At 37.7% G+C, this 72,089-nt stretch overlaps 1 protein-coding gene across 3 annotated transcripts; it reads right to left on the bottom strand.

The window, feature by feature from the left end:
- Positions 1–25,868: 25,868 nt before the first annotated feature.
- Positions 25,869–69,218, bottom strand: epn2 (epsin 2). 3 transcript variants are annotated; one of them, XM_051715693.1, is made up of 9 exons: positions 69,041–69,218; positions 61,803–62,588; positions 50,329–50,441; positions 37,880–37,978; positions 36,668–36,794; positions 35,157–35,324; positions 31,286–31,375; positions 30,990–31,187; positions 25,869–28,683 (listed from the first exon to the last, which is right to left on the bottom strand). In XM_051715693.1, the coding sequence occupies exons 2-9, from the start codon at positions 62,395–62,397 to the stop codon at positions 28,340–28,342; spliced, it is 1,734 nt and encodes a 577-aa protein (XP_051571653.1). In that variant the 5' UTR covers positions 62,398–62,588; positions 69,041–69,218; the 3' UTR covers positions 25,869–28,339. The 3 variants fall into 3 exon arrangements, with proteins under 3 accessions (XP_051571653.1, XP_051571655.1, XP_051571654.1); XM_051715695.1 differs by having other exon boundaries at positions 30,990–31,184; XM_051715694.1 differs by lacking the exon at positions 69,041–69,218 and adding an exon at positions 62,799–62,816.
- Between the last annotated feature and the right edge of the window lie 2,871 nt (positions 69,219–72,089).

Below are 72,089 nucleotides of genomic sequence, written 5' to 3'. Positions count from 1 at the left end.
GCAAAGTATTCAATCTATTTGCATATCCAAAAACGGCTTCACAATTGAATGATTCTGGTTTTAATCAGATCAGACCATAGCTATCAAATGTAGCTTTGTGTAATATTAATGGCTAAGTTAATGGTTTGTATTTATTTTTTAGGGAGAATTTAGTGGGGGAAAAAATAAAGAAGAGGGGATAGAGTCAGACACAGCAGCAGGATATCCAAGGTTTTTTTTTTTTAAAGAAGAAATCATGTCAGAGTCAGACAGATGCAGTGCAGTCTAGTGCAGGTCAGAGCCAACCTTCCACCAGGCAGGGCCAAAAAACTAGCAGCCATGGACCTGCCAGCACAGGTCAGAGCCAGCACGAGAGGGCCAGTGAGGGCTACACCAGCAGCCATCTATCTGCAGCAACAGGTGAAAGTCAGAACATGAGCCTGTTATGCATTTTCTTATCCATGCAAAACAGTTATTCAATACAAAACGATTTCAGGCTCTTGTGCAGTGCCACTTTTCATGTAATACCATCTGTATTAGGGCACAGGGCACTACACAAGAGCCTAAAAATCATGTCCAATGTTTTCTAAGCCAGTATTTATTTCTGAGAGAATTTTCTGATTTCCCATGGGCCCCCCCGACTGGTTCTTGGTCCCCCCGTGCCACCTCATTTAAAAAATCCTGGAATCGCCCCTGGACAGCAGACAACTATGGTTTGTTACAGTTATTGCTCATCCCATGAGAAGTCCTGAAGAACTAACAAAGACACTCACATCAGTGAGACATGTTTCTCTTCGCATGGTCTCCCAAAACACAACATTAACAGATGTGAATAAGCATTTGCTGTAAGCTTTCTCTTCAATTCCTGTTAGGAGGCAAAAAGACAAGGACAAAACCTTGAAGTTTGTTCACAAAAAGAGCTTGTTCCTTACCATCATACCTTTGTGCATGGATGCAACATTTAAAAAAATGCTAAATCTTAAAGTTGAGGTGCATTGTATTTTTAAATGTCAAAATACTTTCTTCTATCCCAGCTTAATGTATAGAGACAACTATAAGCAACCAATTTGTAAGTTTATTCCCTGAAACCTGCAAAAATGTCTGTTTGTCTGAGTTGCCCAACCAGTTCGACACAGCATCATTGGCTAAACTAATAACGTGAGTTTGGGGTGGGACTATCTGTTTGGCCAACCAATGGGGGAAGGTTCAGAAAACCTGTTTTGTTATTTTTGCAAATCCGTTTGGTAGAGGTCAGCCGATGTATTGGTTTTGCCAATTAATCGGTACTGATAACAGATTTCTGGAACTATCAGTTATCGGCAAAAATCCACACCGATAGTTTTCCCCGTTGCATCCGATGCTGGAGTGGCTGGGAAGGGTTCCCTGTCATTATACAGTATGAGAGCGGCCTCTGGAGGCGAAATAAAAACGATCACTTCACTGATGCCTTATGGTGTTTGTTTTGACACGTGAGACTACACTCTGCATGGAGCGGAACACTTCAGATGCGGATTTAAAACATCAACAATGAAAAGGTACTGTATGTACACTACCGGTCAAAAGTTTTGAAACACTTGACTGAAATGTTTCTCATGATCTTAAAAATCTTTTGATCTGAAGGCGTATGCTTAAATGTTTGAAATTATTTTTGTAGACAATTTATACCCCACATTATAAAACATAAATTTAATAAAATAAAATAAAAGTTTTTGAAATTGATGACTTGGACCAAATAATAAAGAAAAGCAGCCAATAAGTGCCCAACATAGATGGGAACTCCTTCAATACTGTTTAAAAATCATCCCAGGGTGATACCTCAAGAAGTTGGTTGAGAAAATGTCAAGAGTACATGCAAATTCTAGGCAAAGGGTGACTACTTTGAAGATGCTAAAATATAACACAGTTTTGATTTATTTTGGATTTTGTTTAGTCACAACATAATTCCCATAGTTTCATTTCTGTTATTCCATAGTTTTGATGACTTTACTATTATTCTAAAATGTGAAAATTTTTTTAATAAAGAATGAGTAAGTGTTTCAAAACTTTTGACCGGTAGTGTATACAGTACACTACAGTACACGTTATCATATCATTATAAAGTAATTACTTTGTTGACTACATTAGTAGAGAACAGCAGTATGTTTGCCGACAAGGCTGAGAGGACGCTAACATTAAATCTAACCTCAAGCGGTTAGAACAATGTTACAAAAATACACGCAAGTCCTACCCAAATGTTTAAATGTCATGATTGTTACCATCTATTACCATCTATTTGCCTTAGTTTATATCCAGCTGGTCACGTTTATGCATTTGTTAGCCTGCTAAGTTGCATATTTATAGCTAGTGACCTGAGAAAGCAAATTAATATCTTCATGCAGCCGACAGAAACGTATGAGCAAATCAGAAATCCGATTTCAATTAAAAAATTTTAGCCTCTCTGTAATACTATTACTTCAGATCGATCAAATTCTTGCACTAAAAAAGGCTAGACACAGCGCAACAAATACAGTTTAACAGAAAGCATGTGTCTCAATATGCTTTTAAAGTTATGTATAATTAGACACATCATCTAAAAAACAGCGCTCCTTGCATGAGACGCTGAATAAACAAAAACAAAGGGAAACAAAGACATTCATCTAGCACACGTTTACATAGAAAAACAAATGGCTGGTTGCAAAAGCGTTCAGTGTGAACAGCCCCTTACAGTTGGTGGAGGTCTTTGGCCTTTGCGTCTTGCTCTCTTATAAGTGTTTCTCAGATTAAGCAATGAGTTGTTTAAATGCTTTGTCAGGAAGGATGTTCAACGTGGAAATGTGTGTCTCGAGATCCTCACGTTCGGGTCCAGTCTGTTGTGTTCTGTCTGTTTGAACAGCCCCTGGCCTGGGCTCATAATCTGAGCCGCTTCACCACCGAGTTCAACCGAATATCACTACTATCTGTGAATATTGCTATCCTGTTTACAACTGTAATGAATAAAAAACAATGTGGTATTTCGCTGTTAGTATGAAGCTTGAGTCTGGAGTAGTAGGAATCAGTGCAAGTGTAACACCATGTGAACTGTCTATTGAAGTGTTTTCCCTCCTCATTTTACTTTAAACGTAACATTTGAGAATATGGACCGGCTAAAACTTTTAATTTAATTATTTTATGCACATTAGTTGAAAATGAAATGCTCTTTTTTAACAGCCAGGATAGGAATGTTCTATGCAATAATATAACGGTGCTGAATGGTTTATGTATTTATTGCACCCTCTTGTGGACTAAGGAAACAATGTCAATTTAAAAATCAGCTGACTTTAAAATTTGAATATTAGTTCATATATATTAATATTTATATATTTATTTCATTTAAAAAGTACAATACATTTTCATGGTTCAGTCAGTACTGTTTATTTTTGTAATAAATTACATCACAATTTTACTGTGTTATTTTTTCATTCAGTATCTTAAAAACTGTCGGTTGATTAATCGGTTATTCGGCAGGTACTGCCCAACTTAGTTATCGGTATCGGTAAAATCCACTATCGGTCGACCTCTACCATTTGGTCACGCTAGTGATGCAAAAATGACACACTTTACTTTTAACAGAATTATCAAGGTCAACAGGACCGTCGAAAAGAACTGAAGAGGAAAAAATCAAGGCATTTCATTTGTGTGAGAATCAAGACATCTACAAGGGACAGAGATTGATTTTCTTTGTCAGCTGCATTACATTTTCACATGTCCTAGAGACTGCAGCTTCACAGCCTCCAACTCTTGACATGCAGGGACTGTGAATGAAGTCTTTGAAATAATAGTGACATGAGTCATACGGTAGGCTTCAATCAACATTCTTTGGTATCAACACCCCCACCCCATTTTCTCTATTCTCACCTGCCTCCATGTTCTTTTTTACTGGGATCCGGATGTGTCAAAGCATGATCCTGTTACTGGCTGGCTGAAATGGACACATTATGTAACCATTCCACTTGCAAATTACATTTTCGACAAGGATTCCAATCTCTTTCATTTCAGGGCCAATAAGATTGTATTCTTAAAAGCAATTGTTGTAAACAGGATGGGTCTTTGCCCTCCTGAAAACACTGGCATACTGTCCTGCAAAAGCAAATCTCAGTAACTACACATTTTGTCAAACTGAGTTATAACAAAAATCAGGTCTCTTAGATTATAGCTGTATCCAAAATCACACACTTCTGCACTATTCTATTCCATTTTGTAGAAGTATGATTAGTGTGTTCACACTGAAAATGCAACGAGAAGAAGAGTACTATGAGTACCCGGATGATGAACTTCTTCACCTGAAATAATGTTGGACACTTCATGCATTCAACAGTCACGACTTGTCCTACATAACGGAAGGAATAGGGGTTAACTGGCCGTGATATTGGCCTGATAAAACAATTGTAATTAGTAGGACTGTCAATTGAATGTGTTATTTTGGTCCAATATATTTTATAAAAAATAAAGTGATAAAAACATTAACACAATTAATCATGCTCACTGACCGTGCGTAAATTCCGTGATAAAAGTACGTATTTTCCTACCACAGGAGCAATTTAAGCTTAAAGTATATGTATTTTTATGAGCCGCATCAGTAGAGGGCAGATAAGCACCTCAACAAACCTCACAAGCAGCGAGAAGGATATAGCTGCAGGTCAAACGCCAAAAAGGTCAGGGAGCTCCAAACCGCCAGCATAGATATACAGAGACTCTAACCTAACCCTTTCTCAAAACCTGACCATTTGTGGAAGTGTGTCTCCCTTTTGTAATTTGCCCAACCCCCTTCTGAAGTAACCACGTCCCTTCTGGAGTTACCCCACCCTCTTTTGGAGTTTCCACCTCCGTTTGGAGATCTCTGGGCGGCAGCAATACCTACTTGCGAGCAGCTCAGCCACAGAGTGAGTGAGAGATTCTTACACGGGATGTGTTCTTGACAGCTGGATGAAGCACAACAGAATACAGTAATCTCGAAACACAATTTTATAGGTTTTAACTACTAAAGCCACTTTTTGTATTGTCTATTCAATGCTTTACATGTCTGCTACAATAATGTAATATATTTCAATCTGAATATCTAAATTATTATATTTATTATAGGACTTATATGTTATATTTATAATTTGAATTATTGTGTATCATTTTTATTTATTTATCTTTATTTGGGGGCCTTTCTCAGATAAGAATGAAATATGTGATTAATTGCGATTAATTAATCGGCAGGTTATGTAATTAATTCGATTAAAGATGTTAATTGATTGACAGCCCTAGTAATGGTGAATGTGACTAGCAAAACTTCTGTGAAGACAACACCGTGCAAATGTTAGTTGACTGCTTTACCATCACCCCACACTGTGTGAATATGTAAGTTATTTAAAATATAAGTGTTGAACACAGTTTGGCTAATGTGCTAAAGCTAGCGGCAACACATTACATGTGTTTGAAACTTCCTTCAGCTGTTAACGGCGAATTCCTTGTAGTAAAAAAAAAAATTGTGTTCCATTTGAAAGGTTCTGCACTTTGAAAATGGTCTTTTGACTGAGTTTTGCTAACATGCTAAAGCTAGTGACAACACTTTGCATGCGTTTGAAACGTCACTTCCTTCAACTGAAAAACAACATGCTTTTACTGTAGTAAAAAAAAAAAAAAAAAAGGTTAGTGTTCCATTTGAGACCATACTACACACAGTGAAAATGTATGTACTCGATTGCCTAGTGCATAGTGTATGTCCAGCATTAACCAGCAAAACATGAGGGTCGAATCTGGTCTGGATTCTGTTGATAGAGTTGAGATGTTGCCATTTATGTTGATACAGTCTTTTAACTTTGAAAACAATAATTATTTATATTTCACAGTGATATTTACTTTTGCAGTAAAAGCTCTTTTCTCTTGTCTACCTTTCATCTTCATTCAGTGATGTTTTATGTGTGATGATAGCAAGACACCTTTTTTCATGGACGTTTAACTGAATTGTTTAACTCATAACTATGAAATCTAGTGAGCATGCTTCAACAATAAAAGAAAAAGTATTAAACACACTGTAATAAACTCCACCATAATATGAGGTAAACTGCAGATGAGTCCAGGTACTGCAGAAAAGATAAACAAAGAAGGAGAGATGGATTTGTTTGCTGTAGCTTTTCAGTAACAGCGTGAGCTGTGGAAAAGAGGAGAGACGTAGTGCTGACAAGGTTTGTTTTTACCTGGGACTATGCTGAAAGCATTATTTCTTTGAGAGCACACACAAACACATACACACCTACACAAACACAAAACAATACACACGCTTTAGTCACTATAGTGCAGAAAATGATCCAGTTCTGCTCAAAAACAGGGCTCGAAATTCAGATAAAGGTTGCTGTGATTAATTTTTAAAATCTTTTCTCCTTAAGAATCTCTTTGTTTAGAGGTCTTATCTAACCAAGAAAAAATTCTGCAGGACAGACTATTGTGTTTGTGAGTCTTGCAGACTCATTCTCATGCCAGCTCTTTACTGTAGAATGCTTCATAGCAGTTAGCGCAGTGTACACAGTGTTCAAAACTGGAATGGAGAAAAAATCCAATGCAACAACTGCAGTCTCAAAGCAGTCTATGAATCCAGGCTTCAAAGTAGGCAGGCCATGTGCTATGTATCCTCTGCAGTTCTTGAAATATAGATTTCATTGCCTATGGGATTCTGTCTTCCGTTTCTTATTTTATACACTTCTCAAGAACTGGCCTTGGTTGTTTCAGCAACTTTAGAGCCATATATATTTTCCTCAGGCTGTCAGAATTTTAAATTATTACTGGCTTTCTTCATATGCACATTTGGATATGTTTGTTATTAGTTTTGTATCATATTTAGTTAGTAAATTGTGATATAATGCTAGAGTTATACTATGACCTAATGGCGCACACACAGGGAATCCATTTCAATGATTTTGTACCAAAGGTGAGTGCATTTATATACATCATCTTTCACCAATTATGCTCAATAAGCCAACAACATGTGTGATCATGTAAACGCCTTAAATGATTTTCTTTTTTCAGGGTAAGGTCATAAATGGTTTAAGCAAAACCGATCAGGACATGTAGATTTTTACTCATTATCCCGATTTTGCGGGGTTTTTTTTTTTTTTTACATGCGTGTTGAGGCGTTTTTACATGTAACACCTTTATTGGCATTCTTAATGGCTTATCTAATGTGTGCAAGTGTTTTATGCATGACAGAAACTGAGAATAATCTGATGATTTCAAGTCTCATGTATACACGTTTTTCAAATGTTGTCAGATTTTTTGAATAAGCTAAAAAAAAATTATCAGCATACTGGAGTGCATGTAAATGCACTAATAGGGCACGTTAACATGCACGTTCTTACACCAATGCTTAATAAGCCATCAACGTGTGTGGTCATGCAAACGCATAACAGCAAAATAATAAACCAATCGACACGGTAATATTTTTGCCCATTACCCCGATTTCGTGTTGCATGTAAAACAACTTTACCGTCGCTCTTATGTAAGTGTTGTGTGCATGCCTCTTCACGGATTGACGTCAAAAGCAGAGAATAACTCAATTTCATATCTTATGTAAACATGATTTTCTTGCTTTGATTTTCTAGATAAGATGATTTTTGGGAGTTATCAGAGTATTGGTATGCATGTAATCAAGGCTCACTATCTGTTTAACCAGTCAGAAATTAGCTTCAGGTGTGAAATGGCTATTGTAATTGACAAACCTCTTACTGAGGTGACAGCAGGGTAAAAGGATTTAGAGGACAGTAAACAATTTTGAGGTAAGTAAAATTTCACATCTGGTTTTCACCCGCTGGGAATGGCATAGCAATGATTCTGAACAAATATTTTTGATTACTAATTCATGCACTACATTTAAAAAAATCTATGTTTTAATGCCCACACCAGCACCTCCCCTGCACTACACACAACAGGTATGCTTTTAACTTTACCTCGAAGGGGCCCGCTTGCTTTATTGAAGTGCAATGAAAGTGCATTTTGTGGTTGTGGGGAATCAGCGTGGGTTGGTTGGCGTGGAGAGGGTGGTGAATAAACTGGGGTGGCCAAGTGTGGGGCTACATTGGTGCAGACAGCATGGTGAGCGTCCCCGGCAGCGGTCAGTCTGTTTCAGCAAGGGAGAAAGATAACACATTAGACTTTCTCAGGAGGCTGTGCAAAAGCAGCATGGGGCTTGAATAGTGGTCTTATCAACCGCTTAATGGGGTTCAGGTAATCACGGTTACGCTGCCACTTCTGCCCTATTTCTGAGCGTGTGCTGGTTGCTGGGGCAAAGCTGGTGAACGCATGGCTGGCTCACCACAGCCACATAGACAAATTTTACATGATGAGTTTATGGGTAGTGGTGCAGTGGGCCAAGTTTAAATGCCATTGGGAATGAACAGTAAATTAACAGACCAGACTTTATTGTAAATTGACATCAGTTTAATGAGGTCACAACCACCTACATATCAATAAATGTAAATGATCTCAAGAGGCCAGAGGCTATGTCCTCAGGATATGAATTCAACTCACCTCAATAATGTTCATCTTTTTTATTATTATTATTTTGTTAAACTGCAGACTGCACTTAAAGCTGAAGTGTGTACTTTTTTGAAAATTAAAATTCCATTTGATGACACTAGTGGCACTGTTTCCCCCAAGCAAAAAATACCCAAAATTTCTGGTCACTAGCATATGTTGTGTTATGGATGCAGGTGTCCAGTATAGGATGTTGTTTTGCTGGTGTCTCCAGTAGGTTTCTAGCTTAACTAGCAAGCTTACCTTGGTCAACGACCTTCATCAGTAAGACCATGCTGGTTGATGAAACCAGCAATAACAAGCATAAACCAGCTTGAAACAGGAAAGAATAATACTGATCTATGTTTTTTTACAGTATGGTACATTATATACCCTCACTGAGCACTTTATTAGGAACACTATGGTCCTAATAAAGTGCCTGATGTTGTCTTCTGCTGTTGTAGCCCATCTGCCTCAAGGTTCAGCGTGTTGTGCATTCCGAGATGCTATTCTTCTCACCACAATTGTACAGTGTGGTTATCTGAGTTACCGTAGCCTTTGTCAGCCAGTCTGGCCATTCTCTGTTGACCTCTCTCATGAACAAGGCATTTCTGTCTACAGAACTGCCACTCACTGAATGTTTTTTCTTTTTGGCACCATTCTGAGTAAACTCTGTTAGACAGTAGACTGTTGTGCATGAAAATTCCAAGAGATCAGCAGTTATGGAAATACTCAAACCAGCCCATCTGACACCAACAATCATGCCACAATCAAAATCACTGAGATCAAATTTTCCCCATTCTGATGGTTAATGTGAATATTAATCTGAAGCTCCTGACCCGTATCTGCTTAATTTTATGCACTGCACTGCTGCCACACAACTGGCTGATTAGATAATCGCATGAATAAGTAGGTGTACAGATCTTCCTAATAAAGTGCATAGTGAGTGTATATCTTAAACTAAAAGAATATTCCGAGTTCAATACAAGTTAAGCTCAATACGCAGTGTTTGTGGCATAATGTTGAATACCACAAAAACCAATTTCGACTCGTCCCTCCTTTTGTTTGAAAAAAGCAAAAAACGAGGTTACAGTGATGCATTTACAATAGAAGTGAATGGAGTCAATTTTTGGACGGTTTCAAAGGCAGAAATGTGAAGCTTATACATTTATTAAAGCACTTACATCAATTCTTCTGTTAAAACTATTATTTGAGCTGGAAAGTTGTTTAAATCGCAGTTTTTCCATCGTTTTAGGATTTGTTGACATTACATCATCTTGAACCCGGAATATTCCTTTAAAAATAACATTTAACTGTATCTCTTGCAAGCTTAACAACGGCTGAAAATGTCATCATTAATGAAGCAAAATTGTTGTTGAGAGCATGTTGTGTCTAATAACTCACCAATAGTGATTGAGAGTTAGGCCGATTTATACATCTATGTTGAACCTACAGTGGTACGGTGTAACGTAAACTATCGTGCACCTCTCCGAAAATGTAACAACGTGTCGTGTCGACGCAGATCTCAACAGCTGTGATTGGTCTGCTTTGTAACCAGAGACCATCGCCCAGGATGACAAAAGAGATTTCAAAGGTAGGGTCGCATTTTCTTCAAGAATATTTTAAGACCTATTCATTATATTACATTGGATATGGACTCAGAAGCAATGTTTTAATCAGGAACATCTGCTGTTTTTATATTCTGTTTATTTTTCATGAAGGTACAAGCAAAAATGCAAAAACGGATAAACTCTGTGCTTTTTTTTTTCAGGGCTTTTACTCAATATACAGTATATTTGGTATGTGAGTGACACAGTATTTGTTTTATTCTACTTGAGAACTTTCTAATATGATGTTTTGACCATAGATCTGACAGTATGATGTACAGTAAATAATCAAAATTCATAAGTTATGAATGGAACACTTCTAATTTGTCAGCTAATTAAAAAGCACCTGTTTAGAGTTGGTTATTTTGCCTATGTGCATTGCAAAGTCCAGCTTAAAAGACACCAATTATGTGTTGGTCAAGCGAGTATTTTGAGTAGATTTAACTATAAATCTCAACATGTTTACATACTTTGATGAACTCGTTTTTAATGCTACAATATTTTAAGAAAAACTTTTGAATCCACGAATTGCATTGCTTTTGTTTAGTTATGAAATGTATACTTATTTTAGAAATTAAGGCATTTTCTCTTAATATACTAATACTAGCACTTGGCTGTGTAATCACAGAATGATGCAGACATGCCAATGCAGAAGTATAAATCGGCCTGTAGAAGTCAGAAAACATGTAAATTGGGATAGCAAAACAAAGTTCACACCCCTCCTGTGCTCCTTATAATTTCCTGTCTAGCAGATCGGTCTGGGAAGTCACAGGACATCAGTTGCGGTAATGCCCGAGAAACAAAACCATTTATTTGCTCCCTTCACACATGAATTCACAAAATTCATTCTTTTATTATTTATCAAATGGAAAAATCCTAAAAGCATAGGTTGGAGAGATTTATCCTGCGAGCATAATTAGGGAGTGGTCAAAATGAAAAAAGCCCATCTGATCATGCCACAAGAGATCACAGTGACCCACTCATCTGTCTGACACAGGCCATTATGCTGTCACAGAGCTGCACTCCAGCTAATGGAGAGACAATATTAATGATTAGCCCTCATAATAAATTGCACTCTGCTTTAGACCATGACTGGAGTTTGGAGGGAAAGAACATAAATCGATAAAAATTTTGCATGACATATATTCAGGTTGTGTCTCAGCTGAGCTTTCCAAAGACACTGGGAGTTTCGGGGAGAAACAGTGACCTGCTGTTCAGCATTTAGTTTGCAGATGCAGGTCAGGGACTGTGCTAATATACAAGATGGCCAATTTAGTCCATAAAAATTTGGTTAAGTCATCAGACATTCATCTATTAAGCCATATTATATATTTATTAGCTTTCAGGCTTTTATGATGCAGTCATAATGGTAGCATTAGATGTATCTTCCATTCTGTTATGGATTATGGTGGTATTCTTAAGCATCCTCTCAGAACTGATTGAATAAATGTAAAACTTTAATAAACAGCTTGGAACAGCAGCTGTGGCAAGCAAGCTTATTATTATGTGAAGTTCACAAATATTCTTAAGAATCATTTAACCCTTAAACCTCAGGTCTTTAGAGATCCGGAACCTCGTTCCACCCCCTGTACCTCATCTATTTTTTAGAGTTGTGCCCATGTACCGGTAGCCAGCTGGTAAGGTAGCTGTGAAGTGTGTAAATTTCACTCCCCTGGCCTCAAGAGGCACACTAGCGACTATCACTAGAGGCTGTAGCCCTTAGCCTCCTCGTTAGTGCTCCCACCTCCTATGCCGGAGACCCTGGTTCGAATTCCGCTCAGAGCGGTCGAGCAGGACCGGTTACAGTGGTACCATGACATGGATGGGAGTCAGGTTTAGGGGGGTGAGTGTAATGGTAGCCAGCTGGTAAGGTAGCTGTGCAGTGTGTAAACCTCACTCCCCTGGCCTTAAGAGGCGCACTAGTGACTGACACTAGGGGCTGTAGCCTTTAGCCTCCTCGTTAGTGTGCCCACCTACTATGCCAGAGATCCCAGTTCAAAGAGCGGTCAAGCAGGACTGGTTACACTCACAGTTCTTTAGTATTCCTCAATCATCTCTTATAAATAGTGTAAAACAAACAAAACAAAAAAATGTTTAATGGTTTAAGTAGCAAAAGTGTTTAGGGTCTCTGATCCGAGGAATGTACGAGTGTGTTTTTTTGTTTGTTTGTTTTTTTGCACTTCCATAAATTCTATTTTTTATAATTATTTCATATCTATTTAAGTTTACTATCACAGGATATTTCAAGAGAAATATCCTGTGATAGGTATTACAAGTGTATTACAAGAGAAATTAGTACTATATTCATACATATATTCAGACTTTCTGTACAACATTGAACTGTCAACAATGGTGAATTATTAGTATTTTATATGTGTGTACTCATATAGACATGTTATTTCTTACTCTAGGTGGCACTGATGTTTCAGTAATTGACTTGTTTTACATTTGACATTGCTATTTGATGATGAAACAACTACAAGTGAACTTATAGCAAGTACAACATGGAAAGTATATTTTCATTTTGGTGTACTACTGAAATAATGTAAGTTGTGCATCTATTTAGACTCAACAAATGTCTTGGAAAATACACATAAAATACACATAAGCTACACATAAGTTACACATACATTACACATGTGTAGAACATGTGTTATGTGTAGCTCAATATTTGTTTGACAGCCAGTTGCATCTCATGAAATTTCAGTGTGAAAATAATGAATCCTGTTCTTGATTTGTCCTGATTTGTTGCATTATCTCTTTAATAACTGAAAAATAAAACATCAAAATATATACAAATATATTTTATTTTATTTTATTGTTTTCTAATTGACTTGAATTGTAAAATTGTACATTATCTGGGAATTTTGTACATCCATTTTTGATAGATATACTGTAAGTGCCGGGGGCCGGTTGCACCAGCTATACGTAAGTTACAACTTAGTCTAGTTGTGGTGTAAATGGGCACAATTTACGCACTACTAAATATGAGAGTGTTGCACTATTAAACTTAGGTAGAACGTAACCCTACATATAAACTAAATATTTACGGATGCCCCCGACCAGGAGTAATGGTTGGAGTGAAAAAGCAGACTGATAATTTATGACATCAATCAGCTCATGTTTTGCGTGACAGGCTTCAATCCTTTTAACATACAGTATGATGTTAACATTTACACTCGTTTACATTTACGAGAGAGAGAGAAAAAAAAACGTACTTTTAAGCGGCTCTTCAGCATGAAACAATTCTAATGGTGCAGTTTTCAGGGTGTGTCGCCCGGTGTCAAGTTTCAACACATTCAAAATATATGAAGGATATTAAAATGAATAAATGTATTTTTCCAGTCTGTTGTATTGGTATTAATTTATCACCCCTTATTTATTTTAGATACAGTTCCTATATATTGTAATTTACACAGGGCAAATATTTATCAAATCTACTTTTATTACGTATCGTATTTTAATGGGGATATAATTTATTAAAGCTGACAGTTATGTGAGCAAACAAGGTTTGAATATCAACCGTAACAAGATCAAATTGAAATTCACGGCTTTTTAACACTTCTGTGTACAAATTTGAAGGCTGTTTATTGGATCAGTACAGGTAAACGTCATATTATGCGACTACACATTACTTTATGGAGAACTTATGACCTACTAGTTAAGTCTTGCCTTAAGAACAGGTGGTGCACCCAAATTAAGCATTGACTTAGTTACAAACTAACTAGTAGTTATTAAGCCCTTATCATAGAGACTTGGGAGTGTCAAGTTTGACATGGGCCACTGAGCCACCCAGAACACCCTAGCAACCATCTAGCAATGCCCTAGCAACTGCATTAAAACTCTCAGAACAATTAAGCAACCATATAGCAACACCTTAACATCACCCAACGCAACCTTGCATCATGACAAGTTCTGCACAAGCAAGCTCCAATCACATTAAATGTAAAAATCTAGTTATGTTTGCTTTAATTCACAATATGCTGCTCATACAGACAGAGAAGGAGAAATCATGCTGTGGACAAAAAAATAATGAACTTAGCCTGAGAAGCTCTGTCTGACACCATGCTATTATGTAGTCCTGATTATCTGCAAGACTAACCAGAGGACACAAGAATATATATCTGATGAGGGGGGAAGACAACCAACCAAACCATCCAAACTACAGCCCAGGGCACATGACATTTCCATGACATTTGCTATTGGTGTGGACAGTTGGCGCATATTTTGGTGACACTAGCAAATGTCAACCAACTAAAAAAAAAAAAAAACATTCATTGAGATGGATATGGATATTCACATACTTTTGAGACCTGAGGTATGAAGATAGGCTCTACTGATGTCTCAACTGGGCATTCACATGTTATATGATAAGTTTTAATGGAGGACAAGAACCAGAAGCTCAATCTAAAAGCCACACGGGTTAGATATGATGACAAAAACATGCCTCACGGAAATGGCTCAATTAGTCTTTTTTTCAGGCCTAAAAAGGGAGGCACAGGTCCCGTAGAGGACTTGTAAGTAGTACAGACGTCTGTTGTTATAAATAGTGACTGAAAGTCAAAGATCTGGTCTCAGAGAGGGAAAATTGGCAGCAGTAGAGGACAGCTCAAAATGGGACATTGTTAGGCCAAAAAGTGACAGCCAGGTCTTAGTGTAGTATATACACATCAAATCTAACCAAGTGGCAATTTTCATGCAAAGTATTTCATAAAAAGCATTTGGACAATTTCTGGTGTCAAACTTTGTGAAATATTTTCATAGTTAATGTTATGAACTACACCTGATAGGATAATGCATGAACTTGAAGGGAACTGACTTCATACATTCATTAAAAATCACTTTGACACAAGTTGGGTAAAAGTAATTGCAAAAATAGTTGTGGTCACACTCCAACTATTTTTGCATGTTTAAAGTCAATAACTTTGAATATGCAAAATTACTTTAGACACCTCATAACTGCAAACCATTCAGCTTTGAAGCTTGTATTTCTTTGTAATGAGCCAAGAGGTCAACCTATGACATTTACACTCACTGAGCACTTTATTAGGAACACAATTGTGGTCTTCTGCTGTTGTAGCCCATCCACTTCAAGGTTCAAAGTGTTGTGCATTCTGAGATGCTACTTGGCTCACTACAATTGTACAGAGTGGTTATCTGAGTTACTGTAGCCTTTCTGGCAGCTCGAATCAGTCTGGCCATTATCCGTTGACCTCTCTCATCAAAAAGGCATTTCCGTCCGCAGAACTGCCGCTCAGGTTAGGATGATTCTAAGGGCCCTGGACAGACAGGGGCCCCAGCAGAACCTTTTCTGAAGAGTCTTTTCCTGAATAATTTTGTGATAAATAGCCACTTCACACTGGTTACCTAAAATGAAGACTGCTCTTACTTAATAATAAAAGATGATCAAGTGTTTGGGATCCCTCTTAAGATGTTCAGTGGTTTATCCCAAAAGTGCTTTTTAAGCGCTAAATGCGCTTCCCATTTGTACAGTGCTGCGTGACTCGTGCGCATCTTCGCGCTGGACGCGCCATAGGCTTGACTGGGTCATGCTGAACAGCGCGACGCAGACAACAAAACCCAAATTAAATTGAGAATTTTCTACTTTAAAGCAGTATGGAGAATGTCAAAAATCTCAAAAGGCCAAACAGCCCTGACATATGAAACAGCACTAATGAGGTAAGATGAGAAAACATAATGTGTGCCATTACCCTAGCATCACCAACTGCAGCAACAGATATGATTTGAAAGAAATGTTATAGATTCATATTAAAACTATAAAATGGAAACGAGAGTCTACTTAGTTTTATTATAACAAAGGCAGTTTTAATTATAGATTTTAAATATTAAGGCTACTGTTTTTTCCATAACAAAATGCTACAGTTTGTTTTATAGAAACCATAGTTACACTGACCTACTCAATGATTAGCCATCCATAGTCAAACTTGTGGTAATTCTAACAAATGAAAATGTGAAATCAAGGGCTTTAAAGCCTGGACTTCATTTAATTATGGGCCAAGATATCAGATTTTCACCTAAAAATCTGTTCTATTCTAATGCTCTTGTAGGGGCATTTTTTTTCCTTCAGTTGTTTCAAGAGATTATGTAAATTATATATAAATTATGTAAAACAAAATCCAATATTTCAAATAGAAACACAGTCCCAACTCACTAAAATGACAATCAAACATTCTAAAATGTATATGTTATTTATTTAATGCATTAAGTTATTTTAGTAATCTTTTCAAACAAAAATGAGTTTTTCAGTGTCTCTTACATAATGTGCAGTCATGCTTGTGTTCACGTTTATAAATTATGCTAATGTTTATTGAAAAAAAGAAAACGATGTATGGTTTGCAATAAGACAGGGGGCCCAGAGTGCAAAGTTTTCAGGGGGCCCAAAAATACTAATGGCACCCCTGCTTTGGAACGCAGCAGAAGATGAAATTTCTCTGCATGAACTTGCGTTTCTGGTCTCTCGCGTACACGTGTGTATGAATGGAGGTAAATGGAGCACAAAGTCTAGTGTGATCACATCTTAAAACGATCGTTCACCCAGAAATGAAAATTCAGTCATCATGGCAGAATTTTCATTTTTGGGTGAATTATCACTTTAAGAAATTTGTACTTCTAAGAGAATGTCTAGATTCAGTAGCATAATAGTTTGCAGATGTCATTTGGTTTGATATTCAAACATTTTTAAGTGTTACTTAAGTATCTAAAAATGTCCAAATCTTTTTCAGGCCACTGCAGCTATGGATTTTTATATTGATTTTTCAGTGTAATGTGTTGTCTCTCAATGTTTTTCCTGTTTTGCTCCATTTTATGGATGTCTCGTACAGATCTCCTGTCTGCTCATTAGCTATAGCAGTTTCAAGGTCTTGGTGTCTATACTGAGGTCTCACCTCACTTTCTCTGCAACTGAGAGAAATGCAGAAGAGAAAAGGTGTCCAGAACAGACAACCTAGTTAGGGGCAACTAAGTGCAGGGTAATTTTTCGATCAATTGACAGAGTGCAATAGTAAGCTAGTATTTCCTTACCGGTTCCTTACTAAGTGCAGTGGGTTTGAGTGCCTGAGATAGCTTACTTTAGAGTCCATTCTGCTCAGGTGAGAACACAGCAATTTGAAATAGTCTAAAGATCACGAGAGACCTGGAGTTGGTCTGTTTGTTTATGTTATTACATCCATTTTTGTGATTTTATTTACAATACATTTGCAGAGTAGAATTTGCTTCAACAAATGAGGTGAGAACAGGTTTAGATTAAGGAGGAATAATGTTAGGGTGACCAAAAGGGGAATTATGTTGTAGTTGTCCAAAAAGAGGACACTTTGGGGGAGGGGGTGTTACTATTCATTAAATTTATTTATTACATTTAATGAATTGTAACATTAATACACATAATAATGGCCATAAAATAACATTTAATATAAATTAAAAACAAAACATTCTTGTTCCAGCTTTACAGGTTACATACAGCGGTTACACGACAAATATCTGACAGACTGGTTACTGGTACCTGATACGTAGTATATTTGATGTCTCGATATAGACAACATTTCCAGTTAAAAATGACAATGCATGGCAAGCGTGAGTCTGATGAAACATGTGTCCTATTTAATAATTTGAGTTGTGGAATCTACTTTTAAAATTGTTCTTACCATATAAAGTAAATGACATGCAACGACATAAGGTGAAATGTAATGTATGTCATCATAATTCAGTACAGCCTCAGAAATGGTGCTTGAACAAGAAGTTTCTCTTCTGTGCTAGTCTACTTTTTAGCCTCCATTTGTATGTTGCAAAATTATTATTTTGATAATAATAATAATACGGTATTCTCCAGCCAGGTCTCCTAAGCAACCAAATTGGCCCGGTTGCTAGGGAGGGTAGAGTCACATGGGATAACCTCCTCGTGGTCGCTATAATGTGGTTCTCGCTCTCGGTGGGGTGCGTGGTGAGTTGTGAGTGGATGCCGCAGAAAATAGTGTGAAGTCTCCACATGCGCTAGGTCTCTGTGGTAACGCACTCAACAAGATGCGCGGATTGATGGTCTATATCCACCTTTTCCTGAACGCAGAAGTGTTCCACGATTCGCCTGTTTTCAATTTCCAGTCTCCAGTGTTTTCACCCGCATCGGCGTATAATCTTAGCAGGTAAAGTATTACATTTGTAGAAACTGTCAAAAAAACATGTGGCTTTATAGTGCTGATACTTCACAGAGTCGAGATAACTGATGATTTTTCAGTGCCTCAGCTGAGATAACATGAAGCGATGGTCCGAGGGTAGATACGTTGATATCATTAACAATACTTTGAGTTGTTATGACAGCCAACAACAACACAAGTTGAACGTGAAATTAATTTTCATTACAAATAACACATAAATAGTTGTTGTTCTTTGTCTGGATCGCTCATTTCAGTTAGTTTTACATTGTGCTTCGCATCGTGAAACAGCAAGATTGGCTTAACCAGTGGAGTGAGTCTGGGACTGGACTATCTGTTTGGCTCACCAATGGTAGACAGGGGAAGTGTTCTGTTTGAAAACAGTTAGCAACTATGGCGCAGTAATTACACACTTTGCCTTTAAATAACGCTCAATGATGAGACTGATATGTCCAAATGATGAAAAGTAATGCAATAGGTGGTATATGTTGCAATATCACATATTTGTTACAATGACAGCAATACACCTTATTCACAGTAGCACCATCTTTTACGGGAATGACAACAAGGCTCAAGGGATTGATGCAGTCTCTTCAATGGGTTGTACAGTTCTTTAAAGCGTCTTTGTATTGTTCTGCTGATGAAACATTGAAAAAATACATTTCCAAGAAATTTTAGTAGACAAAAAACTCCAGAGAACATGAGTTGTGGACAATCAGATGTTATTTAGCAGCTTTTTGGTAGCTTTATACAGTGCGTGTCATTAAAGAGATGGGTAGTGTATCCCTCACAGCCTCGTTTTCATTCCCGTCAAAAATCAAAGATGGCGCTAATGTGAATCAGGTCTTTTTTAAGAAGTATTACGTGTCAGTTACCCCTACATAAATAATGTTAGTTGGGTCCGATGTAAGAGGTTCAATTTCATGTCCAGGACAGCCTCCTAGTGGCGTGTCAGTTTAAAATCGCGTTTCTGTCTTTTATCTATTTTGGATCTTTTTATTTGCCGTACTAAAAAAGCGTCCATAGCACCCGCACAGATGTTAGCAACGGGAAGCCATTAATTTATAGCTAACCTAACAAAATTCACGGGACCGTGGTTCCTTTGGCTTTGATTGCAATATTTTCCAGTGTGTCAGTGGTGTGAATATAACCTCAAACAACCCAGCTGTTTTTCTTCTCATGGTCAATGGGCAAATCGAAGCAGCCACTGTGAGTTAGCATTGATTTAAGCCTGAATTACATGTGATGTCTAATGGGAAATTCCACACCAAACTTTGAGATCCTCTTCCTTTTGAGGTTATCTGAGAAAGTCCCTCTTCCAAGCCCTTCAGATTGTTAAAAGCGGCGCAAACTTATTATTGGGGATTATTTAGCAGCGATATCTAATATATCAGTTCAGAGTACAACGTCATCACTAATGTGGTTGCCCAGTCGTGTCCTTACACAAAACAATACTTGCAGTACATATCGTCATATTCTGGGAACTTCAGACGAAATATGACATGTAAGTGATCGAATGAAAGTTAATATCAAGCTTTGTTCAGAACATACGTTTGAACACACCCTCCAAGGAAATATATGCTTAAACGTTAGCACCAACCCATTCGGCTGTAAGTGTACCTCGTTTTGGCTGAGTTAAAGATGAAGTGTGTTACTTCTGCGCCACTAGCGTCACTAAACGGAATTGCAAAAATAAAGACGTTTTCAAACAGATTCCAAGTAGGTGTAGCTGCAGGCTGGAGACCTCCAAATGTGGGCGTAATCTCTTAAAGAGGGTGGGGTTATACAAAAGGGGCGGGGTAACTCCAAAAGGGGGTTGCGCCAACTCCAAAAGTTTTTTTTATTATATTTAATTTTTTTAATGAATTTCAAAAATACAAAACAATTCAACACATTTTCAGACATTTGACACAAACAGTACAAATATAAATTAAAACAACATAAAATAAATAAAAACAAAACTACAGGGCATCACAAACATATATTCATTTAACAAAGATAGTTTTTTAGGGTTTTTTGTTTTTTGAAAATGTTATAGATTTAAAATAAATTTCGAGGGCTGTTTGGAAATGAACAAAGTTGGGTTTTAAATCACTCCACTTACTCCAATGAATATACAATTTTCCTAATAACAAAAACAACAATCACAAAGTTAATATCAATAACATACACTTTTCTTTTTGAAATGTCATATTCATTCGAGTGAAGTAAAACTTCTGATAGATTTAGGGCTAATTTTCAAACTCAGAAATTGTGACATTGCATGCCAAAAAGAAGATGAACAGGGACATTCAAAAAATAAATGCAAAATAGTTTATTTTTCACAATTACAAAAATAGCAATTGTAATCTATATCCAGATGAAAATACTAGTTTCATTCACAGGATATATTCTGTGAACAATTTTAAAGGATACCTCTTTAGCTTTATTTGTTTCACATTAACAATCAACAACTCCCAAAATATTTCCCCAAACAAAATAGGGAATCATATTTATCCAAACTAATTTTGATGGAGGGGTAGAAATATTAACAAAGAGAGATCTAATCATCTGATTACTGCACTTATTAATTACATCAATCTTATCCAAAAACAAATGTTTAGAAATCTTACTGCCTACAATGTTACAACAAGTGCTTTGATCTCTGAACAGAGTATTTTGACAGAAATTTAATTTATGACAATATAATATTCTTTAACTGAAATATGGCACTTAAATTTAGAACATAGTTCAAAAGAATTCAATAACTGACCAACTAATAATATACCAGACTCAAACCACTGTCTGAAAAAACAAAGATCTAGTTCGGTGTGTGTGATATACTTATTGTTCCAGATGTAAAAAGAGTGAGGTGAAAAATTATGTTTACAAATCAAACACCACGTCAAAAGGACTTGCCTGTGAACATTAGATCATTTAAGAGGTATTTTGTTAACATCAAAACTGCATTTAAGAAAAAAAAAAATGATACCACCAAGTTGTTCAAACAAATGGTTAGGGAAAATATTCCACACAGAGCAACAATTTTTAATAAAATTCTTTAGCCAATTAATCTTAAAAGTGTTATTCGAAGTTGTGAAATCCAAAACATTCAAACCACCCTGATCATGTGGATTGCATATTATGTTTTTCTTTAAGTAATGAGGCTTATTACTATTTAGTAAATGACTTTGTTACAAATAGAGCCTGGGAGATATATGCAGACCTCGACAAACCTTCAGATTTAGACAGTAAAACATGACCATAAATGGACAAATCTCTCTTTCTTTAGTACTGGCAAGAATGGGATCAAAGTTAAGAGAGGCACAAGATGTTTAATTTTACAAAGTTTTACACCGAGGGATGTGACAACCTCTTTAACAGGGATCCCTTCAGTTTCATTGAAGTCAACACTCTTAAGTGGAAATAACTCACATTTGCTAATATTTAGTTTGAGACCAGATACCTCAGAAAAATTATTTATGGTACAAATTGCCTTGCTAAACTCTGCAGCATTTTTAAGGAACAATGTGGTATCATCGGCCAGCTGACACATTTTTAATTAATTCCCAAAAATGGGGAGCCCTGTCTAATGCCCCTTGAAAGAAAACATTTACCATAAGTCCTATGAATCATTTTAACGAAGCTGCTACACTTTATGTACAGGGTTGTTATTGTCTTTCTAAAAAACTTTCCAAATGTAAAGTATTTAAGTGTTTTAAACATAAACTTGCGTTCTACTGTATCGAACGCCTTATTAAAATCAATAAACAGGATTAGGTTGTAATCACTAAGAAGCCGGTTATAATCTAGAAGATCAAGAATAAGACGAATATTGTTGCAAATATGCCTCCCTTTTCCTGACTGAGATTGATCAATAAGGGAATCCAACCCTAATTTCAGTCTGCTGGCAAAAATAAGAGAAAACAATTTGGCATCACTGTTTAATAAAATTATGGGTCTCCACCCGTCTAGTGATAGAGTATCCTTATTTGGCTTGGGTATTAAAGTAATTACCCCCTGTCTGAGAGAGGGATGTAATATTCCTTTACTTATGGATTCATTAAACATTGATAAAATAAATGGGCAGAGGGCATCTCTGAAAGTCTTATAAAATTCATTCGTAAGCCCATTATTACCAGGAGATTTGTTGTCCTTGAGTTTCTTAATATTATCAACAATTTCTTTAATACTAAGCTCTTTCTCACATATGACCTGGAAAAAAATATTACTGCCAAATACAAAGTAAAAATATTCTATTTGGTAACAGACACTTCAAGAGATTTGCCCTCACTACAAATCACCATGGTTTTACTACAGTACCCATAGTTTAAACATTGTATTTGTAGTAAAATCATAGTAACCACAAAATGAACATGGTTACTGTCATGGTTACAATACTATAGTAAAATCATGGTTACTATATGGAAACTACAGTACTGCTGTTGTAAAATTGTATCAAAACCATGATTTCTGCTATGAAAACAATGGTGACAGCAGTCATTGTTACTTCAGTCATGGCTACTACAATATTACTATAGTAAAACCCTGGTTACTATATGTCTACTACAGTTGAACTACATAAAATCATGGTTATTTCTATCAAAACTATGATTTCTGCTAAGAAAACCATGGTGACAACAGTCATTGTTACAACAATATTACTATAGTAAAACCATGGTTAATTTTCGTTAGGGTCCTTAACTAAAAAAAAAAAAAAAACGTTTAACTTAATACCTGCATCATTACGCTACATGCATCAATGTAAAGTGCATTTCAAACTCAACTCAACTGTATATTCAATGTTCAGAATCTGTACATCACTATAGAATTAATAAACTTGCTATTAAAATGAATACAAGAATGGATGTCGTAATGCGACTTGAGTACTTCAATCATACGTGGAAATCCCACATCTTCATCAACGGAGTAAGGGCAACATAACATTTGTTATGAACACCCCAAGCGCTTTAGTTCTTGTTTCATGTCTGTCCAAACTAGCACCGAGTGCCTGCTTAAAGTCGGAAGGGAGTGTGTGCAGTTTCGGGCTCACCTGCGGCTCTGTGGGCACTGCGCACTATATATCCTTGGGTGATATCAGCGTAAATAGTTTATCAAATATCGATGTATTACCACCAGTATACGGCACTCGCGTCGAGCAGTGTCTGCAAACAGTGCCTGTTTTGTAAACGTTTTTTGACCACCGCTGTTATAATTGACTGCATAAAGAAAAATATCCCAGACAGGAGACTTAAATGATGCAGGGGCTTCTATATTAAGGCTTGTTTTCTCAGCTTGCCGTTTTCAACTTCACACTAACACGTGCAGAACTGTGATGTCGTCAACTGATTTAACATACTTAAAGTTAATTGGACAACTTCTCCCTGTAGAAAGTTGACTCACGTGAAACACAGGCGGAGTGTGTCCATCTACAGAGCCATACAGGCAGGGCCGTAGCAAGGAATTCTGGGCCCCGTGACTGTATATTTACCTTACCGATTAAAAAGGAAAAAAAATACAGTTTCAAATTTGTTGTGGGCCCCCTGGAACTTTGGGCCCCTAGAATTGTTACCACCTTTCACCCCACTAGCTACGGCCCTGCATACAGGTGCATTCACGGAGGTTACAACTGCGCATGTCTATTTGGCGCTTTGTTTTCTTCGCCAAACTGATGATCCAGATGCGTTATTAAACTAGAGATGAACCGCGGAGCAAGTACCATACGTTTTTTTTTTTTTTTTTTACCAAGTACCGTTACACCCCTACAACCAACAAATGGCTTTCTTATAGCAGACTCTGCATATTAAGCCTGGAAATGAGAATATTAACAGAATTTTTAAATCGAAAAAATAAAAAAATAATTGAAAATAATAGTCTGAATTTCTGCATAAAACTGTATCATTATTTCTTATCTAGGGGTTTGCAGTATATGGCAATACTAGGTTTCTTAATCTCTTGTAATATTTGTGTTTTGTTAACCTTATTTGTGAGATCGATCTATCTCTCTCTTTCTTCAGGGCCCCAGATTGGTCAGTGTGTATGGCCTTGATCCCTTTGGAAATTATGTTGTCAGAGGTTATGGAGCCGTGCACATCCCCTTTACTCCTAAGTAATTTGCTCTGATATTGTGGTGTCATAATGTGCAAAGAGAAGCCAGCATGTTTGAGAAATGTCTAAAATGCATCGTCACACCTGTGAATGTTCTCTCGTTCCAGACACACCAAGACCATTTCTATATTTGTGCCCGAGTTCACATCAAGACTGCAGAAGTTCACAAGGTTGTCAGCAAATCAGGTCAAATTGATATCTGCTGGTGTTTCACACATGTGCACTTCTTAAATATTCACATACATGCAGCAGAATGGGGTGTAAGGCTGTCAAATTAAAATTCGAATATTCGTCAAAATATGCACATTTAAATTTTGGATGTGTGCCAAGCACTGATGTTGATTCCCATTCTTGGGCTTAAACAGATGCAGTGCAATAAATAAAACAGAACGTGGTTGTCTCAAGACACGTTTTAAAGGTTGAATTTTAAATAATGACTTTAAAGTAAAAAAATAATTCACATTTTTGTAATATTTCATTGAAAAATTCTAATTTTGTTTCTCAGCTCTGTTGACAGCTCTAGTGGGGTGTACATCTGCCTGATGCATTTTAAGTCTGTATTCATTTTAGTTGCTACAAAATTACCAGAAGTTATAGGTTTAGGTCTGGACTAAATTTCCTGTTGCTGAGATTTGATTTGTTCTCTAAATTTGATTCCCATTTTTGGTGTAATTAAGTTTTAGTACAATGTTTGACAGATTTATATGAAGAACTTTTCATATCTGAGGTCTTAAAACTCATATTTTCCTTGTCTGATAAACTTTCAATGATAGTCTCAAAATAAAACATGTTATGTCTTGTACTCAGCTGGCTGATGGGAAAGGCGTCCAGAGTTCACAGATCCCAAGGTTGTTGCCCAGAGAGAGGGAAGAGAAGGTGGGATTGCAAAAGATTTTCTTGGGCAGCTTTTATTTTACCCTTGCCTCAAACTTAATTAAATATGGCTTGGATGTAATTTGTTTAAAAAAAAACAAAACAAAATATATATATATATATATATATATATATATATATATATATATATATATATATATATATATATAGTGCTATAGTGAAGTTTTATTATTGATTCAGTTGTCGATGTTGAACATTCCATTGTTCATTTGCAGTTACGAGGGTGCAGTCATAAGGTTTTGTGACCTTACATTTCAACATAGTCACTATGGACATGAAGATGCTGGGTTATGACACTACTTCACAGAGTATTCATCTGCTACAGGACCGGCAAGAACAGAGCAGCATTATGGAACATGATCTCAATGGCAGATAAGAGGCTTACAGGCTTTGTATGCTTTTGTACGTCTTTAGAATGAGTAACCTATTCATAAACAGACATTTTGTACCATTTGATCAGTTGTGTATATTTTTAATAAACTGGTCTACTGGTTTTGTTTATATCTTGAAAAGTCAACCACCTGTGCGACTGAAATGAACTAAGCCTAAATCCCAGATATCATAAAACTCTGTTGTCATAACAGCATGTGATGTTGATGTATTTACTGAAAGCATCAAGAGACCGATCAAAAGTCATTGATACAATTTATTTTAACCAATGCAGCTACAGGTCCTTTATCACTTGCTGCGATTAAGATGGCAATAAAACATCACACTCTTCATGTGACTTTCCTACAAAACCATAACACAGAAATAAGGTACAGAAAAATATGTTACAATAGAACAGATGATAAATTATATTATACAGTTATAATGCCAACAAGTTGAGCACATATCCATAAAAAGCAGCCTGCTCCCAGTAATATGAGACAGTTTGGTAAATACACAAGACACAACAACATGGAAAAATAAAATGTGTTATGCATGTTCACAAGGTTAGTCCTCCACAATAAATGCATAATGAGTACATGGTAACAGAAGTGATACATGACAGCAAAACAAGACAAAATGAGCTAGATATTGTATGGATTCAAAAGTAAAATCATGGTAAAACTAGTCTGCATAAATGAGTACAGTGATGCTCACTAGCAGGGAGTCTTATTAAGCAGGATTTGTACCTGCTTAGACCATCATATCCATCAAAAGCGCATTTCATACATCTTAAAGCAGTCTTACCCACCCCCATTCCCCCAAAATGCCTGAGTATGCTTGCAGATTATGGACAATAAACACACCCCAGGCTCTGCTACACGGCTGCACTTGGGCAAAACGGCCACAATATTTCCAGCAGAGGTCACTAGCTCACAAAATGAGAGAACTAGAAATTGTATGCTTGCAGTAATTGAGAAAGAAAAGGCAGAAAGTGATATTTGGAGGAGAAATGAAAAAAGTTCTGCAGCAATGCATTTGAAAAGGACAAGCGATGTCACTGTGGGAGCTACGATTTCGGGGGAGATGTTGCCATGTTGTGCTTCACTGGTTAAACTAAAATAAAATGTATAGACAAGCCATACAAGTCCTCTCACAAAAGACTAGCCAAGTCATCATTCTGATATGAAAGGCGTCTAGTGTATGCCTCATTTTATGATAACGTGTGCATATCAAACCTAGGCCAAAATAAACTCATTATTTCAATGCGGTGCAATTCAATCACTTTAATTCTCGCTTTACCACACCACAGATGCTGAAACTTGACCCCTAACAAACATTAAAACCACATCCTTGTGAAAGAAAAAAAAAAAAAAAGGTGAAGATGAACAAATATCTAGAGAATAAGTCACATCTACTCACCTTTTTAATAATAACCTCTCTGAACATCCACACTCATTCTTATAACACTATAAGCATATTAGCTTTTCCATCAAAACTGAGGATTTTGTTAAAAACAGCAAGCTCTGATATATGCTTGGCTTTTATCCAAGATACATGAACAGATTGCATCAGGAAGCAGTGATTAGTGATACAGTTATAACAGTAAGATGCATTAGGACCTGATGAAGAAATATACACAATATTCTAATCCTCCCAATTCCCTTTGCTCAATTTTCCACACACATAAATAAAAAGTAACAGAAACATTTCAGACTGATACTCACTGTGACAGAACAACTCAGGCGGATGAATTCTAATCATTAGTATTGATTAGCTGTCAACTATGGAGGCGCTGTGCAAACAGTGAGCTGCACTGAATCAAAATACCCCATTCACCCAATAAACAACTTCACGAGATTGTAAAGCAGTAAAAAAACAGGCTTCGGTATAAAAGTAGAGCCATATTATGATATGCAAACCACCTCCCCATAATGCATTACAAAAGAAAAGGAAAAAGAACAACTCTCCACATCAGTGTGAAGTTCATCTTTCAATGCATCAGGTTTGAAACCATTCACACATGGTCCTAGTCCTTAGCATTCAACCAAACTGCGTGTGTGTGCGCGCCATGGGTTGATTTTTTTCCTTTGCTTGATTAGGAAATGTCTTGTGTCTTAGTGAAATTGTTTCTCATGCTAAAGAGCTAAAAGGAGATAAATCAAGAGCATGTGCAAAATTCCTGCTTAGAACATCAAAATCATATGTAACGGTCTACATAAGCATACTGTAAATACACATAGTGTATATGCGCTACGTAGAACACACAGGCTGCTTTGATTAAAAGGGTCAGCTTTATCTATTACACTGCTTTGAAAGACTAGAAATTGGTAAAATTAAGACAAAAACATACTCCTAGTTTCAAGCCTCTTATAAGAAAAGTAAGCAATCGAAAAGTAGTTAAAATTCAGGACCCCCTTTGAATGTGAGGAGAGCTCCCACACGTTTAGGATTTGTGGGGATAAAATACCACACCTAGACAGTATCGCTAATGGTTTATTTGAGAAAATTTAGAAAAGAATACCAAATCACTGTATGGTACCTATCTCAGACAGGAGAGAAGGGAATCACCTGCCAGTGTAAAAACTGTAAACACCACTGCTACTCCAAAAATTCTCAAAATAGCACACTGGTCTGGGGAACACAACAGACTTTGTTGTTTATACCGTAGGAAAAGTTATGGGAGAAAGATTTGTGTGGGTCTGGGGTAGAGGCAGCCTATATTGTTCCTCACAATAAGAAGGGGTTAGTAGCACCACCGGTTTGCGTTGCTGTGCCCGTGGTCTGCAGCCCTCCGGTCATGAGAGGCTGAGGCATGGACATGGAGGCAGGAATACCCATGCTTGGCATCATCTGGCCCACCGGCCCAAGAGGAGCCATGGGTACCATGGAGACAGGGGCAACTGGGGGTATAGAGGACAGAGGCAAGGGCTCGTTGTTTCTCTGATCCAGGCCGTCGAAGCCCTGACCAGACAAGCCCATCATGGGGCTGACTCTCATCTGGTTGAGGGTGGGTGGCTGTGGTTGGTTCACCTGGAAGGGGTTAACCTGAGCTGCAGGTGCAGCTGCTGCTCCTGGGGGGGAAAAGAAACCAAAAGAAGATACAGGTAAGCACAATGTTAAACTGAATTCGCCACAGTTAAAGGTGCACTCAGTAATTCTAATCCAATACACTTCTTGTCAAATTCTGCAAATATCTCCTCGCAGTCTGCTAAATGTCCATTCTGTAAATCTAGTATTTGTACACAGCCTGGTTCTGTAAATGGGACAAAAACAAAGTGGATCAGACCGATCCACACAACACTACTCCAGCCAATCAGCAACGGGGGGTGGCTCTTGCACGTGCACAGAATGGGGGCAGAGCGAGAGGGAAACTCATTAGAAGAGCGACAGCAAATCTGGCTGATGCGAACTTTCTAAACTCCAAGAAGGACAAACGGCTGAGAAACAGACCAAGAGAGAAAGGTCAGACAAATATAAACTAAAAAAGAAGAATTATAAGTCAAGGGCGGAGCTTCCAAAGGAGCACTGAAGGGAGGGGTGCGTTTGTTTTGGCAGTTGAGTTCGATTATCAACAGTGTTTCTCAGGAATCGCAGAGTGCACCATTAAAGGGAACTTTTCCCCAAAACATGGAGACTATATTGAGTGCGCTTACATGCGCAATCTTACTAGGGGTGTAACGGTTCTCGGTACACTACCCACGGTTCGTTAGCATAAGCACCGCAGTTCACCTCAGGTTAAATGACGCATATGGAGCTCAGCAGTGACAGAAATACTCAAACCAGCCCATCTGGCACCAACTATCATGCCACAGTCAAAATCACTGAGATCACATTTTTCCCCAAGGTCGATGTGAACATTAACTGAAGCTCCTGACCCAAGTCTGCATGATTTTATGCACTGCACTGCTGACACATGATTGACTGATTAGATAATTGCATGAATAAGTAGGTGTACAGGTGTACCTAATAAAGTGCTCAGTGAGTATATTAGGGCTGTGTTGATACAATCAAATATCGATATATCGCGATACGTTTTCCTCACAATACTGTATCAATACTTAGATCCATGTATTGTGATATATCGTGATATTTTCAGTGCAGTCAGGGATGCTTCTATGAGTTACAAAAGAGACAAACTGATCCTGCAGGATTCACGGTTTCTCTCAAGGAATTGCTGGACCTCTCTCACGCATTTGGATCTAGGGCCAGGAAAAATATTGATTTTCTACTTTAATCTCATTTGAACGATCCCAATGTCGATTCTTAAAATGCTAAGATTGCTCTTTCTTTCTATCTGCAATCCCCAACATTTAGATGTGCGTAAATTCTTCCCATTTGCTACAAAAAAAGAAGCTATTTCGACCAAACAAACAATACTGTCAAAGTCCCTGCCACAGGTCTTAAAGAGACAGTACCATTTTTGCACTTGTTCTACATATCTAAATACTTGTAAATAGTACAAATTAGGCATGTAAACAACAAACATGTAACAATATACTGTATATATGCAATTTAAAAAAAAAACTAAAATGTCACAAAAATTACGAAAAACTAAGGACAAAATAAAATTTTAAAAGTTGATATGTCCATAATTTAACAAGTTAGAAGGTCCCCTGTATAATGAATAACAGCATTAGCTGAAAGATAATTTATTTCATACTGTATGCAAGCAAAATGGAATTTATAACTGAACTATACCCAAATTAATTGAAAATTTAATTCAATTTAAAAGCGAAATCGAACCATATCATGATGTATCGCGATATATCGTATCATGAGCTGGCTGGCAATACCCAGCCCTAGAGTGTATGATGTAACCAAGACAGTAACCATGTTGATTTTGTACCTTTTTAATATAATTTTACAATAAATACCATGGTCAAACTATGGTTACTGTAAACCATGATGATTTTTAATAATGGCAAACCTGTTGATGAGTTTACCAAATAGAGTATTCTTACTTTGGATTTGGCAGTAATTTTGTTTTAGTTTTTCTGTGTATTTGAACACAGAAAATACCAAATCGTACCGAAACCGTGACTCTAAAAACGTGATACAAACTGAACCGTTACACCCCAAAATCTTTCACAGATTATGCTTAATAACCCGACAACATGTAAGGTCATGTAAATGCCTTAAATGGTGTTATTTTATCAGGTAAACGGTTTAAGCAAAACTGTGAAAGCTAGATTTTTGCCCATTACCCAGATTTGTTAGCATTCTGGTAGCTTATTCAGTGTGCACGTCTTTGTGTTTTGACGTCAAACATGGTTGCAGTTGTTTGGTTTTCATAAAGCACTGGTTTTTGATCAACTTATTATCAGCATTTTTTTGTACATGTAAACACTATAAAAAAAAAACTATGTAAAAGACATACCTCCAGCAAGGAACGGGTTGAAAACAGGAGCTGGCTGTTGTGGCTTGCTAACCAGAGAGTCCAGGTTGACAAGGGCAGCATTGGGACCCAGAAAAGACTCAGGGGTTTTTCTTGATGGGCCGCTCGGTACGTCAAACAAGTCTGAACCCATAGACAAGCTGGTCTGTGATGGCAAGGCAGAGCTCCCTCTACCATCTCCTGTGAAAATCATCATCTCTCTTTATCACGCCATGATGAAAAACAGACAACATTTTCTTGAATAGTAAACTGCGATAGTAGTAGTAGTCAGTGTGTACCTGTCAGTGCTGAGGAGCGGAGACTGTCAAACTCAGAGAGGTCCTCCCTGGAAGTACCGTTTGGTGTGGAGAAAAGATCAAAGCTGCCGGCTGAGTGAAACAAAAGAATGTGAGAGATACTTGCGTCACTCTAAATTATACATGTCTGAGATGGAGCAGGTTAGGATTAAAAATGCAGAAGTATGGAGCCAGATTTCTGCCAAAAGTAAACAAACAAATAGAACGTTTTGCAAACAAACACAATCCGCTTTGCAAAGGAAGACTCGACTCTCAAACAAGCAGAAAGCGATTTGCAAATACAAAGGGCCATTTGAGAGAAAATGAAAAGTAGTCCTGTACCACTGGCTTAACAAACAAATGCACTGTGTTTTACAAATATAAAAAATGTGTTTCATATGAGCCTACATCATATAATCTATTCTACAAATTCTACAGGATTGTCGAATAAATACAAAATTTGATGTGAACAAATACATACCACCTGTGAGTCACGTGACTTTTGGCATGGTTTTCTCAACCACATTCCTGATTTTCTCACAAATGCATCAACGATTTTCTCACAAATGGGCTGAGCCACATCCTCTTTTAAAACAGTAGATGGCGCAGTGCTGCTACATACTTTCACTCAGTTGTGTTGTTACTACATATTACAGTTGCAATCAAAACTATTCAACCCCCCTGACCAGCAATACATTCTGGTGATGTGAATTAAAACACATCAACTAAAACCTCAGTAAACAGTCAAAGTAAGTTTTTAATACACACTTGAGTGATTTTGAGAACAAGGAGTTCATTTTACCCAAATTTTCCACAAAAACTCTCCACAAATGTCATGTCAAAAATATTCAACCCCCAAAGTCAATCATTTGTGGAGCATCCTTTATCCTTAATAACAGCAAATAAATGTTTCAGGTAAGTGTTCTCAGGCTTCGGACACCTCTCTATTAGAATTTTTACACATTTCTCATGAGTAAAAGCTTCCAGCTCATTGACATTCTTTGGTTTCTGTGCTGCCACTACTTCCTTGAAATCCCAACAAATGTTTGCAATGGGATTTTAATGATGGACTGAAAGGACCATTTAGGACATTGCACGACCTATCCCTGAACCAGATTTTGGACAACTTGGATGTATCCTTGGTGTTATTGTCTTGCTGGAAAGTCCAGTGATCACAGAGATTCAATTTACACACTGACGTCATCACATTTTTCATGCCAAAATGGCCTGATACCTGAAAGAATCCATGGTGTCAGTCACATAGTCAGGATAGCCATTTCCTGCAGCCGCAAAACACCCCCATAACAGGACTGACCCACCTCCATGCTTGACTGTGGGGATGGTGTCGTTCTTGTCATCACCTTGTCATGTTACTCGACATACTGCTGACCCATGGGTCTAAAACTCATTTTCAGTTTAGTGTCATACGTCTATAAAACCTTCTTCCAGGACTCCACAGGTCTTTCCTATTACTTCTTGAATATTCAAGTCAACATTTCCCTTGGTGAAGTTTTGCTTTCTTCCACACCCCAAGAAGGTTGCTGTTGTACCATATTTAAAAAATGTATGAATGGTGCTGCCAACTTTGTCTATTGGAAATTGAAGTGCCTTGGAAATGTACTTTTAGCCATGACCTTTCTTGTGTAATGAAATAATCTCCTCTATTAGCTTTTGAGACAGCTTATTTTTAATTGCATTTTTTGCATAGAAATACATTTTTGCTTACAACGCTAAACTTAAATTTTAAAACTTAAATAAGTGCCATTGCAGACTGATGACAATTTTATTTTAAAACATTTACTCATGTAGCCTTACATATTTAAGAAACAGCTACATGCAATAGGGGTTGAATAATTATGACATGGCTGTATTTTTTAAAAAAAATCCTGCTATTTACAAATATTAGGTTATATATTCACACTATGACTGAATGTGTCACTCAACTGATATAGATGTAAAGTTTAAAAATTCTGGGTCATCAGAAAAGCTTACCTTTGTAAATCCTTACTGTCTTGGGGTGGTTGAATAATTTCAATTGCAACTGTACATGGTAAAAACAACTTATTTTCTTGTAAAATTAGATCCTTTCTGGTAATAACAAAATATGTAATGAATAACAATATTTTCTAGTAAAAAAGATATTTTTTTATTTTTTTATTTATTTATATATATATATATATATATATATATATATATATATATATATATATATATATATATATATATATACATATATTTTTTATTTATTTTATTTTTTTCCCCGATCAGGTAAAAACAAGACATTTTCTACTAATAACGAGATAAGAACGACCTACAGTAATAGTGTTTGTAGTCATCATAGCATAGTTAATTTCACTGATCTATTCACACTTTAACCTCACTTTTAACTATAAAGAAATGTTAATAGCTTTATGCCTAAGGCAGTTTCCCGGAAACATTGCAATTTATGCTTTAAAGATCACCTTACATTGTAGGCTACATTATTTTACATTACACAATGATTAGACCTGAAACCAGAAAATCAATGACTGAATAAAGTGTCTTAATATGGAGATATGTACTGTAGTTCAATACAATGCTGAGGCCTGTCGTTGTATATCTGTGTGCATCTGTTTTCAACCAAAGGAGTGGTTACTGCAGAGCCAAGTCATTTCTATTTGTATAGCACTTTTCACAACACACATTGTTTCAAAGCAGCTTTACAGAAAATTATGCTGTAACAAAAAATGAAGCTGTAATGTCTGTAATGTCTTAAAGTCTTCATTCTGCAGTTTGATAAAAAAAAAAAGACAAAAAAAAAAAAGAGCTCACTATAATGATAAAACTGAGTGTCACACTAAATGCATTTATCTCTGGCCACTTTTATACTGTAAATCCCCAAGAAGCTGAGCATCAATACTTCTGAAACCTGTTCTTCCCAAAGCCATAACTGTTTCCCTTAATAAATGTTCAATAACTTTAATATGTGTGTAGACAAGATGACATGCAATTTCCACGTTTGCCAGCATTTTCACATTATTTTCGTGTTGATGAGACAAACTCCTGGACATATTGCTGAAAGTTTTGTCTGTATTTCAGCAGCTTTGTATAAAACAGCTCCCATCAGGGCTGTCCTGTTCTACCTCCCCCACCTCCTGGAAACCGGTGCGGTCCCCCCGGAGATCGCAAGGTGCCCCGGCCCGCAAACACCACTGACGGGGACAGTATGTTTTTATCTAGTTTTTGTAGAAAAGTTCTTGTTTTTACCTGATCAGGAACAATATAAGGATAAAAAAAAAATTTTTTACTAGAAAATATTATTCATTATATATTTTGTTATTACCAGAAAGGATCTAATGTTTACTAGAAAATAAGTCGTTTTTACCATGTAATATGTAGTAATGACACAACTGAGTGAAAGTATGTAGCAGCACTGCGCCATCTACTGTTGAATAAGAGGATGTGGCTCAGCTCATTTGTGAGAAAATAAGGACTGTGGTTGAGAAAACTGTGCCAAGTCACGTGACTCACAAGTGGTATGTATTTGTTCACATTGGATTTTGTATTTATTCGCCAATCCTGTAGAATATGTAGAACAGATTGTATTTATTTGTGAAATAGGATGTAGGCTCTTATGAAACACATTTTTCATATTTGTAAAACACTGTTCACTGTTTGTTTGAGAGTCGAGTTTTCCTTTGCAATGTGGATTGTGTTTGTTTGCAAAACATTCTATTTGTTTGTTTACTTTTGGCAAATACTGGCTCTATAGCAAAGGCTTTCATTTTTAATTCAAAGACACCAAAATGAACATCAAGCCAAAAACATGAGAGCTACGTTAATTCCCCATAAAGTAAAGCTCAGATTCAACATTCTGAACTTCCAGTGAACTTACTTGTGGCAGGGGCATTAGGGCGGGTGCCAGGCATAGAGCCCCAGGGATCAGCGGCTGCAGGAGCTGGGGTCGACCCCCAGGGGTCACTGCTCTTCACAGGAGTGACTGACGAAGAGGCACTGGGAAGACCCCAGGGATCCACAGGAGCAGCTGGCTTAGGGGCTGCACCTACAAACAGGTAGGGATACAGATAAGATTGCAGACATCATAATATGTAACTGAGATGGCATGATCACCAAAATGATAAATCAATGGCCTTCAGTACATGTTAATGTTCTTAGCTAATTATTAAGAAACATTTAACTAATTTAAACTAAAACGTCATTTTTCGAAACGTAGGTTGAAACTGTCAGAACCTATGCAAGGGCTTTACCACAGGTTTCAGTGATTAATAATCAGACACAGCAATCTCTCATTTGAATTCTTATCAGTAAATTATGGAGAACAACTAAGTTATTCATCTATTAATTCCAGGTGGGACTTTTAAAAAGTGTGCTTTGCAGTATTTGTATGGTAGAATTCAATTATCATTGATGTATAACATGTATGCAATATCCCTTAAAGCACCGCTTTGAAAATAAATGCATATTTAGAGGCTTAATTTTAAATTAAGCACATTTACTACAAATAAAATTAGATTATATATATATATAATTCTATCATACAAATTAGTATAACAGGTAATACAAGTTCATCTAAGTGTGCAACATATGACTGAAGGCTGTAAAGTGACTCAATTTTAAGAAATTCTTGCTATTTCCTGTTCCAGAGGAAATAGACACCTGCCTCAGTGCTTCAGAACATGGATGACAGATTGAGAGAACTGGGATGTTAGAGGAGGAACACTTTCCAGGCTCGGTTCTCACTCTACCAGTGCAGATATCTTTGTTTTGTGCACACTGGAATGCACAACTTCCAGCTACATTACTGAGTCATCATAAAGAGCTACAGCCCAAATAATGTTATGAAAAAAAGCCTGCGGGGGGAGGGGTAGTAATCAAAGAAAAAGGGGCTTTTGGCAAGCTTGTGGTCCTATGCAGTAGAGGTGTGCATCTGTGACAGTAATTTACACATATATAATGGTGCTCATGACCAGTAAAGATTGCAGGATAGTGACATGGCTAACAGATCACTGTCCCCTCAACTCTGTTTTAAAATGTGTGTTTTTATGTAGATTCAAATCTACCCTAATTTTAAGTTGTAAAAGTGATTCAGGAATTCCGCCTATTATGAAATTGATCCCCGTGAGATAAATGTACTTTGTTGTTGTTGTTTTTTTAAGAACACAGCCTAATGTGATAAACACTGCAGGAAGCCGATACAAACTGTTGTCAATGTGCTATTCGGTTCCTGTGTAGAGACCAGCAAGCTTTTGGGGCCGGTGTGGAACAACATTTTCTGCAACAGAACGACCTTTACAGTGGTGGAAAAGTGCGTAACAGTTAGAGAATTCACACTGGCCCAGGAACACGCCCCGGAACCATGTCAGTGGTAAAGGGTTAAGGGTTTACCATAGGATTCCCAGGGGTCTGAGGTAGGGCCTGCTGCTGCAGCTCCAGCTCCCCAAGGGTCTGCCGCTTGATTGGCAGGGCCCACAAGAACTGTGTCCATCAGATCCATCAGAGAAGACTTTGGAGGCTACACACACACACACACACACACACACAAACATTAGAGATTAGAGCCCAAAGCTGCATACTACTATACAAAATAATCACATCATCTTTGGTAAAAAATAAAACAACTACAAACACTAGGTAGCCAAGTTCAGCACAAATACTCACATAAGTGAATAAGTCCGCAAGGAAAGAAAGGGGAAAAGAAGTTAATTGAAGAGATTAAAAGCCATGTTCTACCCTACCGTATTCAGGTAAAAGTAGCACAAACTAGAGCAATTCCACAGACAATATACAGATGTGACATTTGCAGTGAAAACTTGATATTTTACTTCATATATAATGTACTCTTTGCCAGTATATCAAACCATTTTTATAATCATAGACCCCTGTAGATGCGCAATTGTGCAGCCAGCTCAGCTAGGTACTTTTCTGTGTCACATTTGACACTGTCAGCAAGGTGGATCTTATTTGCTGACCGAAAAAAAAAAAAGCAACAATAAATAAATAAAGGGATATAGAGTGGAAATTACTGCATCCAAATGTGGAAAATTACTTGCCAGCATTGGTAAGAGTGGCATCTGACAACAAATCTTATAAAACCATCAGAATTAGTACTCCCTAATGCATCTTACCTTACACATTGCGTTTTACACTGTGATAAAAACATAAAAAATGAAATCATGGATGACAGCAATACTTGCCAGCATGACGACACACAAGTAAATGCATTTCTTTAACCGCAAATAACAGGGTTATTTGATTGGATGCTACTTTTCTGGCCTTTATGACAACCATTTTGGTGTTTCTACGCTAGAGGGCGCACAACATTTTTGCCAGTGATAAATACATGAACTCTGTCTGACTGCCATTTTAGACTGGGATGAAATTAAATTAATCTCAAAATTTAATTCGAGCACCCCCATCGTCACCTCCCCAGTTTGGGAAACACTGATCTAAGCTATTGGTAGCTAAAATCATTCGATTTTTAATGAATGAACAAAAGCAGGGAGAATGCGTAGAACACTGCAAATGACGTGAGTTTGAATTCTGCAGGCACAGATTCTGTGAAGTTTATTGATGAGTTATCAAGCTCTGACAGTCTACCTCTTTCTTCTTCTTGGCCACTTTCCCTGTGGTGTCTTTGCGGCTTTCCTCCAGAGCCATCTGGAGCCGCAGGTCATCCCCACGGCGCATCCTCTCCTCCTGAACAAACACGCACGACACACAAAGGAATTCATGTTATAGAACATTACCCGCTGAATCACATGATGAACCTACTGCCCTTAATCCAGACTGCAGGTTAACACGACTACACTGGTGTGATTCATCATGATTCAGCATCAAAATTCACAATTACTGAGGCATGCATAAATCTGCAGCACAATTATACTCTAAACCCAAGAATTACAATTGAGACAGCAAAGAGTGAGACACACCCAGCATTTTGTTTCCCCATAGAATCTATTTCAAATGGCAGAGGCAACAGGAAGGAAACTAACAATGTAGAGTATGTCAGTGGGGAACAATTGATGATAGGCTTTAATCTAGTCCCCATGTTAATTTGGCAGCAGTAAATAATTCTGCATTTGGTTAGACATTTTCATGACAATTAAAGCTTCCATGCAGCTTTCATTCCAAACAAAAGCCCTTAAAGAGATATTTACACTTGGTCACTTCCTGCATTTTTACTGATCAGAGTGCTATCCGATTAGGTATGCACATTAGGGTTGTGCAATATAACGGTACTAAAGAAATATCACAATACCAAAAAAATTAAAATGGTACGATATCATCTTGTTGCTAATTTCTGTATCATTTCACAGTATGTTACCATTAGCAAAATCTTATGAGATATGACAGTTTTAGAGCCCAACCGATATGGGATTTTTGAGACCGATATCAATTTTAGAGGGGGAAAAATTCACAGATTACCGATATGGTGGCCAATATAGTTAATTTTTGAGCTGGAATGAAAACAGACCTTTTTTATGTGGATCTTTCACCGATATGACTATGCAAAGGTACTCAGAAGGCTGCTTTCTTAAACAAATATTTTTATCAAAGAATATTTGACATTATTATTATACATTGTCAACAAATTCTAGAAATTAACACTGAGAAAATAAAGAATACAAATACAATAAATAGCTAAATAAACATCAGTACTGTATGTTTAGTATAAATCAATTGCTGACCATTTAAATAAATAAAAAAATAAAATAGCAAAATAAGCATCAGTACTGTTTAGTATCAGTCAAATGCTGACCATTAAAATAAAGAATAAATAAAAATAAAATACATAGCTATATAAACATCAGTACTGTTTAGTATCAGTCAAATGCTGACCATTAAAATAAAGAATAAACAAAATAAATAGCTAAATAAACATCAGTACTGTTTAGTATCAGTCAAATGCTGACTATAATACTGGCGAGTAAAGAAAAACAGCGGCCTTACACCGTATTCTGCTATACAAGTTCAGGGGAAACTTTCAACGGTAGAAAACCAGACTTATAAATATTACATTTTATAAATGCAATGACTGGAATTGTTCAGTTGAAGGGGGTACCAAACTGTGAATCCTGAATAAAACAGTTTGGTGAATACATGTTTACTCATTAACTTCCACTCAGCTGACAACAATGAAAGTAGCTACGTGATTAGCTAGTTAGCTATAAGCTCGTCATCACGGAGAGTAAAAGATGGACGTTGTTTATTTTACTTTCCAGCACTGTCTCTCACCAACTAGGTAATAACATAGCGTGAAATCAACACTCAACAGACACAATCCACCACCGCACCGTTGTCTGTTGAGCTGCAAAAAGATGCTCTGATGTTTACCTTTCAATCTGCTACATTACTGACTGCACTGACAAACTATAGCTGGCTAACATAGCAAGCAATAGCAAAGATAAACGTGAGTGGCATGGTTGTCAGGGACAGGGTTAACGTTATAGTAGTAATTTTGAAAAGGGAAAATGATGGGGTCATTCTTTATTAACTTTCCAGTATGTATTTCACAAACTAGTTAGCAATTTACCGTGAAGACACACAGCTTAACTCCGCTCTGTCTGCAGAGCCACCGTCAGCTCAGCAAACAATGGAGATGGAGCGTGCTCTGCTGGACAAACTACGCTATGTAACCAATTCTAAAGCATTGTTTTCTGCATTATATGTTCTGAAAAAAAGTTTTCATATCGGCGCATATCGGTAAACATATACGCTGATACCGATCTATCGGTGAAAGGCTAATATTGGCCAACCGATATGTCGGTCAGGCACTAGACAGTTTTGAGATTAAATCAATGACAATTTGAAAATAAAATGTAAAAATCTCGATATGGCCAAGTGTGATCATTATACAGCAGAAGGATGTCATTTAATCAAATAATATACAGTCACATTTGCTGCGTGCTTCAGAAAGAACGAGAGGTGCTGCTGCTCTATGATCTACTTCACACACACACTACTGGTGCTTGGTTTTCATGCAGTGTGTTTAGTGTATACACAGCTGTGTACACTCAAATCTCCTTCTCCGGTGCAGCTCAGAGATTTAAACTCACGAGTCGCGACGGGAGTATTGAATTCAGCATTAATGGGAGGCTTGATATAACTAACCCGTCAAAAAAAGAAAAAACTCAAAGGTCTGTCAAAATAAAAGTCTGTCAAAAAAAACTGAAGACAGAAAAAAAATAAAAATGTAATATTCAAAAAGTAGTAATAATACTCTTAATAACAAAAGTATAACATTAAATGGTTTATATTATTATTCTTATCTGTAAGCAATATCACAAAAGCAAGTGTACTGAATATCAGCATATTAAGCCATAGCAGTCTTGTGCCTACGGTAATTTATTTTCATTAATGTTTTCATTAATACTGTGAAGCTACGCTGTGCAGCATTTTATTTTAGCAAAAATAAAATAGCAATTTTATGTTAAAAATTGACTACATTTTCATTTTGATTAAAGCTGTATATGTACACCATCTGATCATAACATTTCATTAAAACATTTAACATGGAATCCAGAAAAATTAAAATGGAAAATGCATAATTTGTAACTGGAAGACTTTCAGTTCTTTTAATCAAGTCATTTTCTGTGTAATTATCAAAAATCTGAGGCTTTTATTTTTTGCCCAAGTATTGATTTAGTATTAATACCGAGGTACCAGGGCTGGTATCATACCAAAGCCAAAATTTTGGCATCGGAACAACTCTAATGCACATTACAATTACACTTAAAATGAGTCATTGCAAAACAGATACACTATATTGCCAAAAGTATTCGCTCATCTGCCTTTAGACGCATATGAACTTAAGTGACATCCCATTCTTAATCCATAGGGTTTAATATGACGTCGGCCCACCCTTTGCAGCTATAACAGCTTCAACTCTTCTGGGAAGGCTTTCCACAAGGTTTAGGAGTGTGTTTATGGGAATTTTTGACCATTCTTCCAGAAGCGCATTTGTGAGGTCAGACACTGATGTTGGACGAGAAGGCCTGGCTCACAGTCTTCGCTCTAATTCATCCCAAAGGTGCTCTATCGGGTTGAGGTCAGGACTCTGTGCAGGCCAGTCAAGTTCTTCCACACCAAACTCGCTCATCCATGTCTTTATGGACCTTGCTTTGTGCACTGGTGCGCAGTCATTTTGGAACAGGAAGGGGCCATCCCCAAACTGTTCCCACAAAGTTGGGAGCATGGAATTGTCCAAAATCTCTTGGTATGCTGAAGCATTCAGAGTTCCTTTCACTGGAACTAAGGGGCCAAGCCCAGCTCCTGAAAAACAACCCCACACCATAATCCCCCTCCACCAAACTTCACAGTTGGCACAATGCAGTCAGACAAGTACCATTCTCCTGGCAACCGCCAAACCCAGACTCGTCCATCAGATTGCCAGATGGAGAAGCGTGATTCGTCACTCCAGAGAACGCATCTCCACTGCTCTAGAGTCCAGTGGTGGCGTGCTTTACACCACTGCATCCGACGCTTTGCATTGCACTTGGTGATGTATGGCTTGGATGCAGCTGCTCGGCCATGGAAACCCATTCCATGAAGCTCTCTATGCACTGTTCTTGAGCTAATCTGAAGGCCACATGAACTTTGGAGGTCTGTAGCGATTGACTCTGCAGAAAGTTGGCGACCTCTGCGCACTATGCGCCTCAGCATCCGCTGACCCCGCTCTGTCATTTTACGTGGCCTACCACTTCGTGGCTGAGTTGCTGTCATTCCCAATCGCTTCCACTTTGTTATAATACCACTGACAGTTGACTGTGGAATATTTAGTAGCGAGGAAATTTCACGACTGGACTTGTTGCACAGGTGGCATCCTATCACAGTACCACACTGGAATTCACTGAGCTCCTGAGAGCGGCCCATTCTTTCACAAATGTTTGTAGAAGCAGTCTGCATGCCAAGGTGCTTCATTTTATACACCTGTGGCCATGGAAGTGATTGGAAAACATGAATTCAATTATTTGGATGGGTGAGCGAATACTTTTGGCAATACAGTGTATAAATCCAATCTTCAATTCCAATGCGCAGTGCATTTTTCCCCTCTGTCATAGGCATGATGTTTGTCAGTGTTTGTTTTCAGATTCATCAGTGAGTTGCACCAAATAAATGAAGAAAATTCGCTCTCTTCTAAAACATGCCTGCCTGTTAATTACAAAGTTGCAGCAGCACGTCAGAGTGTTTCATGAGCATCACCTGAGCTGCAGTGCATTCAGTGTTTTGGCCCAGAGTCTAGTTTTGTAGCGTTGCTCACACGCAATTAAAGTGACAGTGCAATGTTGATGGACAAAATTAATGTGATTTGACACAAAAAAGTACAAATTGCATAGAATATGCAGTCCAGTGTATTTTATTCGAATTACAGCACAGAAAGAAAAAAATAGCCAAGAGATGTAAAATGACAAACAAATTAAATTATTTTAATTATGTCTTAAGTAAGCCTCCCGTGCTGTGAGTCTCTGCGGTGTCATGCACAGCGAGCCACGTGATAAGATGCGCAGACTGACGGTCTCAGAAGTGGAGGCAACTGAGACTTGTCCTCCACCACCCGGATTGAGGTGAGTAACCGCGCCACCACGAGGACCTACTAAGTAGTGGGAATAGGGCATTCCAAATTGGGAGAAAACGGGAAAAAAGAAAAAAATATATTTCTTAAGTAAAAGGATGGTTATCTAAATTTAAAACTACAGTATACTACAAATTATTTGCCTAAAATATTAAATTAAATTATTTGTTATATGCTATTACGCATAGAGCAGATCTACTGGCTTAACAGCAATACCCACGCACAGCCGAGGGTACTGGCTTGAGTAGACTTGGTAACTATATGCACACGACAGCCCATATGGTCTGTAATTTCAGAACTTAACTCATTCTTGTACAGACGATGGATGATACAAGATGGATTGTGCAGAAACTAAGTGCTCTATGACCCTCAACATTGTTATTTAATCCTTAAAAAAAGGAAAAAGCATGGGATGCAGTTTCTTCAGCTGTTGGTGCAGAAGGTAAGTTAACTTTTTTTGGAAGAGCGTATTCTTATGAAGAGTATTCAACATTTAAAAGTTTTGGCTGGTGTTTGAACAAAGAGATATCGCTATTTAATTGTTGAGAAAGAGTGGTCGAAACAAACCAAGTGACCACTTTCTTATCGATCGTCGCCCTCCCCCTCATGGACAAACCTAGTTTCTCCACTGAACAATGATGTTTGTAAAGAGCAGAGCTTCTTGTGTTGGCTGCCACTAAATGAAAGAATTCTACAAAACTACATGTCTTGTATGTCATGTATGATACACCAGCATCGTGTAAATAAGCTTTTATGACTATCATGTTAGTAATACTTACACCGATCAGCCACAACATTAAAACACCTACCTAATATCGTGTAGCCCCTCATGCCACCAAAACAGCTCTGACCCATCGAGGCATGGACTCCACAAGACCTCTGAAGGTGTCCTGCGGTATCTGGCACCAAGACGTTAGCAGCAGATCCTTTAAGTCTTGTAAGTTGCGAGGTGGGGCCTCCATGGATCGGACTTGTTGGTCCAGTACATCCCATAGATGCTCAATCAGACTGAGTCAAGTCAACACCTTGAACTCTTTATCATGTTTCTCAAACCATTCCTGAACAATTTTTGATGTGTGGCAGGGCGCATTGCCATGAATTGGTGTATGTGGTCTGCAACAATCTTTAGGTAGGTGGTACAGGTCAAAGTAACATACAAATGAAAGCCAGGACCCAAGGTTTCCCAGCAGTACATTGCCCAGAGCATCACACTGCCTCCGCCGGCCTGCCTTCTTCCCATAGTGCATCCTGCTGCTATCTCTTCCCCAGGTAAATGATGCACACGCACCCGGCCGTCCACATGATCTAAAAGAAAACGTGATTCATCAGACCAGACCACCTTCTTCCATTGCTCCATGGTCCTGTTCTGATGCTCACGTGCCCATTGTAGGCACTTTCGGTGGTGGACAAGGGTCAGCATGGGCACTCTGACCGGTCTGCGGCTACGCAGCCCCATACGCAACAAGCTGCGATGCAATGTGTGTTCTGACACCTTTCTATCATGGCCAGCATTACATTTTTCAGCAACTTGTGCTACAGTAGCTCTTCTGTGGGATCAGACCAGATGGGCTAGCCTTCGCTAGAGGTCTGCACGGGCCTTAGAAATACCCAAAACCGTGTGGCCCGACCCTACCCAAACGATACCATCGGATTTTAAGCCCGAATCCTACCCGAACCCGATATCGTTCACTATGTTGGGCCTCATGTGTTCAAATAGAAGACAAAGGCAGGCCTAACACAGTCGTAAAAACCTAACTCAGGCCCCCACATACCAGGTCATAAATTATAGTGATAAAAATTGCGCCAAAATCAAACAAAGGGAGTCCAAAACAGACTACAAATCCCATGAAGCTTTGCTCACTAAAGGATCGAACTCTCAACTCCTATTGGATGAGGCACACAACAGAACGTCCCTCAAACCATGACATCATCAGGAGTAGAAATACCTCTAAAATTCTTCCGGGATTTGCTTCCAGCAACTTTGTTCGCCGAGTATACAGGTGCATCTCAATAAATTAGAATGTCGTGGAAAAGTTCATTTATTTCAGTAATTCAACTCAAAGTGTGAAACTCGTGTATTAAATAAATTCAATACACACAGACTGAAGTAGTTTAAGTCTTTGGTTCTTTTAATTGTGATGATTTTGGCTCACATTTAACAAAAACCCACCAATTCACTCTCTCAAAAAATTAGAATACATCATAACACCAATAAAAAAAACATTTTTAGTGAATTGTTGGCCTTCTGGAAAGTATGTTCATTTACTGTATATGTACTCAATACTTGGTAGGGGCTCCTTTTGCTTTAATTATTGCCTCAATTCGGCGTGGCATGGAGGTGATCAGTTTGTGGCACTGCTGAGGTGGTATGGAAGCCCAGGTTTCTTTGACAGTGGCCTTCAGCTCATCTGCATTTTTTGGTCTCTTGTTTCTCATTTTCCTCTTGACAATACCCCATAGATTCTCTATGGGGTTCAGGTCTGGTGAGTTTGCTGGCCAGTCAAGCACACCAACACCATGGTCATTTAACCAACTTTTGGTGCTTTTGGCAGTGTGGGCAGGTGCCAAATCCTGCTGGAAAATGAAATCAGCATCTTTAAAAAGCTGGTCAGCAGAAGGAAGCATGAAGTGCTCCAAAATGTCTTGGTAAACGGGTGCAGTGACTTTGGTTTTCAAAAAACAATGGACCAACACCAGCAGATGACATTGCACCCCAAATCATCACAGACTGTGGAAACTTAACACTGGACTTCAAGCAACTTGGGCTATGAGCTTCTCCACCCTTCCTCCAGACTCTAGGACCTTGGTTTCCAAATGAAATACAAAACTTGCTCTCATCTGAAAAGAGGACTTTGGACCACTGGGCAACAGTCCAGTTCTTCTTCTCCTTAGCCCAGGTAAGACGCCTCTGACGTTGTCTGTGGTTCAGGAGTGGCTTAACAAGAGGAATACAACAACTGTAGCCAAATTCCTTGACATGTCTGTGTGTGGTGGCTCTTGATGCCTTGACCCCAGCCTCAGTCCATTCCTTGTGAAGTTCACCCAAATTCTTGGATCGATTTTGCTTGACAATCATAAGGCTGCGGTTCTCTCGGTTGGTTGTGCATCTTTTTCTTCCACACTTTTTCCTTCCACTCAACTTTCTGTTAACATGCTTGGATACAGCAGTCTGTGAACAGCCAGCTTCTTTGGCAATGAATGTTTGTGGCTTACCCTCCTTGTGAAGGGTGTCAATGATTGTCTTCTGGACAACTGTCAGATCAGCAGTCTTCCCCATGATTGTGTAGCCTAGTGAACCAAACTGAGAGACCATTTTGAAGGCTCAGGAAACCTTTGCAGGTGTTTTTAGTTGATTAGCTGATTGGCATGTCACCATATTCTAATTTTTTGAGATAGTGAATTGGTGGGTTTTTGTTAAATGTGAGCCAAAATCATCCCTTTTAAAAGAACCAAAGACTTAAACTACTTCAGTCTGTGTGCATTGAATTTATTTAATACACGAGTTTCACAATTTGAGTTGAATTACTGAAATAAATGAACTTTTCCAAGACATTCTAATTTATTGAGATGCACCTGTAGACGTAGCTCATCGCTGCTCTCAGGTGCAACCTCGTGGCACAAGGAAGTAACGTCTGACTTGAAACTGTGGCCATACAATCTCCATCTCGCTGGACGAGTTGAGATTACTTGGTGTTCAACCGAACACTCTAACGGATCCGAGGGAGACCGCTGAGCAATCCGCATCTTCATCCGTTTGCCTGCAGAAGTGAAGAGATTAAAGATTTCTCTTCCATCTTCAATCAAGTCGACATTTCTGATTTCTCTGCCAGCCCGCCGAGAAACAGCCAGCTATGCCCACCGACAGAGCAAGGAAACGGCCTCCCGTCATCACCCGAGCCTCAAGGAACCGGGTCAGATTTAAAGGACGGATGATTACACATTCTGCATCCTCATGCGATTCAAGTAAGAGGTTTACGTCTGGGCAGAGATAGAATATTATAGTGTGTTATTCTTGTGTTTCAAGGTTTTGCTTGTACAGTTTACGGACCGCCATGTCCGCTCATTATTAATACTCAGGGTATTATCACAAATTTGTTTTGCTGTATTGTGGTCCAACCAAACTGGACTGTTGTGCAATTTCGCCATCGCGGGTGAGACCGGTAAACCGAGTTTATCCATTAAAGAGTCAAAGAACGCGGGACTGTTTTACGAGCCGTCCACCGTGTCTCTGAGCGATAAACTAACAGCTGCTTTCTCTCCCACGATCGCGAAATCGGCTTTAGGGCCGTCACTTTATTCTCTCTCTCTCTCTCTCTCTCGTACTAACCACACACACACACTCGCTCTCACACACACACCCTCATGTGTTATAGGATTATTTTGATTTCCATATCTAATCATATCACTGTTTGGTTTGTAGTTGTAAGTCGGAAGTTTATTGACTGCATTGTATTAATTATTAATTGATATTACTGCATAAATAAACTTTGTTATATTACAAAGAGAAGTGTTTTGGTTTGTTTTGCATACGCCTGTGTCATGCTGACGGGATGTCAGTGCTCGTATTCAAGCCTTCATTCATTGTTTTTTCCTGAAAATCGATATTCTTCGGATGTCGATTAATATTGAGACTGTTTTACTATCTGGTTATTAGTCCCTGATTCCAGGGTGGTGCCCCATCAATGTTAATCCTTATTAATATTCTGTTGATTTTTGATAATTGATTTGAAATTATCTTTGATGATTGTTGAATTTGAATGATCAATAAGCTAGTGTTAATTTTAATTATTGTTTCATCAATGTTAACCATTAATGATTATCTTTGATAATTGCTTTTTTAAAGGATTAAAAAAGCTAACATTGATTCTCATCAATGTTCTATTGATTTTAATAATTAATAATTATCTTTGATAATTATTAATTATTGCTAATAACCAAACCCGCTCCTAAACGTAGTGCACTACATTTACTGGAGCCCATATGAGGTTTTAATGAGTTAGATTCAATTAATTTAAATATTAATTAATAACTAAAGAAATAATCATTAGTTATTTCTGATAGTAACACTGATCTAAACAACCAGTAAAGCCCTACAACTATCTAATTTCTTCTCCTAACAAGTAGTGTTACAATAGACTGAATTTTATGTAAACATTTAGGCAACATTCGGAACAGTATTGAAACAGTAAACATACACAGATTTAACAAGGCACGGCAGCCCCTTAGTACACTAGAGCAGAAGGGAAAAAAGCATTGCCTTGCAGACCTCTAGCCTTCACTCCACACGTACATCAATGAGACTTGAGCGCCCATGACCCTGTTGCAGGTTTACTGGTTGTCCTTCCTTGGACCACTTTTCGTAGATACTAACCACTGCATACCAGGAACACCCCACAAGACCTGCCGTTTTGGAGGTGCTCTGACCCAGTCGTCTAGCCAATCACAATTTGGCCCTTGTCAAAGTCGCCCAGATCCTTACACTTGCCCATCTGTCAGTGGTTTTCATGTTGTGGCTGATCAGTGTATATTCACCCACCCCTGATAACCATTTTATTAGTTATGGTCATTAATAAAGGAAACACTCAACGTAGTTAGACAGAAATTACTTTATTTTCTGTATAGAGCCGCAGCTGTAACGCTGTAAAACAGGGCTCTTCAATTATTTTCTTGCGGGGGCCAGATTATCCAAATGAAAATTTGGCGGGGGGCAAACATTTTTCTGAATTTATCTTAGTTACTAATATCATTGCAACATGTTAACATGAAAAAAAAAAACGAAACACCATTTTAAAGCCCCGGTATACTTTATACGACATCGTTAATGAACGGGTGTGACCTCATTTCGAACAAAAAGTGTTTTTGAATTCATTTAGGTGGGTTGTAACAGCTCACTGCTCACATGTCATCTGTAGGTGTGAACTGCAGCTCCACTTACTTTGAGGCCGACAGCTAATTCTAGTTACATTGTTCTATCAGTTAAGGTCAGTCAACATAAACACACCGGTCTGCAGAGTTATTAGCGAGCTGGTGCAAACTTGCCTACATTTATACAATCGTTTGTTTAGAGACATTTTCCAAGAGCATGAGATGAGATTTTTTTCCTCCATTTAATTAGTCTATAAAAGGAATCATATCTACTCAAATACTCATAAATGCCTATTCCTTCTGTTGTTTTATATGTTGCTTCATTCATGTGCTCTCTGCAGCCAAAAGCCATTCACACATCTGCCCAAAGTGAGCTATTGCTCTTATCATTCTTTTGTTTGTCTGACGCCCATTAACACTCTTTAATACACCCATCTTTGCAGTAGTATCAGTGTCATCAAATTACAACAACCAAAGGTTGCATGCATTGCAGAGTGTTGTTAAACTCACCGCTGAGTTTTGCGCAGAGAGCACTCTGATGATCTGATTGCGAGGCAATTTCATTAAAATCAGATGGATGGCCAGTTAAAAATGATTGGCCAATTGAAAAAAAAAAAGCCCTAGCGAATCTGCAGCTGTAGCTATGCTGCAGTTGTGCTGTTGCGTTGCATATGTGCTGCTAACGCTTGTGATGAGAAACAGGCATAAGAGTGCCAACAGCAAAATTCCTTTCTGCTCCAGCTCCACAGTGAACCTCCCTCTCAGACGAGCCCCTCCTCAACAGCACCAGTCTGCTTTTTCATTTGGAAATGCATCCCAGATGTCTGAGCGCACACGCACTTACGCTACTTCCTCCACATCATTCTTTAGGCAGCAACCACTGATGAGCCTCAAGCATCGCCAGAGCTGATGGGAACATTATACTTCCTATTGTATCAGCTGGCCCACTTTATCCCTTTTACAAGGCATGTAAGTTGCCATTTTAAATCCCATCGAGACATTGTGTGGTTGTATGACTTCCACTCTAATTTTTAGACTTCCTTAACAATATCTCCATGTTGGTCTGGCTCCACTTTGGAAAGAAAAGGGAAAGTAGGCAAATACATGTAACCTGTAATCAGGGGAGAAAGCAAGCCAGCAGATGGGGGTTGGTTATGGATCCCAGTTATTCGTATCTCACACTTGATTTTATGATTTTGAATTTAACTGCTTGTTGTCTAAACGCATATGGAGGGGAAAAAAGCTAGATGTGATGCGTTTACATATACCAAAAATAAAAATAAATAGCCTTTATTTTATTCTGTGTTCACATTGCCTATTTTAGGAGCAAGCAAATTAAGACAATGGGACTATATATTGTCTTAAGCAGGGTGTAACTAAGCAAGGAGCCAAAAAAAGAAAACATTCATAAATAAAACATGTCAAAAAGGCTGAATCATTTTGGTATGATTTCCATTAAGGTAGTCAATAATAAATTATTGTCCATTTAAAAAAAAAAAAAAAGAAATTGCTTATAAATGCACACTTCTATGCATTTTTTGTGTCAAAAATTCTAACTTGGTGTAAATAGGCCCTAAGAGGTAAAAAAGGGTGATATGATGTACTGCACCTGCTCGGCAGCCTCTCGGCTCATAGCAAGAGCCAGCTGCAACTGCAGCTCTTCCTCACCACTAGTCTGAGGCCTGGCCTGCTCCAACTCTGAGGATGCATTGGGAGATGTGGCTGAAACACACAAAACACACATACAAATGACATTATCATTCAAGAACTTAAGACAATGCAGTCAGGTGTGGTTGTAGTTAAGGCAGGACTCCTCTTGTGTGAAGCAATGAGCATACATTACAATTACTGCTGAGGAACAATAAGCTGAACAAGTTTTATCAGTTACTTGGTTATTGCTCACAACCTAAAACAGCAAAACAAAGAGGGCAAGGCTTACAAGGAATGCTATTGTACTTCTCAGCAAAAAAGTTTTTGAAAATCTGACTAAAAGTTGAAGGTACAAGACCATGTATTTAACGTCTTTAATGAGGGAATTAACTAAATCCCAAGAAGGTTTGCAAATGATTTAATCAAATTAGAAATGATGGAAAAATATAAAACTACTGATTTAAAGTTTCTGATTATAAGTATAGAATCAATATATTTGAAGTATACTGCAAAATACATTCAAAGTAGTTTGAGAGTAAAGGCCTCAGTATACTTCTGGAGAAGTTCTTATTCATTCTTTGTTCAGTGGTAAAAAGAAGTTTGTGGAGATGGGGGCGTCCAGACCGCCGGAGGAGAGAGAGAGAGTGACACACAAAGCCGCAGTGTGTGTGTTTGATTGTGCTGCTGAAAAGCATTAGTCTGTGTGTATTTCATTGAAATGTGTGGACAATAAAAGTCTCAAATCAACTGTTTACCTGTACCCCGCTTCCTCATCCATAAGCAAGAGATCTATTACAAAGTTCTAAACAGCCGAGCAAGTATACTGTTTGCGAACATTCAGACACCCACCACACCGCTGTAGGAGCGATTGGCATTTAAATATGAGGACGCTACATGCAAAATCTTAACTAATGTGACATTAAAGTGTGTTATCAATGACTTTATGCCTCATTCTATGAGCAGAATTCACATGAGGTCAGTAAAAGCTTTTTTTAACCATTCGATGATGACCTAAAGAAATATATATGCAGTAGAAAATTCTTAATTTGTCTTGTTTACGTTTTAAATTCATGGTGCTAATGCGCTAACATGCTATACGAGGCCATAATATGCACTAAGTTATTGTAATTTATGATGACACTGATACTGATGCAAAGATCAGTCTATGAAAGTGTTAATGTGCAGAATAAAGACAAAAGAATGATAATAGGCTTACTTTGGGCAGTGTAAATGGCTTTCACTGCAGATGGCACATGAGAGTACTGATTTTAAATTGATTTAATTCCTTTTGTAGGCTAATTAAACAAAACAAAAATCGCATGCCATAGTCTTGGAAAATGTATCTACTTGAACGATCTAACATATGTATGTAAATTTGCACCAGCCTGCTAATAATGATACACGTTGGTGTGTTCATGTTAACTGATTTTGACTGACTGAACAACATAAACAACAGAATGAGCTGTCGCCGTCAAGGTAGGTAGAGCTCCAGGTCACACCTAACAATGACATGGACCAATGGCAGTAAGGTGTTTATTTGCAGCTGGCAGGTGTTGCCGCAATTCTCTGATTGGTGGATTTCTAGTTCTTCATAAAGGAATTCCACCATTAAACCATTTTTAAGAAATTAAATTGCAATAATGCAGACTGATGGATTCTTAAGTAATATACCATAGAACAAAAAACTGTAGGTCTGTCTTTAAAGCTTTATGTTATCGCTAATAATCAAATCCCCTATGGAAAACTAAATTGGATTTTTACTTCTGGAACCATACCGTTGCAAACTTGTGATCACATGACCCAAGACCGATCTCAAAACCAGGTGTAAACAGGGCCTAGGATGCATCTGCCAGGCAAGAATGGAGAAACCGATCTCCCTGCTGCATGCTGGGTAAATCACAGCAGGCAGCTAGCACTGATTATAAGATTGATGTTAAACCAATGAACGAGAACCCTTCCTTGTGCACTGATTGGATTGGGGCAAGCCATGTGTTTAGAAAACAGCAGCATCACCAGCCTGCTCAGAGCGCATGGAACAGTCACAGGCCATTGAAAGCCAAGCACCTTGCAAAGTACAGGTCACAAAAGGTCAGAATTAACACTATGTTCAAAGCAATCGCAACTACTCAGCCATACTATGAGCACACCCTGTGTGGTGCCTGACATAAGAGGCACACATTTGTATTAAGGTTCTGACGTTTAAAGGCTCCTTTATTAGTCAAGCTACAGTACATTCAAAAAGTATTCAGACCCCTTCATTTTTCACACATTTTGTTATGTTGCAGCCTTACAGTAAATGCTTTAAATGGTTCTTTTCACATCAATCTACACTCCATACCCCATAATGACAAAGCAAAAAACAGATTTCTGATAACTTTGTAAATTTATTAAAAGAAAAAATTGAAATATCAAATTGGCATAAGTATTCAGACCCTTAACTCAGTACATACTTGAAGCACATTTGGCAGTGATTAAAGTCTCAAGTCTTTTTGGGTATGATGCAACAAGCTTTGCACACATGGGGTCGGTTGCATAAAACTGTTTTAGACTAGTCTTACTAATTAGTATAAAATGTTGGTCTTAATTTTTTCAGTCAGTTGCATAATAACTTAGATCAGTCTAATTTAAGACCAAAATGTATGACAGCACACCCCTAGGCTAACTTTTGTTTGCATTCCATGTTGCCATGGAAAATAACCGTTAGCTGAGCCAGTGGGGGATTCAGTTGAGGGCTGAAAGGGGCTTGAGTTGAGACTTTGACTTCAACGATAGTAACAAAATGTCATGTGTTTTTTATTATTTGGGTTAAAAATCACTAAATTTGTTCATTAGAAACCATTTTGAAGCACTGTAGTCCTCTAATAAGCAAATATTTTCAGCAAATGAAAACTGAATTGAGCGTCCACTGTCGGCCATTCTTTTTTTAAAGCTGTTCAGTGTCTTTTCCCACAATGAAATGCAAATTAGACTGTCCTACTAAAGACAACTGTGAGTTTGTTTTATGCAACCGGCTTTCTATGGCGTCTTTAGCTAGTCAAACTAATTGTTAGTCGCAGTCTTAAGTCAATGGCTATGTGTATGCAACCGGCCACTGGATTTGGGGATTTTCCGCCATTCTTCTCTGCAGATCCTCTCAAGCTCTGTCAGGTTGGATGGGGACTGTCGGTGGACAGCCATTTTCAGGTTTCTCCAGAGATGATCGATTGGGTTCAAGTCCGGGCTCTGGCTGGGCCACTCAAGGATATTCACAGAGTTGCCCCTAAGCTACTCTTGCGTTGTCTTGACTGTGTGTTTAGGGTCATTGTCCTGTTGGAAAGTGAACCTTCGGCCCAGTCTGAGGTCCTGGGTATGCTGTGGAGTGTTGCAGTTGCAGTGGTTGTCCTTCTGTAAGTTTCTCCCATCTCCACACATCGTTTAAAAATTATGGAGGCCACTGTGCTCTTGGGAACCTTCAATGCAGCCGAAATTGTTTTGTAGCCTTCCCCAGATCTGTGCCTCGAAACAATCCTGTCTCTGAGCTCTGCAGGCAGTTCCTTTGACCTCATGGCTTGGTTTTTGCTCTGATATCCATTTTCAGCTGTGAGACCTTATATACACGGGTGTGTACCTTTCCAAATCATGTCCAGTCAATAAAATTTGCCACAGGTGGGCTCCAATCAATGTGTAGAAACATCTCAAAGATGATCCAGAGTAATGGGCTGCACCTGAGCTAAATTTCAAGTACCATAGCAAAGGGTCTGAATACTTATGTCAATGTGATATTTCAGTTTTTTCTTTTTAATAAATTTGCAAAGTTATCAAAAATATGGTTTTTGCTTTGTCATTATGGGGTATAGAGAGTAGATTGATGTGAAAAAAAATAAAGCATTTTATCATAAGGCTGCAACATGACAAAAGGTGAAAAAATTAAGGGGTCTGAATACTTTCTGAATGCACTTTATCTGAAAGCATCATCAATCAATAGATTGCTCGTCTTAGATCTATAAAAACTCTGACAGCCATTAGACCCAGTCTTCATGTCTTGCTTTATGACTCGACACCCTCAGTGCCTTGAGAAATCCAAGCAGAGTTGCCCAAGTTTCAGACCCAGAGGGACAAGCTAGAAATTACAACCAAAGGGCATGATTCTGTGGGAACAGGATTAAAGGCGAAAACAGCAATGAGTTGGTGTAGGGGTGGAGCTTTCTGAGATCATGGATGACATCACAAGGGCCTCCAGACCATACCACGTCACCCTTACTGAGATGAAGTGGAAATATGACTCACATGTGAACTGCGTGGTTCAAGTCATCTTTTTGCACCTTAACTTAAACAACAAGATAGGCTTTTCATTCATGATTACAGTTTGTTTATAAGATATGCTGACATTAAGAATACACAAAAACAAATTGCAGTTATTGCTATATGGGCGTTCGACTAATAGTGCCACATAGTCTCATACCTCACATTTCAAAATAAGATTAAAAACGCGGCCAAATCAAGAGCCTGCTTAAAATGGAAATAAATTGTCACAATTTTTTTTTTTTACATTTATTCAAAAGAGTAGATTTTAATAACTGTTAAAGCTCAAAAACATAGGATAAGCATGGAGTTAATAATACAAAAAAAAAAGAAGATATATTAAAGGAGTAAGACATTTTAATCCAATAAACTTTATCAAATTCTGCGAATATCTCTTTACGGTCCGCTAGCTGTCCATTCTGTGTGCGCGCTGAAAAGAAAATCTGGTGTTTGTACACAGCCCTGGCTCTGTAAATGGGGAAAAAAGCACTATTGCGTGTGCATGAATTTGGGGGGCGGAGCTTCTGAAGGAAGGGGTGTGTTTGTTTGGCTGTTGAGTTCAAATATCAACAGTCTTTCTCAGGATTAGCTTACTTCACCTTTAAATACCTGGGGAAAAGTTTGGCCGCATTAGGCTGGCTGGATAAAGGCATCCAGAATCTATTTAAAATGCAGTTCAAGCCTTTTTCTTGGCTAAAGGACACAGCAAATTAAACTAATAGCCAAGAAGGTCTCATCCACTGCCACAAACAAAACACTGCTCTAAAGAATAATAGTAAGCCACTTGACATTTTTACCAACACTGTTAACCAACAAAGAACTTTTAATCAGCATGGGACAGATAAGGGCATTTTAGTAAAACACAAGCCCAGGGAGAACCTCAAATCATATCTGAGCCATTTTAATATTAAATAAACCACAATTGTTCAAATATATAGGCTGTAGAAATGTGTAAGAACACAGAAACTGTACAGATGGTGTACAGACAGGAAAAAATGCTTGCTTTGACATCTGAAAATGACTTCATGAGTGGTTTCTAATTTAGAAACTAGCAAGTTTTTTTTTGTTTTTTTTCCATCAGCCAGTTTATTTAGTGTCACATATAAATGTATTTGACCAGAACACTGATATGCACAAATTATATATACACTTGCTGTCTGCACTATAAATAATTCCTAGATCCTCATGTTTTTATCTCACTAACCAGAGGGACCTTATACGGACAGTGAAACTACAGAATCCTCTGGAGTATTACAAGCTCTTGTCATATAGAAGCAAAACTAAACATTATTCATTATTTGCTCTCAGAAATAAAGTTTGCATTTATGCAACACCAGCTTGTGTCATCTACATTGGATTATTTCTCAAACCAGCTACATCTTTTTGTTAAGCACCCATGTCCTAATTTCTTTCAGCCTAATAAAGTGTAAATTACATCTCACTGAAAGCCAATTTACACTTTCTGTAGAAACAATACCAGAAAAACTTCTACAGGAATGCAAAAACACTCTCCTGTTAACCCATCAGCTTTTCTTTTAATTGTCTGTTTTTCCTTTTTTGCTAGTGACTCACTCTACACACTCTTTTGAGAACTACTTATTTCTACAAAGCTGCATTTATGGTTTTTGCCATTTTTAGTGGTGCTTACAAAGACTTAGTATTAACCCTAAGTATTATGCTGTTTGTAAATATTTGTACATCAAATAGCGTTAAGAGCTCCTTTTTCCATCATTTTATCACTGACAGGAAAGCGCTGTCAGAGATTCTTTTATTTTCGAGATAACCTCCGCGGATTTATCATAGGAGAGAGTGTAACGGTCAACAAGCGTGTTAAGACAGTTCCGCCCATAGAATGTCTATGGGACCGGCGAGTTATGCTATTTTATGCTAAGCTTGTAGGCTCTCTTAGGTAGAAGGGAACTGGCACTGTGGCGTGTGCGTCAGGGTTGCTGCAGAGTTTTTAAAATCTAATTTAAAAACTACTTTTTCAAGACCTGAACAAATAAAATCAATACTGTATCCCCAAACCAAAACAAACCCAAAACAATCTCAAAATAATTAATGTATCACAGACTCTTACTTAAACAGGTAGGGGCACACATTCAAAATGGCATTAACATTGCTTTTCGGTAAAACAAGGTAGGATATATGCAAGAACTTTGTTTTCCATATATATCACATTAAAATTGGTTTATGTACCATTATATAAATAGATACAAATTAGAGGTTGACCAATATTGGATTGTGCTGATATGATAATGTGTTGAAAGAAATGCAATTAATCTGCCAATAGTTTTTAAAACTGGCAGCCTATGTGAAATGTTCTTAGTCTTCCTGTGATGGAGAGGGCCAGACAGAGGCTACAAGAGTCCAAACTGAATTAAATTCCAGATGCAGTTTTAAACAAAAAAATCATTAAATAAATAAATCATGTAACTTTGAACTTTAAAGGCTGAAATACACCGGGGACTCTTATTTTGAAATGTTTGCGCTTCACTGCTTCCAGTTGCTCATTCAAACAGATAAGGGAAATAAAATGTGCACTCCTACAATAATCTACAATGTATTACAATATAAACAATTAAAAGTAAACATTGTCATATTTCATCAACTATATATCATTATCATCAACAGCTGATCTAGTGATAGTTTGTCATAAATTTCCGATATGGCTTAAAGAGCCCATATTATGCTAATTTACCAATTCATGATTTTATTTTGGGGGTCTACTAGAATAGGTTTACATGCTTTAATGTTCAAAAAACACATTTTTCTCATACTGTACATTAGCTCTGACTGGTCAGCTGGCCTAGTCTGTTGTGATTGGTCAACCGCGTGTCGGAAATGTAACACCCCTTACCATAACCGAGTTTCAGGCTTCCTTAACAGCTGTAAACACTATTGTAACTATGGTAACAATGGCGTCGGTTTTTGCCTTACCAGTTTGAGTCCGATAATGAAAGTTTGGAAGAACAAGCTGATCAACACGAACCACCTTCGCAAACACGACTTGAGCAGGGCGTTTCACAGTGGTAAGTTTTAATTTTGTAGCTTTCTTACAAGTACACTGTTGATTACTGTGAACCTAACAAAGCTTCAAGTAAAAGACACATAGTGCATCTAAGTTAGTCATCTTTTGCTGGAATGGGTGTAGCCAAGCTTTTTTCGCCCGAGCTATGAACAGAGAACAGAGGCTTACTCTTGGGTAGTGAGCAAGTTAGCCGTGGACTACCGTGGTTAGCGGCCGTAACATTACAGCTTGTAATTATATAATTATATAAGACTCTTGAGATTGACCATTTTGTTACACAGTTTTAGGTAAAAGCTGGCCCACAGCTGAATAGTAAACCCTTACCAAAACAATAACGTTATTTAGCATGTTAGCCGAGCACTACCATGGAAATGACTGTTTGTAAAAAATCCATCTCCATACTTGATCACTATTCATGATAGTAAGAATGACAAACAATCTGCATAATTCTATACAATTGTAGATAAAAGTGGGCCCGCAGCTGATTAGCAAAACTATTTCAACACAATAACATTAGCTAGCAGGTTAGCAGAGGCCTACATCTGTGCACTGGATGTACACCGTACCTACAGGTAAATCCACAAATAATCAAGCCTACCTACAGGTTGTGATTCTGAAGCGAATGATTGTCCCAACAAAGTGGGAACTGCACCATCTTTCAGGAGTAACCGTCTTGAAAATCCAGCATTGGCTGTAGTTGTACTGCTGTGGAATAGTGGTAAAAATACATTTTAACCACTGATTCTTCAATTCGTCTGCCTTTGGAAGTCCAAACAAAGAGGTTTTGCTATCGCAGTGAAGAAAACAGCGTCTTCTCGACATGGCGACAACACTAACCCAACTCATCCTGGCTTCTGCTATAACTACGTTTGTTTGAGGGCGGGCATTATGCAAATGTGTTACATAGTGACGTAGATACTTTATGGAAGAAATAGCAGGACTACAATCCAGCCGTTTCTTGTAGTTCTTGAACAGTGTTGTCTGTGGGAGAGAATAACTCCCTTTTGCGTGGACTTTGTGCTTTGTAACTTTGCAGACCTTTTACATGCACAAACAGCTATATTACACACTAAAGGAAAGGTAAAATCCCAAAAAGCATAATTGGGCCTCTTTAAAGATTGTGAACAGCTGGAAACACTCACAAGTTTCACTCTGAAGGACGTAGCACATGCATTTATTTAATTAAATCATATTAATCTGAAGTTTGATAATCACATTAGGTCATATAATGATTCCTGTCTTCTGCTCCCAAATTTAAGACCTCTTTAAATGATAATTAAGATTTTGTTGTATCATTTAAGATTTTTTATGACCTTAAATTTTGGAAAACTGAATTTAAGACTTTAAGGATCCACAGGAACTCTGGTAATGACTCCGGGTGGAAACATTACAAAGGTTCCGCCCTTCACACCAGTGTTTATACTGTATTAATGGTAAATGCGTTAATCGCGATTAAGAAAAATGTACACATTACATTTTTAATTAATATCATGTGTTAATTCTGACAGCTCTAATATATACACGTGTATGTACATAAATGTCAGACGGACATCTTTGGCTGCATCATTTCATCGCATTGTTGATCCAGTGTCTCGCATAATCATCGTTATAGGCTGTAACAATTACAATGTATTCTGTTACAAAAACGACAAAAAAAATGCATTATATTTTGTCAATATGGGAAGAATCGCTGGCCAACTCAAAGAATGCATGCTCAGAAAGTGCGCATGTCTGCTCCTCCTTTAGGTTACCGTAATTACCTTAAGCGTGCACACCACTGTTTTCTTCATGGCTGGATGAACTGTGAATTTTTAAACTGCTGGTGGCTTTACCAGAGACTAAATAACCGTTGCATTTTAATATGCCATGTTAGTTAAGAAGAACCTGCATAATCAATCTCAAAATTAAAAATGAGGCCCTTCTTTGACATGTTTGTGTATAGTTATCACTGAATTTTGGGTTTAGTGTGAAGTCACGTCACTCATGATCATTACTGACTTCAGAGTACTTGTGCACATCCATAATTACCACAAAAAATCGTTTTGACTTGACTCGAGGCTACAGTGAGGCGCTTACAATGGAAGTGAATGGAGCCAGAAGAACAATGGCATCTGAGGAAGACTTCTTTTTTGTTTTTGTTTCCTTAACTTTCTATTGCGACCTGCATCGGAATTGCATTTACATAATGTTTCAGAATGCCGCTTTCTGCAAAAAACCTGTTTTCTTAAGTGAATGTAAAGGTGGTCACTGTAACTGGTCAGATTTTTGCTTTATTATTATTATTTTTTTTTTTAAAAAGAACCATAAGTGATGCCAGAAATGCTTGATCTCATAATTTAGATTGAGTTTACACTACATTGCTGCTTGAAAAAGCCTAGCTGACTTCCCTCAAGTAAATGATCAAATCATTTTATATTGTGTGACAATGGAAGGGGGATGGGGAAAAAGGGAGAGAGACATGTGCAGCTTCCTCCTTGAAGCACAGGCAAAGCAAAAGACCTCAGGGAGTTGTGGAATTCTGTCTTCCTGTAATGAGCACAGGGAAAGGGGTGGGACGTGGAAGGCACGCAGCTGTCCAAGGCAGACATACGGCCACTCAGTTCTGCAGGGAGGCACAACAGAGGATGTGTCTCCTGCAGAGTATCAGCAGACATGCCGTTTCCTGGTCTGCAGCATAAAAAATGTGCCCCATGCATTAAGAGCTACAGGTGTGCAGAGTTTCACCCTAATGCACTCACAATAAATTAAACAAGGTTGACTCGTTTACGACTGCACCAGTCCAGATCAGTCCAGATCTAGCCGTTGCCATTAACAGCAACATTTCAGACATAAACGGAAAAGATCAGCAGGCTACCAACCTGTTATTGGTAGTAGAGGACTTCATAAGGTCCTAAAGAATAATGTTGCATTTTAGCATAAAATGCAAAAAAAATTTAGCCAGTGGTTTTAAAAGGAATTAACATTCTGTCATCATTTACTGACCTTCATGTCTTTCCAAACCTGTATGACTTGATTCCGTAGAACACAAAAGGAAAAGTTTAGCAGAATGTTGCCACAGCTCCTTCCTAACAAAAGGTTGTGTTTAATGACCAGGGGCTGTCAAGCTCCAGAGAAGGACAAAAAGCACCTTAGGTCCAAATCAGTTGTTCCAAGTCAGTGACAACTTAAATTTTGGTCCGTTCTTCACACAAAGCTATCGCATGGCCTCAGAAGACTTTGAATATAGCGCACGAGTTGCATGAGCTACTTATTTGTCCATTTTGGAGCTTGACATCACTTGACCAGGACATTCTTCAAAACTCCTTTTGTTTTACATCAAAGAAAGTCAAATGACATAAAGGTGGGTAAATGATGACAAAATTAGGGCTGAGCATTTTTTTTTTCGATTAATTCGAATGAATTAATCCTTCACTCCTTTTACCATGATTATTCAGATAGATTGCTAATTATTGCTTTGATCTGTGATGTATTTAAAAAAAAAACTGCACCTATACCCAACTTTTGGGAAGCAATGATTTTGACAAACATTGCAAGTTGAATATTTCAGATTGCTAGAGGGCACCTCGTGGCCTGGACTCTATCTGCAGGTGTTTATGATTATACATACAAATTGTTTGATATACAATGAATAGGCCTACTTTCTAGATAAACTTGATAATGTCTAGATATTGATTTCTAAAAATTAATACCTACATTGGTTAAGAAGTATTTTGCGGTTTTCTTATTTTATATTAGTATTTCAAAAACATCTGGGTTTATTAGATTTTAATTTATTTTACATAACTATTTTGATTTTCACTTCCTACTGCACTTTTAACCAGGTTGCCTTGCATTCTACTAAAGAACGTGTTATTTGAATCATGTTGAAGTACATTTAAAAGTTGAAAAATCAAATCTTATGGAATCTTCCATAAGTTTAAAAAAAAAAAAAAAAAAATCAAGATTTGTAATTTTTTTTTCCATATCGTCCAGCCCTAGACAGAATCTTCATTTTTTAAGAACTTTTCTTTTTGCCATTTTGGGATGCATTGTGCCAGTATAATTCTCTTCAAATTCTCCATGAACACATCACAATTCAATAGTTATAAGTGCCTCATAAGTTGACACCTGAAGAAACTTACATCCATGATAAGATGCAGGTGAGCCCTCAGACTTGCCGTACTCCTCTGAATAACTGGTGGATAAGTTTGGCTGGCTGGAACCTCGGCCGAAGCTGATCTGATTGTTGCTGCCCACACTGGTGGCAACCTGCGCCATGCGCTCTTTAGTCTTCAGGGCCTGAGAGCGCTCGCCCTTTAGACGCTCATCATCCTTTAACAGCACGACCAGTTGCTTGGACTTCTCTCTGACATTGATGCCCTGGTCTTTGCCGTCCCGATCAATATACTGAAAATCTTTGAGTGTCTGTATAGCAAAGATGTTTTCTTTGCATTGCAGGGCCACTCGTTCGGAGCCCGTTTTGATCAGGTAGTCCAGCAGCGTCAGGGCCTTGTACACGTGACGCCAGTTCTTGCCATGGTCATTCAGCCTCTTCCAAATCATGCTCATTATCTCTGAAAAGGCCACCACATTGTAAGTGAGGTCTGCTATCTCTGACATCAGTGAGCTAGAGGGGCCCCATGGGTCATTGGAAGTCGCTTCCCTGACCTTTTTTTCCGGCTCTGAATAGTTATTTACCACATTTTTCATTTGCCTCCGAATTGTAGAGCTTGGCATGGTGGTATATGTAGTGTTAAAATCCTTGAGTCGAAAATAAAAATTACGTTTAGTTTCTTACAAATCAAAAAGTCTATTGTGCAACAGTTTGAATAAGTGTTCAGAGTTTGAACTGTTTCTGTGTTACTCTGTGTCTGTTAAAACCATTTCCACACAGTGAAGGGAGCCAGCTCGATGAATTCCTCCATTCCCTGAAACACAAAACCAAAATGTCAGAAACTAAAAAGGTTAAAATCAAACACAATCAAAATCCATATCATTTATTAAGTGCAATGAAAATAGTACAGGCCCTTATTGTGATATTTCTTCGATCAAATCTTTCTACAAAAGATAAACTATTTTTAGTGTTTTGTAGCATGTGATCATGTTGATAAGCTTGGTGAATTACACCATGTGCATACAGAAGTGTAATGGTCAATTCACAGGTTGCACCTGCAGCACCTCCAGTTAATCCAAACCCTCAGATAAAGATAAATGGATCACAGCTGTGCACTTTTCAAACTAAGAACAAGTAGCAGTTTGCCACACTGGTACATGCTGAGTAAATCATAATTGTATACACACAGAGGGGTGGTTCAGTCAGTGTATGAAGTGGTTTCTATTACTCATCTTTACGGTAACACAACACTCTGCCGGCATGTGGAAAGACATTATTTCCCAAAAGTAATTGCTCCATACCGTGCTCGTTACATTAAAGCATGTAAAATCAGCCTATGCCTGCCTTTATGCAAACAAGATTTTTAAGATCATATGTTTACTCCCAAGTAGTACGAACTGAATTCATACTAAAGATAAGTTTGCTGTCCTAAGCACACCGGCATACTGGCAGTCAACAAAACATCTCAGCATAAACTCATCAAAAGCCACTGAAATGTGACTCCTGCTCTCCTGCAGAGAAGCCAGTAGAGTGCTGCCTTCCAAGCAACCCCCACTGCCTCTCCCAAGTCTGCATATCCATGAATACCACCATCGCCTAATGAAACATCTGCTGCTTTAATTACCAATTCAGGCCCAGCACATCAGAGGAAGAGAGGGGCAACTGTATCACTACCGGAACAAAGCTGCCACTGCGATGGGGGCCCAGGAAGCCAGCACACAGGCCAGGTCTGTGTGAGGATCCAGGGCAAGCGGTGGCCTCCTCCATACTGAAGAACAGGTCTGGCAGAGTCCTACCAATATCAAGGGGTCTCAGTGATTGGGGTTGAAGCTGAGCCAGTGACCAAGCATAGCAAGTTCTGTGAGCAGCACTGGCTTCACTTTGACATTGATTTCTCTGTCCACAGATAAAAGTGAACAAAGTTCCGATGTTCTACTGTACAAGATAACATTAAACCCATCCAGGAAATGGAGAGAATCAATACTTCAGGATAGTTTAGGATACTTACAATGCTTCAAAAAAAGAATGCAAGAGATTATGAGAAAACTGAAAAAGTTCCACTGGACAGTTTTGACACACATCTCTTGCACTACATGGAAATACTGCAATAACATTTTTGGAAATCCCAGCAGTCTTTTATCACCACCAGATCACTAGAAAGAACTTCCTTATTCTGAGAATTAGTGAATATACCAATGCAATGGGCTTGAACATTTGGTTAAACTGACAATATTTTTGTTCTCTGAAACAGCAAAGTGAATGGAACAGCTTTAAATATACCAGCCACCTGAAACGAAAACATCCTTATTTACCATTTAGTTCAGATACCAAGTCATTGAGTGCATTTTCATGTACACCAATAAAGCAGTTTATTAAAAAATTAAAAAATCCAACAGCGCAAGAAAAACGCATTTACAAGAGTCTTGAAATAATTGGATTATTCTCCATTTCTGATGTGAAAACGTAAACAGGCATTCGCTTAACGCTTGCGCACATTGGATAAGATAGTAAGAGCGCCGGTAAAGGAGTTTCCATAAAAAGCGGAATCTAACACAATTTCAACTTTACAAAAACATTACAAAAAAAATTGTTTTTTTTTAATTAGAAAATAAAAAGCTGTAAACTGTGAAAAAAAGAATCAAAGATTAACAGTTCGTGTTACTGACACGATATGAAATGAAAACAACCAAATCAGAGCATTACATAGACTATTGTCCCAATCCTGGACCTGGAGGACCCCAAAATTGCACATTTTGTAAGTCTACTATGGCTGGGTATTGATACAGATTTCCTGATTCGATTAGATTTCGATTCAGAAGCTCTCTATTTGATTCCAATTTAGAGTCGATTCAATATTGATTCATATGGGTATATTTCAGTTATATTGTCCCTTTTGCTTACAAATGAAAGAAATTATCTTTCAGCTAATGTTGTTAATTATACAGGGGACCTTATATCTAGGTACATTACGAAAATATTCATTTTACTAATTATAATTGCTTATAATCAGTTTTAAGGTGTGCTTTTTGGTGCATGTGTGCTCCATACACCTTAAGAAGTCATTTTTATTTAACTTGAAATATATTAATCAAATGATAAAGTATGGATATATGATTTATTTTTAAGGTTTTAAAAACTTATGACATGAAAAGTAGTGTTTTAAATATCAAAATATTTCTAAATACTTAAAATATGTCTCTCTTTTTGGTCAACTTCAGTTTTGGTCAATTTTACATTTACACTGTTGTGTTTTTAACAAACTGTATTTTATATTATGCATTTTTATTAAAAATAAAATATAATTTTTATACTGCAAACATTTTATTATATTTATCTAATATTTATTATATTATGCAATAGTAAAATATTTCTGTCCTAACTTTTTTCATTTTAGCACGTTATTTTAATGTTCTGTTTAAACCCACGAGCCCTTATTTGTCATGAAGCAAAACGTTTGAGATTTAGTTTCATCATTCCATCACTCCACAGAAAGAGTAAGTGTGCATCTCCTCCTCTGTGTCACTGTGTCATTAAGAACCAGGAACATTTGCCATTACACGATCATTGAAAGTGAAACCGGAACACTTTGCGTTCACCATCACAGTTTATACTTGTTCGTTTATATTTTCGAGGGAGTTTGGCCCAAGCCTCTGCTGACAGCGCATGCATCAGAGCGCTTCACGCGCTCCTCCGGACAGGATTCAGGAGCCTGGTTGACGTCCGCGGTGCAGCTCAGTGACGCTCGGACTCGGAGTTCAACTGAATGACACACAAGTGCGCCATGCATGGCATTTATACAGTATATTCGCTTAAAATTCCCCTTTTTGGCCATTAAAATGTGATTGGAATTAGAATGCCCAATAATCGCGGTTCTCTCAAATAATCATGGTTAGATAAAATAACCGCGATCAAGCGGTTATTCAATAATCGCGACAGGCCTAATGTTTATTGTTCAATAACATAATTTGTACTATTTACAGATATTTACCAGGGGTGTAACAGTTCAAATTTCTCATGGTTCAGTTTGTATCATGGTTTTAGGGTCACGGTTTCAGTATTTGCTATGTTCAGGACAAAAAAAATATATTACTTCCAAATCCAAAGTAAGACTACTGTATTTGGTAACAACTTCAACAGGTTTGCCCTTTATAAAAATCATGGTTTTAATACAGTAACCATATTTTAATTATGGTATTTGTAGTAAAATCATAGTAACCTTTTTGTAAACTTTTTTGACCATCGCTGTTGTAATTGACTGCAAAAAGAAAATGTTCCCAGACAGGAGACTTGAATAACACAGGGGGCTTCTCTATCAGCTTCTTGTTTTCTCCGCTTGGCACTTACCATTTTCGACTACACACAATGCGTGCAGAACAGTGATGTCGTCAAGTTGACCCACGTGAAAAACAAGCAGAGCGTATCCATTTACAGATCCATAAAGTTGCATTAGCGGTGGCTGTAACTGTGCATGTCTATCTGACGCTTTTTCTTCGCCAAACCTCCAGATGCGTCATTAAACTTGGTGAACCGTGGTGCCAATGCTTCCCGAACCGTGGGTACTGGTACTGTATCTTTTAAGAAAACCGGCATTTCTGTAAAGAGCATCTGTAAATGAGCACATTAACGAGAGAGACTCGAACGGCTTTAAACTGTGCTATGCACGATTAGAATTAAATGTTTATTTTTTTGTTGTTTTTGATCAACAACTGACTGTAGAGAGTAGAAAGAGTATTAAAAGAGACATTATTCATTGACAAAACGGTTGCGTGGATCTCGTCTTTGGACACACACACATAACACAGAATAACTTTTACTCTCAACATGCAGTGAAAGGATATTGCTGCTGAATACTCCACCACTATACTACACTAGTGAGTGAAATCTAAACATTTACCAGCCAGTTGCCAAATATATAAATTTTAGTCGCAGAGCACAAAATTTGGTTTTAAATGCGAGTGTTTCCTCTCATTGTAGCAGAGGGTTACGCAGAGTAAAAGATCGATCTTGGGATTTAAGAATCTAGATCGTTCAAATGAAGATTGCGATGCATTGGAAACTCGATATTTTTACCCACCCCTAAAGTCTACCTTATTTAAAACACATTTTTCTACCGATTAGCTCTATAGTTGAGATTCCAAGACCTGAAATAGGTGTCTGATTAGGTATTCCAGGACTGGGATTGAGAAACACTGAGCTAGACCATCCAATTTTAGCAAAGAGAAGCCACAATAAAAGATCATCAAAACCATTATTCTCCACATACACCATCAAAATCAACTGTGTAAAGACAAATGACCATGCTGCACCCAGGAACTGGTGTGACCTATTCCTCCTCCATCTGAAATGCAACTCCACAGGCTATACCAATCCATGAACACCCGCATGGCACGCATGCCGCGAATACTAATCCTGCATAAGGGACACCTGCAAAACGCAAGAGCAGATCAGCACAAATGTGAAGGGCAAACTGCCCTGATATCACTCAATATTACTGAAAAAAAAGTGTGCATGACAAGTGCCAACATGTCTTTACGTCTTTAAGGATCCACTGTGGAAGGGTGTTTTGTGGCAGAACGAATCAAGCTGCAAGAAAACGCAGGTGCAACTCGCAAAATAAAACTATTTCACACAGTCCAAGTATTATTGTAAAAAAATAAAATAAAATAAATGCAGGCTAAATATTTCTTGGTCCTACTGACCTGCAAGGCTGACTGAAAAAAGGTAAGGTGAATGTTATACAAGATACAATGCTTTTAAGAATACATGCATGTGTAATGTACTGCATACTGCTATTCCAGTTAGTCCAACTGGTTCTGCCACTTTGTGTAAACTGGTACAATGTTGTTTTATGAATAATACCATAGAGATGTATTTATTCCATGTTACATCAACTGTAACATGACTTAAAAGTATCTTCACTCTCATTTCAGCAAGACATGATAAATGCCAGACAGCTCTGTAGTTCAGTTGCTAAATAAAGGCAGATGATCTGCTCTAAAGGGAACATCACTTGCCCAGTTGTCCTCTAGAGACCCTGTTTGGCTAATTAGTTGATTCAAAACACTAAAAGATTAAGATGCATATGCTGCAAAAATGAAAACAAAAACAATAGACACGATTCTCCTCAATCACGGGTGTGTCCATCAACTGATCTGAGGGGATTGTTGTTGTTGGATCTACATTATATGCTATGTCCATGTTAAAGGGGTCAAACGTGTCCTTTCCAGTAAATGTTTGATATCATGATCATATTGTAGACAATATAAAATGTGGCGTGCCATCTACAGTGTCGACAAAACAAACTGGTCAAACCACAAATCCATCTTTACACAAAGGATTTGTGATTATACAGTAATCTCACAAGAGACACCCACAGAAAAACTAATCTAGGAACAACGTAAACGTAAACAGAGCAGACAGTATTACACGAAACTCTCAAGAAAAGGTTAGGACAAATAAATATATAGTCATGGTAAATAACATTTATATGTGGGACCTTAGCTAGACGAGCTACACTTAGCTACAGTTCATACACTTTATGAACAGAAACTAAATATATTTGTGTTTAGAACTTAAATAAAATACAACTAGCATAACGCATAGTACCAAGAGAGAAATGTTATCTATAGTTGAAGAAAAAAAAGGCCGGTTAAAAATGACTAAAGTATCAAGCTAACTTTAACTTGATAGCACGCTAGCTACTCCAAGCTAATAACACGTCTCATCCTTCCACAAAATAAACATTTCATGTAGGCATGTCTGCAAGTTTATAGTGTACAATAGTTACAATAGCTACTTTTATAGCTCGTTAAACGTTTCCTTCACAAATAAACTAGCTAGCTACAGAAAACACGATAAAAGTTTCCGCAACTGTGAGAACTTTATAAAAGCTAAGCTATTTTATGCGGCTAGGTTGTTGCTTTTTAATGTTGTAAAAGCGGGCAAATTGGTAAAATGACGTTTTATTGTTTTATTTGAATGCATATCGTCTTTTTTATGTATAAAGTGAGTTTGAGTATTAGCCGCGCATGCTAGCTAAATGTAGCTAAGCCTCGACTAACTAACTTGACAGTTTAACTAAATGTTGCTCTAATTACACTCAAACCCTAAAGAAAACTCTGCTTTATCAAACTCATTCCGTTTCAGGAGTGTGTTTACGCCAAGATCTCGTCGTTTTGTTAAAGCTCAAGACGAAATCTGTGTGGTACTCGTTGGGGATATCGCCACACTGAGAGAAGCGACTAGAAAACGAAAACAGTAACTTACCAAACCTCCGGTGATGATGGCCGGCATAAGTACAAACTAACCGTGTAAGAGAGATGGAAACTTTATTTTTAAGAAACACACAAGATTGACGGTGTCTTTGCGTTAGTGTTAAATGTGCTGGGTTGTGTGTGTGACACCAACACTGTTCAACATGGCGCTCTGACTGCACATTCATTCTCCTCAGGAAAGGCGAGACAAGCCAAAGGGTGTGACCAAAGTCACTGGGTTTCATTCTTTAAACGGGTTATTTCCGATAGATCGCCGCTGCGGGCCTCTGTACGGTCATTAAAGTCAACCAAAACACCCAAAAGTATTGTTCGGATAAAATGAGTCAACATTTTCCGTCATTGGTTAAATTAAATGTGATGAAGTTGGCGGAATGTGGCCCCAAAGTGGTCTTGTATCAGATTAGAATGTCATAACTCATCTTTAGAAAAATAAAACACTCACACACACACACACACACCTTTAAAATAGCAAACACTGACACGTGTTTGCTACAAACAGAGTGGATGAATGTAATTTCTGTATGATATGATCAGGCCCACAACAAAACATTTTTTAATAACAATGTATTTTTTTAATAGGAAAGGGGCCCAGAGCAATATACAGTCAGGGGGCCCAGAAAACCTTTCTACAGCCCTGGATATGATTATATCTCTATGTCACAAGGTCAAAAAGCTATCTTTATTATATTATAGATATAGATAGTATAATGGTGTTATTTTAAATAGAGGGATCATTACTAGTGAAAGCAACATTTCTTTGGCTTATTTAGGATTCTTTTATTATATTAGAGCATTCAGACATGTTTGCATTGAACAGAAAGGCCTGTATTTGCACACTTGATGGTTTCCTCTGCCATAGCCTTCTTGCTGTAACAACAAGCTGTGGATTAGTCAAATAATCTAAGCCACTTTAAGTTTACTTATACCCCTACTAACCATATTTTGTTTTGGATATGTACCATGGTTATACCTTGGTGTTCTTTGAAGCACCTAAGACCAGGGGTTTTCAAACTTTTTGATGCCTTGGACCCCCAAATATGATGATTCCCTTGTGAGGGAACCCCATTCAGAAAATATAAAAACACATATATTTTTTTAATTTATGTATATATATATATATATAATATACTGTATATTTACTATTAATGTTTGTATAGAAGCCTTAAGAGAAACTAGAATAAAAGAGATTTTCAATTAAATTCAAACTTATTTTTTTTAGCGCTTTCACAAAAAATATTATTCCAAAGCATCTTTACTGAGAATATGGACAAAACTCTGATATGACCCCACAACACCCAGTGAGCAAGCTAACAGTGACTACTAAAGGTTCAATAAATATTATTACCACAGACCATTATGCAGATTTGTATTATTATTATTTCTAACAGTTAAGAACTAGGACTGTCAATAAAATAAAATAATAATAATTAATCTCATGATTTCCAACCATTCTTAAAGCAGAATGAAACCGTAACAATGTCAAATTCGGTAATGTCAAACGTTTTTTCCCAAGGACCCCCAACACCCCAGTTTGAAAACTCCTGCCTTAGACCATGATAAATTAATAGGATATTTGCTTAGTATGCAATAAGCATTTGCCTAACCACCTTTTTTCAGTAACTTGATGATATAATTTTTAAATAGAACTTTATGTGAGTCATCCACCATTATTGTTGAAGATAAAACTCTTTGATTCTACTCAATACATAAATGCAGTCATTCTCATTAAAAATCACACATACAGAAGGCCGAGTAACAGAATTGATAGTATTGACATGAATGGACCAGTAGGGGGCAGCATGCTCAAGATTTTCTTTATTTTCGGTCTCTGACGCCGGCGGTTTTAACCACCACGCAAACCACGCAATTGCGTGCGGCTCCCCGCCTTGATAGGAAAGCTCCGAAAAAAAACGCTTGAGGGGTGACATGTTGTTCTGGGTACACGCGTGAATACGCTGTTGTCAGAATCAGAATCAGAATGAGCTTTATTGCCAAGTATGCTTGCACATACAAGGAATTTGTCTTGGTGACAGGAGCTTCTAGTACACAACAATACAAAAACAGCAACAAGACTTTTAAAAAATAATTAAAATTGAATATAAAATAGATAAATATTGAAAAGAGGAAAGTATAAATAGAATACGCAATAGACAATACATACATACATACATACATACATACATACATCTATCTATCTATCTGTCTATATATATATATATATATATATATATATATATATATATATATATATATATATATATATACACATATACACATATATGAATACATATACATACATATACAGACATACATACATATACATACATACATACACACACACACATATACATATGTAGTGCAAATCTAAATACAAATCGGTTATGTACAGTGCAAGGAAATGTAACGGCAGAAGAGGTAGGCTCTGCGGTCTCAGAGCGGTTCACGAAGCCGCCGGGTTCGGGTCAGTAGGAATTTGGGTTCGGGTTTGTAATTTATGAAAAAATATACAGGCCTTGTTTCTTGTTTCGCCCACGCGCTCTCTCTCACAGACACGTGCGTTCTGTTTCAGTCGTTGCGCTGCGTCTAGACTGTTTTTAGTGCAGGTGTCACAAATATTTAACGTTCTGAACAAGTTCAGGTTGCAAAGAGGTGACTGTTACAATGTTTAACATTATTCCAGATTATTCTGTACCAAGCAAAGTTTCAGTGCTTGATAAACAGCAATGTTTTTTTTTCCCCTTCTGCTTTAGTGTGACTTGTATGTTTGTACAGTTACGAATGTTGTCTGTAATGCCTACATAAAATACAGCCTTATGCAACATGATGAACAATACACTGCAGCATCAGAATATGAGCTCCAGGTGAAAGTAAAGTAAATAAGACAGAAATATATTAATAGTGTGTACAACAAATCCTCAAAGTAATAATAATAATATAGCAGAATTTTTCGAAATGGGGCCCAGGGTTGGTCGGTTGCTTGGGGCCTCAGAAATCGTGAGGGGCACATTGTAACAAGACCATATAACAGCTTAAACCCCCCC

This window comes from Myxocyprinus asiaticus, chromosome 14, assembly GCF_019703515.2.
Source record: "Myxocyprinus asiaticus isolate MX2 ecotype Aquarium Trade chromosome 14, UBuf_Myxa_2, whole genome shotgun sequence".
NCBI lineage: Eukaryota > Metazoa > Chordata > Actinopteri > Cypriniformes > Catostomidae > Myxocyprinus > Myxocyprinus asiaticus.
This window is presented reverse-complemented; position numbering and strand designations above follow the sequence as displayed.

Coding starts and splice junctions, on each gene's coding strand:
- epn2 (XM_051715693.1), bottom strand. CDS start 62,397: ATGCCAAGCTCTACAATTCGGAGGCAAATGAAAAATGTGGTAAATAAC. Junction 31,376..35,156: donor CCCTAATGCCCCTGCCACAA/GTAAGTTCACTG, acceptor TGTTTCACTCAG/CCGGCAGCTTTGATCTTTTC. Junction 28,684..30,989: donor CAACCCGTTCCTTGCTGGAG/GTATGTCTTTTA, acceptor TTTCCCCCCCAG/GAGCAGCAGCTGCACCTGCA.